Source organism: Rhamphochromis longiceps, linkage group LG1 (assembly GCF_057381845.1).
Source record: "Rhamphochromis longiceps isolate RC_006_pf linkage group LG1, R_longiceps_female_GT1.1, whole genome shotgun sequence".
Classification (NCBI taxonomy): domain Eukaryota; kingdom Metazoa; phylum Chordata; class Actinopteri; order Cichliformes; family Cichlidae; genus Rhamphochromis; species Rhamphochromis longiceps.
In genome coordinates this window covers 3387793-3459881 of record NC_140557.1, presented here as the reverse complement: position 1 = coordinate 3459881, position 72089 = coordinate 3387793, and the positions used below count along the sequence as shown (strand labels likewise).

General features: G+C 43.5%; 2 protein-coding genes across 2 annotated transcripts; one reads left to right on the top strand and one right to left on the bottom strand.

Moving 5' to 3' along the window:
• Positions 1 to 36672: 36672 nt before the first annotated feature.
• cebpg (CCAAT enhancer binding protein gamma) lies at positions 36673 to 41415 on the bottom strand. The gene is made up of 2 exons (XM_085407885.1): positions 41258 to 41415; positions 36673 to 39708 (listed from the first exon to the last, which is right to left on the bottom strand). The coding sequence occupies exon 2, from the start codon at positions 39600 to 39602 to the stop codon at positions 39111 to 39113; it is 492 nt and encodes a 163-aa protein (XP_085264011.1). The 5' UTR covers positions 39603 to 39708; positions 41258 to 41415; the 3' UTR covers positions 36673 to 39110.
• A 3796-nt stretch (positions 41416 to 45211) lies between these two features.
• cebpa (CCAAT enhancer binding protein alpha) lies at positions 45212 to 48242 on the top strand. The gene has a single exon (XM_085407705.1). The coding sequence runs from the start codon at positions 45584 to 45586 to the stop codon at positions 46457 to 46459; it is 876 nt and encodes a 291-aa protein (XP_085263831.1). The 5' UTR covers positions 45212 to 45583; the 3' UTR covers positions 46460 to 48242.
• The last annotated feature ends 23847 nt before the right edge of the window (positions 48243 to 72089 follow it).

Here is a 72089-nt window from a genome sequence, read left to right as displayed (position 1 = left end):
GAGCTTAGCTTCTGTCTCGCTAGCTTGCCCTGCGCTCAGTGAATCTGCGTTCGACTACTCCGCCTAGGCTGCACTGTCGAGTGCAGATCCACTGAGATCTCAACACAGACAGCATCGTCAGAAGAAAAGTTGATAAAGTAAATTAAAAATTTTGTATTGTTCGATACATATGCGTACCGAACCGAAAGCACTGTATCGAACGGTTCAATATCGAGTATCGTTGCACCCCTAATCAGGATGTCCTAAAAAATCCCCGGGAAGCCTTCAGTGATCCAAAATGCGCTGGCTCTCTTCCAGAGTGTGTCTTTTGTTTTTTCTTCCTCCCCTCACCTCCACCGGTTCTGGCAGATGGCCCCGCCCCTCCCTGAGCCCAGTTCTGCTGGAGCTTTCTTCCTGTTAAAAGGGAGTTTTCTCTTCCCTGTGTTGCCAAATGCTTGCTCATAGGCCGTCACCTATTTTTCTGGGGGGTTTCTCTGTTTTCTCTGTATTGTATGGTCTTTACCTTACAATACAGAGGTAAATACAATACTTTAGTGCATCTATTGTTCATGCAGCGCCAAATCACAACAACAGTCGCCTCAAGGTGCTTTATATTGTAAGGTAGACCCTACAATAATACATACAGAGAAAAATCCAACAATCATATGACCCCCTATGAGCAAGCACTTTAGTGACAGTGGGAAGGAAAAACTCCCCTTTAACATGAAGAAACCTCCAGCAAAAGCAAGCTGAAAGTGACTAACAACTCTGCTACTTAACTGACCAGATCAATATTCCAGAATTTTAATTGTCTTGATGCTATACTCTGATAAAAACAAGTAGACTTGAATCTCAATAATATGAAGAACTAAATTGAAGCAACAGCTCCCATTTACATGTGGTATTAGCAAGTTATCTGTGTTTTGATCCATTTAATCTGCATTCATCTAAACAACTCAAACACAGCTGAAAAAAACAGAACCATGGGATAATGTAAGATTCTAGAGAAACAAGAAACAACCAAAATATTAAGTACATTTAAACCCAAGAGGAAACTAACATTTGGACACCTCAAAGCTCTGGGTCAGAGACCCTGGACCACGACACAAAATTCCTTTAAAGAAGTGTCTCTTTTCCCGAGAATTCACTTGGTTTCCATTCTGAGATAGTCATGTGGGAGGGATTTGATTAACATGAAACTGAAATGACATAAAATGACTTGTAATATAATAACTGCAAGAAGAGAAGCAGGGATATATGAAAGGAACATTTGGCATTCGTGGTTCCTGTGGCCGAGATCCTGCTTGTCTGCATCAGGATACAGATAAGTTGATGTCACGTGTAAATGTGAGGGGGTGTCTGATCACCACTATGGCTCAAACTGTAGCGATCACCTTTGTTTGAAGCTTAAAATGTTTTTGCTTTCCACAATTTTCTCTTATTGGAGCACAGCCCAGTGTGAACTGCTGGTGGGGTGGTGGAGGGTATGGCTTTGTATGATTCATGAGTTTCCACGCTGACTGCAGTGCTCCCATGATGCTCTAAATTCTGCCTGACAGGCTTTCCCGCCTCATACATGAATAAACTTCTGCTTCCCGTGAATATTTTGGCAAAAAAAAGCATTGCTGGCGTGAATGCCAGCAAAATACACGAGCTTCAGGATCACTGGCTTCAGTTCACTGCCCAGAAGATGCTCTGTTTCCTAAAGGGAGGCCAAACATTCTCCATAGCAAGAAGTTCTTTCTGGACGCTTGATTTGATGGCGAGGCCTGCGACCATTCACTGTGCTCAGATGCTTTCTGAGGAACACCTGCGTGAAACTATATTTTGCTAAAAAAATTTACCCTTCAGCCAGTGGTTCTCATTGAAGCCAGATGTAGCTTAAAATCATAACATAGCATGAAATGCCCAAGGCTGTCCAAGGTTGTGAATTTACACTTACTGAGCGCTTTATTAGGAACAGCATAACACTGGCTGCATTTTCCTCTGTGTTCTTGATGAGATTTTGGAAACCTTCCTTCAGAAATCTGCTTCTTGACACGATCCCTCACATCATTTGTGCAGATTTGTCAGCTGCATATTCATGCTGCCAGTCAGCCTTTCCACAGCATCCCAAAGGTGTTCTACTGGATTCAGATCAGGGGAAGGCCACCGAAGTCCATTTAACCAGCTTGACTTTTCCAGAGAGGCACAAACCATTTTCCCCAGGAGACGTAAACTGTGGCCATAAACATGCTCAGGTTGATGGGTCCAGATATTTGAAGCGGTCAGCAGCAGCACTAAGACGGAAACTAACAGTGGTGATTTTTCTTAAGAACCCTCTTTGGTCCAGCCCTAACCTAGCCTTGTGTTTTTGATAATGAAAAACATTCTTCTAAAGACTCCAAGATGATTTTCAAAAGCCAGAGAAAAGAGCTGTATTTTGGTAGTAAAGTGTGGACATGCCACAAAACATATCCACACTGCTGAAGCAGCAACAGCAGCAGCCTGGAGTGGCGATACGACGCAGGCTGGCTATGAGGATTCTCACCTGTTACCTGCAGCCTAAGCAGGAATGGCGGTTCATTGTATCGGGCTTCAGCTGTCCAGTTTCCTGTCATCTTCTACAAAGTTTAATCTGAAACGGTTTTCTGCTGTTCAGCGGATTCCATCTCGAGATTTGTGTTCAGCTGTTTTTCATGACACTTGCAAAAAGCGGTTCACTGAGTTAGTGCTGCCTTTTTATCAGCTCCAAGCCGTCTGACCTCTGTTCCTCTCCTCAGTAAGTTGTTTCCTCACTGAATAGTTTTGGTTTTTCACCACACTGAGTAAACTCTGGGGACACTTATGGTGAAAAATCCATAAGATCAGCAGCTTCCAAAACACTCAGACCAGCTGCCTGACACCACTGTCCACACCTCGGGTGTGGATAGTCACGAAGCACATAACCAGCAGCAGCTGGCTGATTGTATCGCTGCCCTGTTTCCTTTAACATGTACAATACTCAGCTTGGTGCGCTACAGTATCCATTTTTATTAAGTCAATATAGCAAAAAAGGTCTTCAAAGACTCATTTTGTTGTCACTGAAAACTAAGCTGCATATAAGAAACGATGTGCAGCACTGAGCAGAGCTCGAGTTTGTTTCTAAACGTCATCTGTTTAGAAACAAACTCGGCTTAAACTGCTTCGTTTAGGATGTTTTGCTCGCTCGTTTCTGTTCCTTCATTTTTAAGATTAATGGTAGCACGAGTCTCCACATGCTTGTAATTGAATTAAGTTCCTCTCTGCTCTTTTGGCTTTAATTTACTGTCTTTTTATAATGACTTTAAGTCCCTCATATGTAATAATTCATGTTTAATTGATCTGCAACTAATCCAATAGAATAAATCACAGACTTCACAGTCTGACGTGGCGCTTTCTTATCGAGCTGCAGTCCTAATGACTGTGAGTGCATGTGATTTTATCCATCGTGGTTTAACACGATGCCATGGCTGCAAACTGCACAGGTGTCTGATGAAACACTGGTGGGAGATTAAAACTCTGGACAATCAGTAATCAGCACTTTGATGAGCAGTGCAGTTGCAATCGTGTTTGTTAAACATGCACTGTGCAGAGATGCGGTGACCTGATAAATTCAACATGTGCTCTGAATGAGGAAATCATGGTGACGGCGCCGTTTAAAGCCTTGTTCTCACTTTTCAGGGAGGCAATACCCTGATATTACAGAGCTGCAGCTGTTGTCTGTCTGCACGAGACTCTCACTGGGATACTGCCCATCTTACTTGATTTGTATAGTTGTCTGCAGCTCTATTATCCCCACACGTCCCCACAGGTTTCCAACCACAGTCCAAAGCTTGCAGGTGACAAGAAAACCTGCCGTCCAGCACAGAGATCCCCGAGAGTCTGGTTGTGTTTTATTTATATTGTTCAAGTACACATTAGGACTTTATGTAGTTCAATTTTCTGTTACTAAATATTATATACATATAATACAGGGGCATCACAACAAAGAATCTCCACATGATTTTTGGCCTTCTTGGTGTACATCCCATTTCTCCTCCCCTGTAGAAAACATCATGGGTTTTGATTACTGCAGGAGAGACCCTCAAGTCCCTTGTGCAGGACAAACCTTTTGACTGAACTCTCAGCGGGTCCCTCCTGAGGGTGTGGCTAAAGTTAGGGTGGGTTGAGTCAGTGTGGAGTTTATGTTGTCCAAAGAAATGCAGGAAATTTGAAACTGGCTTTAGGAGGCGATACGAGTCTGTGGCTGTCTGTATATTCGACCTTTCACTCACTGACCCCAGCTGGATAAGAGGAGAGGGTATGATGGGGGTGAGAGGACGTAAGTGCGGGAGGCAGAGGGAGATGAAGTCAACAAAAAAGCAAACCGTTAAAAGTTGTAATAAAACATAAGAAACACAAAGGGTGCACAAAAACAGCACTACATGGAAATCTGCAGTGTTTTAACAGATGACATGAAAAGAAAACATGCGACTACAATAAACACACACGCAGCATATTAAACAAGAAGAGGTGGAAACAATTAAGGGCAGGCAGACACTCTCAAAGGAGTGAAGTCACAGACTACACAAAAGACATGACTTATTACCAGTGTTGGTCAAGTTACTTGAAAAAAGTAATCAGTAACTAATTACTGATTACTTCCCAAAAAAAGTAATCCCGTTACTTTACTGATTACTTATTTTCAAAAGTAATTAATTGCTTAGTTACTTTTTAAAAACACGATTTACAACCTGAAGAGGTGATAAAGCGATAGATCTTTCAGCCCAATTCTACTTTTTCTGCATAATCCATCATACAAAATGTAATCAAATGGAAAAGTCTCTTTTTAAAACTTGTTTTATTAGTTTTAATCTTTTAAATTTATGCATCAAGCAAACATTTAATTATATGCAACATTCTCTGACTGGAAGAAATTTGTTTTTACATTTAAACCTATTTTCTGCAAGTAAAACACAGCAGAAAATAAATAAAGTCAAAGACTCAGCGGTCCTGTTGCTCTATTTTCACCTGTAAAGCAGGAGTGGGGTAGGCGGAGGTTTACCCTGGTGCAGGTGTGCAGCGGTCAGTGGAAGAATCCGCGAGTTTCTCTGTGAGTTTCCCATTACGTCGTAGCTACTCGGTGCTTGCTTGGAAGTTTAGGGGTTTTTTCGCTGTAAAAAGAAGTTTTCTTCCCACGCACAGCGGACACTAATGTTTTTGTCACTTTTTATGGAATCAAACTCAAAGTAAGGTCAGTACTTCCACGCTTTAAACGCTGCACACTCATACTCTCTCCTGCACTCGATATATGATCCATTGTTGATCTGCACACAGCTGTTGTCACGAACGTCGCACTCGCTTACGTCACTGTCATGAGACATTCTCGCAAAAAATCACGGTTTTAGTAACGCAGTAACGCAGCGTTCCTACGGGAAAGTAACAGTAATCTAATTACCGTTTTTGCAATAGTAATCCCTTACTTTACTCATTACTCGAAAAAAGTAATCTGGGGACACCAGGTAAATATGAACAGAACCTCAAGTATGAGAATCAAACAGAGCCTCTCGGCCTAGGGCTCGGTCACTCAGGCGCAGCTGGGGGCCGGCGGAGCTCACGGGCGCGTCACTGCAACCCCCCCTGGCTTCTGCTCCGCGGCTGCTGAGTGAGCCCTCATCTGGGACTCTCCTCAGCTCTTACTGGAACAGTGGCGCGGCTGCCCCTCTGTTGGTCTTCCATGGTCTCTTGTGTTCTGGGGGCCTCTGGATGTCTGGAGTTTTGATCTCCTCCATACCCGCTTCACACCCTGGAGGACGGGGCTGAGGCCCCCCCACACTCCCTAGCAGATCATTACATGGAGAAACCTTTGAAATGCAAGCATGCTGATCCACACAGGTATGCACACATGGGTATTCACAGACGCGGACTAAAGCTTTCTTGGCTGCTGCCTCAAAGCACACTGTGCGCTGTCTATCTTGCGTGCTGCACAATATCGTTTATTATTTAGTAAATATTGATATCTATGACTAGCTAGTTTATTGTGATGGTGCTTTGTTTTCTCTATTATTATGTTGCTCTTTGTTGTTTGCTGTCTCCTCTGTTTGTTTGTTTGTTTGTTTTTTTCTCCATACAGGTGACCCAGGAGTTTTTTTTTTTTTTTTTTTTTTTTTTTTTGTTTTGTTTTTTTTGTTTTGTTTTTTTTTGTCTCTCTTCCCCCCCCTTCTCACCGTCTCTTCTCCCCTTTGGTTTTCTTTTTTTCTCTCCCCCTCTCTCTCTCATTCATTCCCCCTGTCCTATTTATTAAAAAAAAAAAAAAAAAAAAAAAAAAAAAAAAAAAAAATGACAAAGGATGAACTGAAGCTCTGCCATCACGTAATGTCGCATACTGCTGTTTCTGATGTCATTTAGGAAAAAAAAAAAAAAAAAAAAAAAAAAAAAAAGAGAATCAAAACTCAACAAACGGTAACAGTAACACCTCCAGGACACTGCGGCGTGCAGCCTGGATCTCAGCTGACCCTTCTCACCCTGGACACAGTCTGTTTGACCTGCTCCCCTCAGGCAGGAGGCTCCGGTCCATTCGCACCAGAACCTCTCGCCATAAGAACAGTTTCTTCCCCTCTGCTGTCGGACACATGAACAATAACCGTATGACTGTTCCCACCACTAACACATGACCCTACGCTGTGTCACTGCATCATTCCATGTTTGGCACTGATCACCACCTGCACTCATGTATATATCATGTATATATCTATCTATCTACTTAGCACTTTTAATTCTTATTCTTATTTTTATATTTTTATGACAGTATGTTTGCACTGAAGCACCGCAGCAATTTCCTAATGTTGTAAACCTGCTCAACATTTGGCAATAAAACCCTTTCTGATTCTGATTCTGATTCTAAAGCAGCTGTAACCAGACTGACTGAGACTTTTCATCATGGCTGAAAGTTCAGCGCAACTGCTGTGTCATTACAGATTGTGTATGTCTGCTATTCACCCTCTAACTTCTGCCTTTTCACACTTAAAGTCAAAATATTCTGTCAGCGATAAATACTCGGTCCTCGCTCTCCTCTGTGCCACCTTTCCTCCTGGTAACGCCCCTGGTCCGTCCTTAGAGGCTCTTGGGTTGCACGACCGACCCGAGAGCCAACAGAAGTGGCCGACTGCCACTGGCAGCCCTCCTTCCGACGCATGCCGACAAATGAAATGTTTCCAGCAGCCGTCTGTCGCAGCAGACGCATAAAAAATGAGTGACTCCAGTTTAATGGTGACAAAGGTCAGACAGCGTGGTACGATGACAGCGTGCTGCGCAGCCTTCCTCTGCCAGGTCTGCAGATAACGCCAGCAGAGCTGAAATTGTGCAGATCAGTCTCAGATCAGTCTTATCTTTGAGCCATCAGCCCGTGTTTAATTTGTGAGCTGCTGTGATGAAAGGGAGGGTGGATTGAGCAACACTGCCCAGGCCTTAAAGCCGCTGCCAAACCTGGCTGCCAGAAACGGTTTCATAACCAAACCTGACCACAGCGGACTGCTCGCCGAGGCTCAGGCACTCGGTAACCCGGAAAGCTTCAGCAGACTGAGATTAACTCATCGCTGGTTCGAAGAGAGAGGCCCTTCTGGTCCACACAGGGGATCAGATTCTCTTCAAAGAGGAGAGCTTTCCTCAAACGTGTCGCCACAACGCCGATGACACTACAACAAGAAACCTGAGACACAGTTTTAAATCTTAAACAATAATTAACAAGCAAAAAAAACAAAGAACATATAAATTGCACATAGCATCACATATATGCTGTTATTATTTTTAAAAATCCATAAATCATGAGAGAGAGACATGGACAGGGTTTGGACTAAAGTCACCAAATATCGATTGGCTGGACTGGAGCGTCTGCAGGGTCAGAGGTCAAAGCTGAAACCAAAGTCCAGGTAGGAAGAGGAGCAGAGCGAGCGCTCGGGTGGACCGGTCGGCCAATCAGAGCGCAGGAGCAGCTTCACCCAGTCCGATCCTTCGCCTGGCTCCGGGATGACTGTACTTGGATGCCGTCCATTTCTCTATCCGTCATCGCCGGGGTCGCCGCCATCTCAGGCAGGCAGCCAGCCCGATTGGCTCACCCGAGGTGTAGAGGAGCGAGGAGGACACGTGAACACCACGCTTCCACTGTTGCTCAAAGGTCCCTAGGCAGTCATTTACCCCCCCAACCCCTCCTCCTTTCTCCCCTACAGACAGACTCACTGGTCTCTGCTGTACAAAGGTGAGACAGCTTCAACACACACACTCATGCGTCTTCGCCTGCGTGACTTCAGCTGCCAAGATTTAAACGATTTAAGTAATCTGTTTTTTTTTCACGATTAAAGTATTTTCTGCATCAGCGAGTAAAACGCAGCCACCTGCTGAACAGCCCACACCTCAAGACCTCGTTGTCTTTTGTGTGTCCACTTCATGCCGCAGACACAGTTTTAGAGTTGATCTAAAACTCTTTATTTTCTGTCATATATGGGATTGTGGTCGGTTCAGCTTCAGATCACATTTTGGTTGCTTCAGTAACGAGCTGATGTCAGATGACAGATTTATTGATCTGGAACAAACAGCGCGTCCACTGAGTGCAGGCAGGTTAGATCACAATCACAGGGTGCTGCCATAGCCTGTATATAAAAGCTGAATGTAGCCACCGTGTTATCGCTCATTCGCGAGGTCATGTTGTTTTGTTTTCACCATCGCCAGCTCTTCTTTGACTCCAACATGGACTCTGAAACTAGTGACAGAGACTTGAGTGTTTTGGCTTTGTGCGTGTGAGAAACAGAAGATATGGTTCTGTTTTATTTCATTATGAGCATTTCTGTGCCATTTGTTCCCGTTCGGGTCACGCTTCTACTCCCCGCCTCAGTTGCAGCGGCTGGGAAAAATGAGGATCATACATTGGAGCAAAAAGGTCAAGCGTCCTGTGGCTCCACCCACAGAAATACATCCTTTCATGATTCTGTTTTTAATCTTACTGAAGGCAAAGAACAAAAAATGGCTCCTGGGATTTGAAAATTACAGATTACAAAACAAAATCATTCCACAAGCCTGAGCTGAAAATGGCTGTTTGGACTGAAAACAATGTGTTATTGTTGTCAGTTTCCTAGCAACAGCTTTTACACCTTGTTATTTGCTTGTTTTTTGCACAAAGCTTCACAGCAGGCTTTTATTTAACACATCTCACTGTGGAAGCACAGCAGGATCGGTTATCTCACACTTCTTTGCAGGATTGAAGAGAAGCGTTTCCATAACATATTTATGGCCGTAAACACGAAGCTGCTTTGACAGTCTGAGCTCATCTGTGAGCAGTGAATCATGTGACTTCATCAGCAACGTGTCAGACTTCTGTACCTGTTGCTCTTGCTAGCTGCAGCGGTAGACTCTGCTGCCAGGCCGCAGCCCCTGAGTTATGGTTCGCTTTAATTGGACCCAGCAACAGAGACGCTCAGCGAACTGAACCAATTACCTCCAGACCCATAATTCATCTGTGCAGCAGCAGATTTCTCGACATGTTCAAACTTCAGCCCCACAGTTACAGTACAGGGCGGGGACCCACCAGAGGGCCAAAACCAGATCAGGCACTACCGGACTATTTCCACCGCGTTTACTGAAGATATTTCTGCTGCACGAAAGATTGGCAAGTTACAGATCTGGTTCCTTAAACGCTGGGTATCTGCTCCAATTTCTGCTCAGTTTTATTTTAGATTATCGATTCAAAGCAATCATCTCAAGGTACTTTACACTGTAAAGTAGCCTCACACTAATTTAAGCAAATTCTTATTAAAGGAGATGTTTTTGTACGTTCTGCGTGAACCTGCGAGAAATTCAAGACAACTTCAAGAAATGTAACAACGGTACAGAAAGACATCAACAACGAGGTTTACAACGAGTCCAAAGAAACACGGTGCAACTAAGAAGCAAAGTAATCAGAAAGACACAAAAGAGATGCAAAAACAATCTTTTAATTTGGTTAAACTAAAAGACGCCACAGTATTCGATTCCACTGTTTAACCCAAGGAGTTCATGGGTAAAATGCAAATCTGTTCATACGACTGCTTCAGGTTTTTAAATGCTCTGCAGCAGCCTGCACAAATTTAAAAGAACGATTTAATTTCATGTTAATCCATTTTTAGTGCTGCACCTGTGACGCCTGCTCAGGCGTCCTCGGATGAACTTCCACTGTCCTCTGTGGGAGATTAGAGAAAGTCAGCAGGACAGCATCCATTTTCCTGGTCAGCTGCCCAGCAACACCACCCTTTCCTCTCTAAGAAGGGAAGGCAAATTGATTTGTGGAGCACTTTCCACAGTTTTTTTTTTAAATTTAGAAAAGGAAGGCAAATAATTAAAATCATCTGGATGTATGCCAAAACGCGAAAAGGTCTTGAGTTAACTTTGAAGGTTTTAATTAAGAGTAAAAGCAATTTTTAACAAATTAAAAATAACAACGTGGAAAAGATTTGGAGCAGAACTCGACTTTTCTGGGTGTGTGTTCAGACGTGTGGAGGATAATAACCTTGAGAGATGGTGGGATGCTGTATCGGACTGACCATCATTTCTACACGCATGTCTGCGCTTTATTTCAACACCACTGAGCTTCCACAAAGAAGCAAAGGAAAAAATTCCTGAAAAAACATAATCTTCTTGAATTCGGCTGCACCCCGACCTGCTCCAGCAGCCGCTCTCTGTCAGAGGCCCCCGATAGGCTCCAAGACCACAGTTTTTAACTGTTTGTGTTAGAGGTCAAACTCATTGCAGGAGACAAATTGGCCCATAACGATCTCCTCCTAATGACACTAACACCCCCCTGGGTTAATCATTGCACAGACGCTCTGCGCCTGTGAGGAGCTGCGGAGGTCAAAGTTCAATGGTTTGTCTGAGAGGAACAGCTTCACCCTCAGCCCACTTCAGAGGCCAGTATCAGGTCACAGAGTACACCCAGTGTGGGGTGAACGTTTGCACATGCTCAGTGGCTGCCATCAGGCATGTGTGAATACAGTGTAAATAAAGGAACGTGCAATCGCTGTAGGGGGCAGGGGTCACCGTGCAGATCCTTCAAAATTACAGAAAGCTCAGTCATTTCTCTCTAAACTGGAGTCTTTTTTTATTCGCCTGGCTCAGACTTGTGTTTGCATTTGCACACAAACAGGAAGTCGTCACCTGGCGTTCACAGTGTTTTCCTGACTACTGCGCCAACGTTCGGGCCTTCTCAGAATCATCCTGCAGCTAATCAACCAGTCCGTGCCTCCATCACAATCACAAAAAATAACTAAATGAATCTATCTGAGTTCTTCAAGACACTCTGAATCCAGCCAGAACGTCAGTGGCAATGATTCCCTTACATTCCCCTAGCCCAGTGCATGTAGCCACGTTAGTGTGAAGGCAAGTATCAGGGTTATCCTGATACTTGCTAGGAGGACGTGAATGACAAATACGTAACAGTCACATGGACAAAAGGCTGCACGTTTCAATCACTCAATCAGTGAGTGTTGGCTGACCATCTTTCCACATGTGGTCCTGGGTAATAAATATTTCTAATTCTAAAGTTATCGTCTGCTTGAACCTTGTAGCAAGGGGAAACTTGTGTACATGAATAATTTGATTCTTTTATTGAAACATTTCAGTTTGTGAACAAATTAAACTGAAAGATTATCTGACTCAAACTGAACTAACTGATCGGCGCTGGCACGGCTTCATCATGCTAAGATACTGTAAGGAGGCAGAGAGGTGACGGCAGCACACCTTTCTTGCTCTGTAACAGATACTGACTGTGTCACGTAATCGCTGCGTGCCAGGCGCAGATGCAGGACTCAGGAGACAGGGAAGCGCTTTGGTGCCAGTAACTCACAGGGAGAAACCCCCCCCAAAATCTACATATTAGGAAACTCACAGCAAGGAGACACAACAGGGACAAAGTGACAAAAGACAAGGGGAGACTCAGACTATACACAGTGGTGAAAAAGTGTTTGCCGCCTTCCTGATTTCCTAGTTTTTGGCATGTTTGCCACTTTAATGTTTCAGATGATCAAACAAATTTAAATATTAGACAAAGATAACACGAGTAAACACAAAATCGAGTTTCTAAATGAAGGAGTTTATTATTAAGGGGGAAACAATCCAAACCTACATGGCCCTGTGTGAAACAGTGAATGCTTCCTAAACCTAATAACTGGTTGGGCCACCCTTATCAGCAACAACTGCAATCAAACGTTTGCTATAACTGGCAATGAGTCTTTTACAGCACTGTGCAGGAATTTTGTCCCACTCATCTTTGCAGAATTGCTGTAATTCAGCCACATTGGAGGGTTTTAGAGCATGAACTGCCTTTTTAAGGTCGTGTCACAGCAACTCAATTGGATTCAGGTCAGGACTTTGACTAGGCAACTGCAAAGTCTCCGTTCAGAGGTGGGCTTGCTGTGTTTCAGACTATTGCCCTGCTGCAGAACCCAAGCGGGCTTCAACTTGAGGTCACGAGCAGATGGCCGGACATTCTCCTTCAGGATATTTTGATCGACGGCAGATTTCACGGTTCCATTTACCACAGCAAGTCTTCCAGAACAGCAGAACAGCCCCAGACCATCACACTATCACCTCCAGATTTTATCGTTGGTATCATGTTCCTTTTCTGCCAGCTGTAACGGGACAATTACCTTCCAAAAAGTTCAACTTTTGTCTTGTCAGTCCAAAGAGCATTTTCCCAAAAGTCTCTGGGATCATCAGGATGTTTTCTGGCAAAACTGAGACAAGCCTTTATTTTCCTTTAGCTCAGCAGTGGTTTTCGTCTTGGAAGTCTGCCATGCAGGCCATGGGGACCGGGCAACAATGGCCTGCATGGCAGACTTCCAAGACGCCGGAACGAGACTAGAACAGAACAGACACACAGTGAACTATAACTGACCCAAAGCTGAACTAGAAGCACAGGTAACAAAAACTTGTGTGTGAGTGTCACTCAGATTTACCCTCACATGCACTCAGAAAATAACAAATGTCCACATTTCTGAGCTGTATTGAAGTCTTCAGGAGAGGTCAGCGTGTACAAAGGAGGTTGCGGTGCAGTCCAGGACGCTGGCAGCAGTTGCTACACATTGATACTGGATGGTAAAATCAGACATTTGAGATCAAATATCAAAATATTTGCAACAAACCCGACGTTTTAATGTTTGTAATGCAGATGTAATTATTTAATTCCTATAGGAGGCAGGGCTGTTAATCTGTTGTGTCCAGTTTATCTCTTTTATTTGAAACTGAATATTTTGGGGTTTTGAAGTGCTCAAACCAGGAAACCTGAAGACCTTGGTCCTGGCCTTTCAGAGTGCTGGCAGCAGGTTAATCATTAACAAAACCATTTTTTGTAGCTCCAAATGAATTTGACTGTATCAGACAACAAACCAATTTGTTCTTATCACCATGACGTGTTTTAGTACATTTGGTCTCATTCAGATTATTGCTGGGATAAAAAGCTCCACATAAAGCTGTCTGGTGATGTCACCATGCTGATTCAGATATTGATCTCTGAGCTAATTGCTCATGTGGACCAGACTGTACCTGCTGCCAGGTGAGCAGGAGAAGTAGGCCAGTGTCTCTTTATCTTTGTGTAAAGACAATGTGTCCTATCACAGATGGAAATTACTGCGATACAGCACACAGGAAAAACAAAGCAGCAGCCTGACAGCTATTGTCCACATGGCTGCCTTTGTGTGTGTATCCAGGGCACTGCAGCGCTATCTTTGGAATTAATATTTAGACTGCAGAGACCAGAACAGCTCTGAATAGAGCAGGACCTGCAGAGCAGCCAGGGCTTCACCCCAGCCTCTGTTTACTCTGATTAATTATTCTCTGAAGGAGGCAGCAGCTCACGCACAAGCCTGCTGCCTCACCGGGCTGCACGGAGGCTTTCGGCCAACATTTCGCAAAACGTAAATCAGAAGAGAATGCAATAATCCGCGAATCACTCAAACTGTGTTTTTTAATGAAAGACAGTCGTGAGCTACAAATGTCATTTTTTTTTTTTTTAAAAACAATATATCCTCAGTATGATTTTGATGCAAGCACCACATGACAAAAAGTTGGTTCAGGGCATGTGTTGCAGCAATTCTTCTTTTAACACTTCTTGCTTGATATAGGATTTCAGTTGCTTAACAGATCAGGGCCTCATTTGTTGTATATTTTTATTTCATAACATCCCAGCGGGTGACAAGTCTGGACCACAGGAGGGCCAGTTTAGCATCAGGACTCTTCTGCTACAGAGACGTGCTGTTGTTAGACGTGCAGAACGTGGTTTGGAAATTTGCAAGGCAGTCAGTGAAAGGGACATTGTAAGGCTGGCAGCAAGCGTTGCTCCAAATATTTTAAATAGAGGTCCAGGACAGACACACAGCTTTATTAATTAATAAAAGAAGTTTAGGCTTCATAGGGTACAGTGTCTTTAATAACTGAGACATAATCATAGTTGTGGTGTTGATTAAATATTGCGTTACTGCCAGCAATACTATTAGTTAGTTGTATGCATCTTAAACAGGTGATAATGATGCCATCAGATATGTTAAAGTGATCCAGGATATGTGCACCAATCCCAGGACATGGACCTGCATGGTATTGTCCCGGTCTCTCCTCTTTGGTCTGCAGGATATGGTTCCACACACCTGGTGACACTTTTCTGCTTTGCCGTTTACTGTAAATTAGCGTAACTCCAGCAGAAGCATCTACAGTATGTAGAATATCTATTTGTCTCACATGCATAATAACTGTAATGGTTCCAGTGAGGATTAGGACAGCAGAGGGACAGAGAGTAAAATCTAAAAATCTAATATGGATGGAAATCAGACGCAGGAAAGAAAAACAAACAAGAAAAAACCAAGTTAACAAATAAGAAAAACAGAAGGACCACTAACAGGATGACCTGGGAAGTGACAATGTAAAATGGGATTCTTTATATACTGAGAAGCCTGAATGAATAACTGAACACAGGTGGTACTAATGAGGAGGGAGCAGACTGTCACACAGGAGGGAAAACTGACATAGAGAGGAGGGGGCAGGAGTGCAGTGTGACCAGGAGAAATTATATTATTATTATTTATATCGCACCAAATCGTAACAACAGTTGCCTCAAAGTGTTCATACTGTCAGGTAAATTCAAATTCAAATTCAAATTCAAATTTTTTATTTGTCACGTACACAGTCATACACAGTACGATATGTAGTGAAATGCTTGGACAACTGCTCGTGACCTAAAGAAAACAAAAAAGGAAAAGGCTATGAATAAGATAGGAAATAAATATGAAAAATTAAAAAGGGTAAATTTAACTAGGAAGGAATAAAATATAAATTAAGGTTAAAAATGAAATAACTGTACAACACAAATTAGAATGAAGGGTAAATTTAACTGGGAAGAATAAGATAAAGATAAATATATAAATTAAAGTTGAAAATAAAATAACTGTACAACAAAATACACAATACACAATATAGAACTATATAAGAATGTATGAAGAAATCTAAATATAAATAAATATATACACAATAACAGCAGCTGTACAAGTATTAACCGGAAATGAAGAATATAGTGACCAGTGTTGTGCAAAACCAAAGTCCAGAAAGTCCAGTGTGTGTGTAAGAACCATATGTGTGGGTCAGTACTGTGTGGTGGTGTGATTGAGAGACCGTATCGCCTGCGGGAAGAAGCTCCTCCTCAGTCTCTCTGTGTTGGTCTTCAGGGAGTGGAATCGCTTTCCTGACCTCAGCAGAGAGAACAGTCTGTTGTTGGGATGGCTGAGGTCCTTCACGATCTTCCTGGCCTTGGTCCAGCACCGCCTGCTGTAGATTGAGTGCAGGTCAGGGAGCTCGGAGCGGATGGTGCGCTCAGCTGACCGCACAACCCTCTGTAGAGCTCGTCTGTCCTGCATGGTGCTGTTCCCGAACCAGGTTAAGATGTTTCCCGCCAGGATGCTCTCTATGGTGCACGAGTAAAAGTTCCTGAGCACCTTGGAGGGCAGTTGGAAGTCTCTCAAGCGTCTGAGGTGGTAGAGACGCTGTCGGGCCTTTTTCACCACGGTGTTGATGTGACAGGACCATGACAGGTCCTGCGTGATGTGAACTCCGAGGTATTTGAAGCTGTCCACTCTCTCCACTGGGCACTCGTTGATGACGGGGGTCTGGTAGTTCCTCTCCTGCTTAGTGCTGAAGTCCACTATCAGCTCCTTTGTCTTACTGACGTTTAGAAGGAGGTTGTTCCTCTGGCACCAGTTCTCCAGATTCCTAATCTCCTTCAGGTAGGCCGTAATGACCCTGCAATAATACAAAGACTACCCCAACAATCAGACGAGCCCTGTAAGCTAACACTTGGCGACTGTGAGAAGGAAAAACTTCCTTTTAACAGGAAGAAACCTAGGAGAACCACGCTCAGGGCAGCGCAGCAATCTTCCATGAGTGGTTGGGGTGAGGATGAATGAATGAGTGAATGAATGAAGACCTAATGAATGGTTCAAAATAGTTTGAGTTGTGGTAATTAACTACACAGAAAAAAGTCAAAACATTCATTCGGTCATATGAACTACAGTAAATTAGATGCTTACAGGATTCTTACTCATGTCTGTAGTTAGTGCCGTTCTGCCCGAGGGGCTTCTGCCTTTCAGTGCTGATGTTGAGAAATGTTCTTGACCATTGTGGCCACATAACGCCTCCTCATTGTTATATCTGAAAGAGTCATCCTCGCTGGGATTCTATTTTTAGCATCCTGATCCTGTTGCTAATTAGCATCTCTATTTGAAAGACATTCAACCAGGTGTTTTTCTTTATTATTGCAAAACCTCTGCAGTCTTTACTTGCACCCTCACCCAAACTTCTTTGGAAATGCGTTGCTGGCTTGATATCGAACATATCTTCTTCCAAAAATAATAAAATGTCTCACTTTCAACATGAGATTTGCTGTCTTTGTAAAAGTTACAATTAAATGAAGGGTTTGACAGTTATTGCATTTTTATATATGTTTAGCACAATTTCTCAACTTATTCTGAAAAAGATGTTGGACGTGATGTCGTTGTTCCCCACGGCCCAATCATTTTAATGCTACAGTCATTAAAAAACACCAAGTAATAGACGATGGTCCAGTTATGACCCAGCAGCCTAGAAATGATCACTCAAACCGCTCCCTCTGCAATGAACCAGTGGTGTTGCCTTACAGCTGCATCACACTAATATACAGTTTGAATTACAGGTTGTATTGTGTGAGTTAAGGCAGAAGCAAGGGTTAAATGGTGGAAGTTAAAAAGGAGGAATGTTGCTCAGAGTTCAGACAGGAGTTGGTAGGAAAGAGTTACCAGATTACTGGGAAAGTACGACTGCAGAGGTGTAGGAAACTGCCAAGAAGGTGTTTGGTGTATCCTCTGCACAGAAGGAGAGACAACAAGCAGACTTGGTGGTGGGATAAGAAAAGAAGCAAAGGCTTGCAAAGAAGGGGTTAGTAAAAGTGGGATAGACAGGGAGCTAAAGAAGTAGACAGTACTGGGAGAAGAGGCTAGGACTGCAACAAACCAGAGACTTGAGAAAGACTCAATTAGCCAGGCAGAGACATCGAGCTGCATAGTATGTGCAGCAAGTTAAGATGGTTAAGGGTAGAGATAGAAATATAACAATGAAGAAAGTGTGAGCACATGGAAGAAGCTCTTTGAGAAGGTGATGAATGCAGAAAATGGGAAAGAGTAGGACAGATGGAGGAAAGTTAGTGAATCAGGTGGAGAGAATACATTGGAACTAACATTGGAAGCAATGGAGAGGATGAAGAGGGGAAAGACGGTTGGTTTGTCTTGATGACACCTGTGGTGCTAAGGAGATGTCTAGGAGAGAGCAGTGGACAGGACAGTGGACTTTTTAATGATGGCGCAGGACGTTTATGAGCACTGCAAGACAGAAGGGCGGTGTGACAGAGAAGGATGCTGGGATACGGTGAGACGGAGGCAGATGATCCACTGTGGCGACAACTAACAGGAACAGACTGTGTGTTTTCTGAGCCTGGCTGAGGCTCACAGCGAGCGCTGCTGTGACACGTGGCTTGAAGATAAAATTACCTACACACCAATTCTCATTTCCACAGTTATAGAGTGAACTCCAACATTGGCCAATCCAACTAGGATTAGCTAATCCAACCCCCAGAGGACCGAGAAGGAAGGAAGCGAACAGTCCGTGCTTATGAACATAATAAATTAGATTTACAGTAAGATTAAACTTCGACCAGAGGGAATCCCACTGAAGGGAAATATTAATGTGTCCTTTAAAAGAAAACACGGCCTGATTTGATTTGGGCTGGCTCACACTCAGAGCGGCGATGATGTCGGCTTTGAAAATATTAAAATGAAAACACGCACAGTTGAATATTGGACTCATGGGGATAAACTCTGATGTCTCACTTCAGCGAGGGCTTATCACACAAACAAAGGATGTTTGTACTTCAGGTTTTGTGAGGATCTCAAACCTGAAACTTTAGTCAAACATGGTTCCTGAACCCTAAAACCAAGTCTGAACCCACTAACCTGCCACCTTTAGTAATCTGTCACACACTGAGGACAGACACAGTGTCCTCACAAGGTCCAGAACTCCAGCAGGTCCTCACAGAGATATGTGTGCGCACACACTGAGCGTGATGGGGGATTTCTGGTCTCAGTTGTTGTCCAGCTCTCAGGGAGTGTTTCCAGTTCGTGTTCCTCCTCCTGTGTGGAGGAGCGCTGAGAAACAGCACAGGCCTCTGAGTCAGCCCTGTGTTCCTGCAGCGATCACACGCTGCACACATGTAACTGTAAATGAATGCAGTTTGATCCAACAGGCGGGCCATTAACATGCATCTGTAGTAGGAATGCAGACCCCTGCAGGAAACGCCTCGTGGATGGAACTACTCATACAAAGCATAAGCATCAATATTAAATAGCTTATTTCTGCAGGTTGCACTTGAAGTGTGCATGAACACACTGAGCAGAGTTTGAGCAGAAATGCCAAAATACAAGAAAAGGGGGACACTGTGTGTTTCATCGAGCGGTCGTTTGGGAACATCGAGCTGAACCTCGGTCAGGAGCCGTAGACTCTCTGAGCTCCGTTTGGAGAGGTGAGAGGACGTGAACTGCAAACGTCCCCGGTATCTTTCTCAGCACGAGAGAACATTCCCATCACTGTAGCTCACTGACACGGAGCTCAGCCCCGCACTGAGCGTTTATCTTGTTTATGAGTTGTGAAACCTGGAATAAATCAGCAGCGTGGAGAGCTGCGCTGCCAAGCTCCCAGTGACGTTATCAACCTCCACCATGAATCAGAAACAAGGGAGGTGTTACTCCTCCTTCTCTCCACTCACTTAATTCATCCTGACAAGCGAAGCCCGAACTTGTCAATCACGCTGACCCTGATTGCTTACAGATATCTGGAGGTTTGACAGCATTCTGCGAGCTGCGGCCTTGTGATCGATAGTCGGTATAAACAGCTTCACCTTCACCCTCCTCCACCTCCTCATAAACACGTCTTCTGACCCTCAGGAGGTTTATGTGCTTTGTGCTCGACCCACAGAGAGACTGGCTTGAGTTGTGCATCCATCAGCTTCAGTTCATTTGCCAAACTTAAACTCATCACATATATACGAAGGGGTGCACATAAGTGGTCCACAGGTGTGCATGGGCTGTCAAAATAAAAGACGCGCACCAGATAAGAAGTTGCAACGCGCGTTTGCGTACATAAAAAGGCAGTGTTTTTGTCTGCTAGAGTGGGATTTTCACGGCACATTCTGCACCGCATCTCTGTGCGTTCATCATTTGTTTGAAGCCAGCTCACCTCCTGCAACCACTGTTCTGAGAATACGCGCTTCTTTTGCGGTTCGGACTCCTTCTGACATTTCTGTGGAGGTGGAGGAACACCAAAGTTGCTTAAAGGAGCTTGCTTCGTCTTTAAGAGTTCTAAACAAATGTCTGTCCTCCTCCAAAAAATCTTATGTACGCAAACACGCGTTGCAACTTCTTTTTTTTTTTGCCTGTCCCATTTGGTTCTTTAACCGTCAGAATTGTTGTCTGAAGACCAACAAGGATACCCAATGGCTTTACTTTGCCAAATGGATCATCACGGCCTTGCCGTATTGGTCCATTTGATCGACCTTTGTTGTTATTATTTATTTTATTTTATTTTCAGTTGTTACAGACGGGACAGACATCCTTTAATGTTCATGTATATACAGGGGTGCACACAAGTGGTCTGCAGGTGCGCATGGGCTGTCAAAATAAAAGACGCGCACCTGCAGACCACTTATGTGCACCCCTGTATATACATGAACATTAAAGGATTCAGGTGATTGTTGGAGTTGACGGTTTCTTCTATTAGGCTCGATGTCGTTATGTTACCTGAGTCGTTTTCATCCTCTCCACACTCATAATTACACCCGAGTTCTCCTGATTGTGCAAATATCATGTTAAACGCTGTTTCAGAACTGAACATAGAGATGGAGCTGTGAGGCAGGTAGAAACGAGGAGGACCTCAGAGGAGGTTCATGGATGTAGTGAAGTAGGATTGATGTGACAGAGGAGGATGCTGGGAGAGGAGGAGATGGAGGCAGATGTCCCGCTGTGGTGACAACGAAAGGGAACAGCTGGAAGAAGAAGTAGAAGAAGAACTTTATTCTCCTGTGATGTTTGTAGAGCGGTGTTGGAGCTTCTTTGAGTTCGGTCTTCAGATTGGCCACTTGTGTTGAATAATGAAAGTATTTTTAGCTCTGCACTCCGGACCGATGGAGCGCTCTGCCTGCATACATGCAGCTAAAAGCATATATGTATTTTTTAATGTAGAAAAAAGTTACGTTGAAACTAAGCACACCATTGTTGTTCTTGTGACATTACCAATAAGTCTGATGTGTCACATGGCCCTCTTCCTATTGAAAAAACAAAAGTTGTATCGAAGATGGCCGACTTCTAAATGGCCACCATGGTCACCACCCATCTTGAGGAGTTTGCCCCCTCACATATACTAATGTGCCACAAACAGGACTTTACTATCACCAACCATTCCCATGTTATTACAGTGTATCGATATAAATGGCCCACCCTGTAGATTAATACTTGTACTGCTTTTAATCATGTTTTACTTATTGTGCAGTTTTTGCTTCTAATTAGGGTTAATGTTTTTTCTTGTATACTTTTTATGATTTCTAATTTTTATATTTTACTGTCTAACTACCATTTTCTATTCTAAATTTTGCATTTTGTATCAGTCTTTTTTTATAAAGCACTTTTTGACTCCTTTTTGTGAAATGTTCTGTATCTATAAATATGGCTCGCACGCTCAAATATGAGAAAAATACTGAGTTTAACGCTGTAATAGTTTCACAGGAGAGAGGACCCAAGTGCACGATACTAGAAGCAGAGTTAAAGTACAACAATCTAATTCTTTAATCCAGGGTGGGGTCACACACGGCGAGGCAGTCAGCGAGCCAAACAAACCAGGTCCAGATAAAGTCCAAGAGGTCATGGAGGGGAGATTAACTTGGAACTTGAGGGAAATAACAAAAATTCACAAGGAAACCAAGAAACAGAAACCCGGAGACAGCTCGAAGGCTTGACTGCAGCAGCAGGGCAATCTGCCCACTGGTGAATGCTACACAGGAGGTGTGCTGTAAATATGGGGGGGTGGCTGACTGGCAAATCAAAGACAGATGATACAAAAAAGGAGGGAAATGGAGCACAGGTGGAGTTAAAAATGCCAGGAATAAAAAAAGAGAAAAGCAAGGCAGTAAAATAAAACAGGAAATGATTTCATCATAGACAAAACAACAAGTCCCAAACATGATGAACATTTATAACTATTTTATAAGGTCGAGATGTGTTTGGGTAGCGTGAGAGCGTGATTTAGAAAGCAGGTGATGCTTGGAAGCGTGAGAGTTGGCAGCGATGCGTCGGAAAGCAAAGTCAGACTGGGTGAAGGGAGTTAACTGGTTTCACGGATTAAACAAAACCAGTTTCAGTTTCAGGACAAACACTCAGCAGAGCAGCGGCAACCTCTGACCTCTGCTTCACATATCTCCCTGTCAGGAGAGGCAGCACAGCGCCGAGTCAGCAAAAGACACGAGGGGAGAAACATGATGAACAGTGAGAGGAGTCATAGTAAGGCCCCCACCCTCTCCACTCACCACTTCTGAGGATATTACGCTGACTTACATTCGTCTCCTGCAGACTTAACCTTTAAGCATTACTTCACCCAAAATTTAATGTGATTTTTGTCCCTAGAGGGAGGCCAGGTCCTCACAACTGCACAAACTGTTTCATGGCCCCACAATGTCATTTAAACAAGCGCACACAAGAACACAAGGGAAACCTTTTGGAGCTCCTTAATTATTTATTGTAGTTCTGTTAACTTCAGATGTTTACATTCTTCTCCATCACCATCAGAAGCTTTCTGATTCATACTGCTGCAAGATCATGAGCACAAACGTCAAACTGGATCCCCACAGAGCCCTGATCTCATCATCATGCAGTCAGGCTGGATTACATAAAGACACAGAAGAGCTGTACAGGTTCTCCAAGGTGCTCCAAAACGAGCTCAACACTGAACAAAGTCCAGACTGAAACCGAGATCAGACTAAAACCACGTTTGGACCATTCTCACCAGGGCGCCGGTTTAGACGTAATAGAGCATCAGTCTCATTTGTTTTCTGTTTTAGAGCTGTTTGTTTCTCTAGTAACAGAAACCAGGACCTGGTGGGGTGCAGGAAACTTACTGGTCGATGCCCGCCCACTGTTTGGTCTCCTGCTTGAGATTCTATCTTCTTTCTGTTTTCTTTTATTCATTGGGTTTTCTTTGGCCCAACGCCGAGCTTCTCTCTCCATATTCTGCTCAGCTTGTTCTGCTCTACAATGTCTTCTCCACTTCACTCTTTTTTCTCCATCTTTACTTATTTTCTTATGTTTTCCTGCTTTAATAAATTTTCAGTGTTACATTATGAGAATTAAATGCTGTGACTGCAGGGAGAAACTGTTTGGGATATGCATATATATATATATGGATATCCTTGTGAGAACCATTTATGTCCTCTTTAATGGACATTTGGTTTTGGTCCATATCATCTGACTTATTTGAGTTACCTTAAGAGGAAACTCTGGCCTTTCCAATGATGTCTCATGTGTTTGGGTGGCCTCTTTTAGCTCCAAATAGACAGGACATCGCAAAAAAAGTTAAACTGAAAGATACTCTGAAGGAGTTTACCTGTGGAAGGAGCACGCGGTTAGATCCATAGACTATAGGTTCTCATCATTTTAGTGTTTTAAAAGTTGAGCGCTCATCCTGCAGCAGTCACATGGTAGGTGTGCCTTAAAGTAGATATTGCTGTATCATCCTTTTTGACTCTAAAAAGGATCAGATTTTACAAAATAAACTTTATTTTGTGTTAGAACAGACTTTAAATTAGCGATTGAGACCGTAAACTTATCAAGAAAGTTTTACTAAGCTCAAAGAGCGAGGGGGCAGTGGGGTCATTTTCTCTTAGAAGTCAAAACAGCTGATTTTGTTCCTGCAGGCTGTTAGAAACAAAGCAGGTTTAAGGGATTTGTGAATTGGTTTCACTTGCATCCTTTTCATACATGTGTCTGCATTTTTGTGCATGCTGCTATAAAAGCTGCACAGGAATGCTTTGGGAGGATCAACAAACTCTGCCCAGCCTCCAAAATACACCCATCCATTTTCTTTTGCTCACTGTCATGGCAGGCCAGAGGGGGGTTCAGCCTATCCCAGATACTCAGCTCAGCTGTCACATGGCAAGTCAGACTGCTGGCCACAAGGCTAACACAGAGAGACAAACAACCATTTACAACTGTTGGCAATCACCACTTAACCTACTGCATGTCTGCACGACTCTGGGAAGAACCCGGAGGAAAGATGAAAGATGAAAACCAACACAAAAAAGCGATCACCATTATGATTCTGCTTTAAAGACTTGAACAGGTAGAAAGAGAGGCTGCAGCCTGACTGCTTGTTACCTGTAGTTCAGGGTCTGGCTGCTGGGGAAGACATTCGCTCAGCTTTCAGTCTGGCTCTTAGCGTTAGCATGCTGTCTTGCGCGTTAGCATGCTAGCATCCGTTGCACTGCAGACTTACTTGTTGTTCTTAGAGTATTTAAAAGTACAGCGTTTCTTCTTCAGTAACTTCTCACTCACTATGTGTTCACAGACCTCTCTGCACTGAATCACACTTGTTATTAATCTCTGTCTCTCTTCCACAGCATGTCTTTATCCTGTCTTCCTTCTCTCACCCCAACTGGTCACAGCAGATGGCCCCGCCCCTTCCTGACCCTGGTTCTGCTGGAGGTTTCTTCCTGTTAAAAGGGAGTTTTTCCTTCCCACTGTCACCAAACTGCTTGCTCATAGGGGGTCATATGATTATTGGTTTTTTCTCTGTATGTATTTCACCTTAAAATATAAACCACCTTGAGGCGACTGTTGTTGTGATTTGACACTATATAAATAAAATGTAATTGAATTGTAGTGCAAATGCTAGAACTGATAAGCTGGATTGATAGGCAGGCAGATTAACAATTCTATAGAACTGGACTACTGGGAACCAGTTTTCTGGAAGAAGCGGTTCTCGAGTCCCATCCTAACCACCATTTAGCAGGCTAGGATGCACCATAAAACTAGCCCATTCTAGGAGATCCCCGTGGGGTTGACAGATCGTTGGCAAAATCCCAATGCCAGACACCACAGGAAACCTGTAGAGGTCGTGTGAACATGCACAATATTTGGGAGATGGTTTTTAGTGTGGTCCTGTGACAGACTGTCCAATGTCTCCTGGAGAAGGCTGCAGCCCCCCCTGCCCTTCCTGAGAACCTGACCTGGATAAGCGGTGAAGAAAATGGAAGTGGGTGGATGGATGAATAGCTTTTAATGTTGTGGCTGTTCTGGGTGATAATCACTTGTGCTAATCTCAGATGCACCCCACCTGATTTTCTTCCACAATCAGGCCTTAAGGACATTTTTACTGTAAAACACAGTAACTCTCCAGCCATGTGCTGCTATATTTGACTAATTTACAGATGTAGCTGGGAGTGTAGTCACGGCATACAGCTGTAGTTTATTGAGCTAATGGTCCAGTTGGCCAAGTATTTTACGGCTAACTGTTGTTCTACATTGTGGATGATCTGAGGCAGCAGGAAAATGAAAAAAGTGTCCAGGACCCCAGAGGATCACGGGCCCGGGGATGTTTAACGTGACAGAAAGTCCTCTCAAGTATAGAGCTGCAGATGTGTTGCTCAGTGGCTTTGCTCTTTCAGATGCAGAGGAAAAACGAAACGACTGGAAAACATGTTTTCCAGATGTTTCTGTGCAAAGCCCTCTGCCAGATTCTCGGAGGAGGTGGATTTTAAACAAACGTATCTTGGCGATGGAGGACGAGGCCATCGCTCATTTTTATGTTTGAAGTTTCAAATGTTTTCACGTCTCCCCATCTGGTGAGGAAGAGAGAGCAAAGCATCGTGGGAAGAGAGTGAGTTCACCGCAAACGCTGTGATGGGTACCGTGGATGAGATCTGCACAGCGCTGAACAACAACCATCAGCAGGGAGACAAACACAAACATGCACACTGAAACACTTTCTTTTACACACCCACCTGCGTGCACACACACCTGGAAATATCGACTATATCGGCAGTAAATGAGCACAAACAGTCACATAGGACAGGTCAGGCAGTGCAGGATGACTGATTGCTCTTATTAGAAGTCTTTAACTTCAGCTCAAACCGGTGTGACTGCTTTTAAGCTGCAGCTTCAGTTTGGTTCAACTTTGACCTCAGCAGTCAGCCAACAGAAACGTGTTATCTGGATGTATTTTGTGTTTGCAAAGGGAGGAGCTGTTCCACTCACTCACTGATATCACACTGTTTTGTATGCAACACGACTTGAACACAAAGTACAGCAGCGTTCACAAACACTGCGTGTATCAGACGTGATTCTGAACTCTGTGACACAGTTTTATTCAACTCTGAGCTTCCTGGTTTTCTCAAACTCTCAAAAAATGATGACATGTTTTCTTAAAAAATAAATTTTTACAGAGTTATGACAGCCAGTGTTTTTAGTAACAGTCTATGGGATGAACATTACAGAGGGTGTGCTGTAATTTCCAGTCGGATCTGATGTTGGCACTGTTTGGTTATTGTTCCAATCTCCCAACACACTGATATCGAATAGTGTCTGCCTGACCTGTTGTCTCAGTAATATGGTGGACGTGTTGCTAGGCAAAAAGCTTTACAGGCTCCTCAACACTTGAATCATATTTTTTATTTCCAGGATATCTGCAAATATGCCTGCAAACATTCCTTCTCTACTTCCTGCAGTTTTGCAGTAGTTCCTGCACTACGACAAAAGCGCAGAGAGAATTTTTAGTTTTTATGAAAATATAGATATCCCATAAACTATGAGCATTCAGTCTAATGAGAGTCATTATACACAAATAGTTTCAAAGCTGCACCAAGGTCTTTCATTTTCCTGTTTAGACATAGTTCACCCTTGAGTCCTGCATCATACAGAGCACTAATCCATTGATGATCTGCTTTGGACCTGCAGCCATGACGTGCTAAAGTCTTCAGTTATTCCAGAATCAGCACCGCTGCAGCTAAAAATCTCCCCATACACACAACATTGGAGCAAAGCTTCCCTCGTTCCTTTCAGCCCCGTCGGATGTTAATGCTAAAAGGGAGCTCTTCCTTCCTACTGTTGCCATCTGTGGTTAATGGTGAATTTTCTGATTGTTGGGTTTTCCCACTAATATTGTAGATTTATTTTACTTTGCAGAGATTACGGGCCTTGATACAAAACGACTGTACTGAACTGAATTGCATTGCAAAGCATATAGTTGGGGCTGGATCAGGTGACCCTGAATCCTCCCTTAGTTGCACTGCAATAGGTCTAGGCTGCTGGAGGATTCCCATGATGCACTGTTTCTTCTGTTTATACACTTCTTTTTTTTTTTTTTTTTTTTTTTTGATCAAGGTCTTTTTATTGAACAAAGAATTGCTTCCAACAACAATTATGGCAAAATTAACAGACAGTTGTGCCCCCACCCCCCCAGAACAGTGTAACTAAAACCCAGCCAGAGAGGAAAGGAGAGACAAAATAACATAAAATAAAATAAAGTTACAGATACAAAGTAAATAATAAAATAAATGAACAACAGCAAGAGAAAAAAAAAAAAAAACCCCACTCACACGCACATTAAGCAATAGTATCCGGACTTAATCTTTCAAAGTAAGTAAGAAAAGGTTGCCATGTGTCATGGAACCGCCGAACCGAACCTTTTACAGTGTAGCGGATCTTTTCCAGCTGAGTATAGTACATGACATCCTTAACCCATTGCCCATATACAGGTGGAAGTGGCTCTTTCCATTTCAATAATATCATTCTACGGGCCAAAAGAGTGCAGAAGGCCAGAAGATCAGAGTGTGATTTGGAAAGACTGGCATCACAAGGCGTCACTCCAAAAATAGCTATAAACGGGCAGGGTGCAATTGGAACACCAAATATGTTGGATATGGTTTCAAATATGCTTTTCCAAAAGCTACCCAGTTTTGGACACGCCCAGAACATGTGAAATAGGGAAGCAGGCTCTCGTTTGCACCGGTCACATGTGGGGTCAAACCCATCCTTGATTTTGCTCAGTCTAGTTTTAGACCAATGGAGACGGTGAACAACTTTGAACTGAATCACCACATGTTTAAGGCAAATAGATGATGAAGAAATGCTATTGATTATCTTGTGCCAAGTCTCATCTGTAATCCGTTGGCCAAGATCACTTCCCCATCGTTCCCTAAGTGATTGCAATGTGGACAGCCTAAAATTACTCAACAGCTCATAAACATCACTTATAACCCGCTTAGCATTTGGCTTAAAATCAAAAATATCATCCAAAAGGGATGGTGGTGGACAGGACGGAAAGCAGTCAGTATTAGAAGCAACAAAATTCCTGAGTTGTAGATACCTGAAAAAGTGTGACTGAGGGATCTTGAACTTGTTCACCAGCTGTTCAAATGAGGAAAAGATATTGTCCGTGAAAAGAGCAGCCATTGACGTTATTCCCAGCTTTGTCCATATGTTAAATGCCTCGTCCGTCAAGGATGGGGAGAAAATGCAGTGTCTATGCGGTGGTGCATTAAGAGAGAGTTCAGTCTGTTTAAAGTGCCGTCTGAGCTGATACCATAACTTCAGTGAGTGGACAACAAGAGGATTCGTGGTGAAGCTGGAGATCGGTCTCGCCAGAGGTAATTTGGCACACAGCAAAGACACCAGGGAGGATTGACTCACCGATAGCCGCTCCAGTGTTACCCATGATGATGATAAATTATCATGGTCTTTCATCCAGTACAATAATGCTCTTATATTAGCTGCCCAGTAATAAAACAGAAAATTTGGGAGTGCCAAGCCTCCTGCGCTCCGCGGTCTTTGTAATACACTCTGTTTCAGCCTAGGTGGTTTTTTGTTCCAAATGAAGGAGGAGATTTGACTATTTAGATTATTAAAAAAAGACTTGGTTAAAAAAATTGGAAGACACTGAAAAAGATATAGAAATTTAGGGAATATAGTCATCTTAATGATATTTAATCTACCACCCAGCGAAAGAGGCAAGGACTCCCACTTTCCAAAATCCTCCTTTAGTTTAGACAATAAAGGAAGATAATTAGTTTTATACAAGTCTCTATGATTCTGCGTAATCCAAATGCCCAAGTATTTGAACTTGTTATAGCTGAGCTTGAAAGGTGCTAAAATAGACGAAAGTTCCCCGGTTATTGTACCTAAAGGCATTGCCTCACTTTTCCCGAAATTCACCTTATATCCGGAAATTGTCCCGAATTCCTTAAGTACATCTAAAAGTTTAGGGAGGCTATTTGAAGGGTTGGAAATAAACAAGAGCATGTCGTCGGCATAAAGAGAGACTTTATGCTCGATATCCCCACGACGTATTCCCTCAACCTCAACACAGTGTCTTAGCAATAGCTAGCGGTTCAATTGCGATGGCAAAAAGGAGAGGTGACAAAGGGCACCCCTGTCGTGTGCCACGCTGAAGCTGAAAAAAGGGGGACAGACTATTGTTGGTCCGAATGGCCGCTACAGGGTCACAGTACAATACTTTTATCCAGGATACAAAATTACTCCCGAGGCCAAATTTTTCAAGCGTATGGAAAAGAAAGTCCCATCTCACCCGATCAAACGCTTTCTCAGCATCAAGTGAAATAACAGTTTCCAATACAGTACCTTTGACGTGGCTATAGATTATATTTAATAAACGTCTAATATTAAAAAACGAGTACCTGTTTTTGATAAAGCCTGTCTGATCAGGTGAGATAATGGAGGGCAGATGTTTCTCTAAACGGCGGGCCAACACTTTAGCAAGGATTTTGGTGTCAGTGTTCAGCAGAGATATTGGACGGTATGAGCCACAATCTAAATGATCCTTATCCTTTTTTAGAATTAGGGAGATCACTGCCTGACGCATTGTTGGAGGCAAGGATTGTGAGAGGAAAGATTCTTCAAAAGTCGATTTTAACAATGGATTCAATTGGTTAGAAAACTTCTTAAAAAAATCGGAAGGATACCCGTCGGGGCCAGGTGATTTTCCAGACTGCATACTCCGTATGGCCATTTCAATTTCAGCATCAGAAATGGGCTCCTCCAAACTGGTGGCCGCATCTTCTCCTAAGGAAGGGATATCAAGTTTCTCAAAGAAATTTTCTAGAGCCAGGTCATCCTTAGCCGGGGGGGGAGCTGTATAAAGTCTGATAGTATCTAAAAAAACTATTATTTATACCTTGGTTATCCGTGCATCTTATTCCCTGGTCATTCCGGATCTCAGGGATAGCTTGATTAGCTGTTCTTTGTCGTAACTGATGAGCTAGCAGCTTGCCTGTTTTTTCTCCATGCTCATACGAGTAGCTACGCAACTTCGAAATTAGATACTCAGCCTGTTTTGTAGATAGAAGATTATATTCAGTTTGTAATTTCAGCCTACGTTTATATAATACCGGGTCAGGGGAATGGCTATATACAGCGTCTAGTTTAGTAATTTCGTCAGCCAATAGAGAGAGTTGCTCAGTATCCCTCTTCCTTTTGTTCGCACAGAATGAGATTATCTGGTCTCTCAGATATGCTTTTAGAGATTCCCAAACAGTTGATGGTGACATCTCTGGAGTTTGATTGATGGCAAGAAAGAAATCTATTTGAGACCTAATATAATTAACAAACTCTTCGTCTGCTAACAATACTGGGTTGAACCTCCATGGCCGATAATTGGAGTAGGCATTGGGAATACGCAGTGAAAGAACAACAGGTGAATGATCTGAAATCACCATGGCCTTGTAATCACAGTCTGTCACCAAAGGGAGGAGTTTTTTGTCCAGAAAGAAATAATCTATACGAGTATATGTTTTATGGACATTAGAAAAAAAAGAATATTGACTTGAAGTTGGGTTACGAAATCTCCATACATCAGCTAACCCGTAGTTATGAAGAAAACGCTGTATAACACGTGCTGATTTTGAAATAGGCGTGCATTTGTGCGAGCTGCGGTCCATAGCAGATAATGAGCAATTTAGGTCCCCACCAAGAATAATATTATGCGTTGCCATGTTGGGAAGCCGTGCAAAGACATTAGTGAAAAAACTATGATCGTCCCAGTTAGGGGCATAGACATTCGCTAAAATCAAGGGGAAACCATATAAATGTCCTACAACTACAACAAAACGGCCTGCAGGGTCTTCATCTACAGTTGTGGCTATAAATGGTAAAGTTTTGCTTATCAATATTGCTGTCCCCCGAGCTTTAGAATTAAATTTAGAGTGATATATCTGGCCTACCCATCCAGACTTGATTCGAAGATGATCAGAGGTACGCAGATGCGTTTCCTGGAGAAATGCTATATCCGTTCTAAGTCGTTGTAAATGAGTAATAACCTTTTTCCGCTTGACTGGATGGTTGAGTGATTTTACATTCCAGCTTACAAAATTTACCACCCGATCACTAAATGATCGCGCTGTGCTCATCCCTGCTCAAATAGTAAAATATGAAAGCTCCAGATGCACAACAGGCATAGGAGAAGAGGAAAGAGAGGGGAGGAAGAAGAAGGAAAAAAAAAAAAAAAAAAAGGGAAAAACAAAAAACACATTGATAAGTAAAATAAACATATCTGGCTGAAGCCCAAACCAAGAACACAATGAGCAATTACACCAGATCGAACATGGTGACTGCCAAACCCCCTGCAAACAGATCCACACATATAGCCTAGTGCTTGTTTGGGTTACTATAAGCCAGACTCTTAGGCTCCCGCTGGCCGCTTGACATAACATATCCTACAAAGAAAAATAGTCAATAAAATAGAAAAAGAAAATATATATATATATACACATACATATATCGACATCCAAACAAAGTATAGAACTTTTCTAAACCCAATGGTATTGCCATGAAATAAAATGAACCAAAATGTGTTTATGAAATAAGTTTAAATGTCTGAACAAGAAGTGTCTCTTCAAGCTTTTCATCACCGTGCGAACGCTACAACAAACAGTCATGTACACTCAGCCGTAACTGAGACAACCAACCGTAGCACTGGCGCTCCCACATAGAGCGACAGGCGCAGCCTCCTCAAACGTTGATGATATGTTCTTTAACATATTCCATTGCCTTCGCCGCATCCAGAAATTCTTTCTCCTCCCCGTTGTGCGTGATACAAAGTCGCGCTGGGAACCTGATCCCAAAACGGATACCTTCCTGCTCACGGAGAAGTTTCCGGACTTCTGTAAAAGCAGCCCGAGCTCGGGCCACCGAGGTCGTAAAATCCGGGAATATTGCAATCGGTTGTCCATTGAACCTCAGCGGAGCTTGGGTCCTGGCACGGCGTAGAATTTCCACACAGTCCTGGTAGTAATGAAGCTTGGCTATGATGGCCCGCGGGTTACCACCCGGCCTTCTCGGGGCCAGACTCCTGTGTGAGCGGTCGACAATAACATCTTTATCCATACCCAGCGCTTCACGTAGTAGCGCGGATACGGCCGTGGTGGAGCTCGAATCCGGGCCCTCCGGGACCCCCATGATACGGATATTGGATCTCCGCATCCTGCCTTCCATGTCATCACATTTATCTTTCAGGTCAGATAGCTCCTTCCTCAAAGTCTTCACCGTAGATTGCAAGGTGACCACCTCATCGCTCCACATTGACAGCCCGTCCTCTACTTCTTTCACCGTGGCCTTAACTCCATCCATTTCAGCGCGCGCTGCCGCCGTATTGTTAGCAATCTCATTTCTCACTTCTTGCACGTCAGCCCTAATGTTATCAAAATCTTCTTTCAGTGCATTCCTGAGTTCTTCTTTTAACACCACGCTGATATCATCTTTAATGGATTGAAGAAGCTCTAATTTCAGGGCATCAGTGTCCACAAAGCGCCCATCGCTCTGCTGAGCCCGTTCCTCAGTGGTCGCTGAGCCGGGCGCCGCCCTTGGGCCACCATTGGTATTCTCGCCCGAGGATGCGCCGGGCCTAGCCGCAGTTCCTCCGGTGTACTTGTATTTCCTTAGGTTCGATGCCATTTTGTCTCGAGTGAAGCTTTAATATAGTATATAAAACTGTTAGCTTCCCCTGTGACATAAAATGAGACTTTGTAGGTTGAAAAAAAACTATTTCTGAAACTCTGTTAGCGGGAGCCTTCAGAAACACGTCCTACTCCATTGCTGGCTCGCTAGCGCCCCCCTGTTTATACACTTCTATGCATTTATTTATTAGTTATTATTAATATCTGTCTCTCTTCAACAATATCTCTTGTCCTGTCTTCCTCCCCTCACCCCCCAACTGGTCTCAGAACATGACAGCGCCTCCCTGAGCCTGATTCTGCTGGAGGTTTCTTTCTATTAAAAGGGAGTTCTTCCTTCCCACTGTCACCAAAATGCTCGCTAATATGGTTTCATATAATTATTGGGGTTTTCTCTGTTTTCTTTGTATTATTGTAGGGTCTTCACATTACAATATAAAGCACCTCAAGGTGACTGTTGTTGTGATTAGGTGCTATATACACGAAACTGAATTTAATTGAGAGAGTCAATCTAAAAATAAGACAAGTGAGTACCAAATCACAATCAGTGGGAGGAAGCAGACGAGTGAACACTTATCCATCTCAGCCTGAGCTCAGCAGCAAATAACAATGAAGGACTGCACGATCAGGTTAACCGTGAAACAGAGAAGAAGAAAATCTCTTTGATGTTTGCATTCTGCAGAAAGTGATCCAGACTTGTTCTTCTCTCACTCAGGTTTGCTTACATTTATGTGGAAAAATGAAACCCACAAATATCTGCTCCGTCTGAATGATGTGCCTGATAAATCCTCGGTACCTGGGAGAAACAGCCCTTAGTCAGTCTGACCTTTTCTCCCACAGGACTGGGGTGGGGATGTTCGGTTTGTTAGCCTCCTTTAACGCCTGTTTCTTGTATAAAATTAGAACTTCTATGATTGGAAACATCGCTCAGTTCTGTTAACTAAATGTACGCATGTATGCCTTTTACAGTGTGGACACAGGATCTCATTTAACAACAGAAAATAGACAACAAAGAAACACAAACCTGCAACTGGATGCAAAAGACCACAGCGATTCACAGAGTGACACTTTGTGTAAGTGGGATAAAGCACCCACAGGTTTGGGTTTGGCAGTGTGTTGCAGTGCGTCAGCCCTGCGGTGAGTCTGCGGTCTGACATCGTGTCGTTCAGTGCTTTGCGGGATAAAGGACACGCATGTGATTCAAGCATCATCGTCAGGCAGCGCACGAAGCTTTTTGTGCTGCTGCTGGTTTTCGGATTAGGCCTAATGACCGAGCGAAGCTGATGTTCCAGTTTTCAGCAGACTGATGAGGATTCACCGCCCACACTCACACACACACACACACGCACACTGAGAAGGTTTATTTTTAGATAGTGACATGACTGCTCTGACAGCGGTGATAATTATGGGAACATGAGGAGGAGGAGGTGGGAGGACTCACTCTGTGTGCTTTCTGTGTCAGGCGGAGACGTTTGACTTTTCGCCAGTAAACCTTTATAACCCGCGGACATGCCAGCTCTGAACTTTGAATAGCAGAGAGAGACAGAAAAAAAAGAAAACCCCGTCCTCGTTAGTTTATTGAGCTCAGGCGATTATGATGTCATCGTGTCAATCATTCACCCCGTTTGAGTTTCAAGGCCGGCGGCTCGAGCTGCACATTCAGCTCTCTTCTCTTCGCACTCTGATAACCTTTTATCAATCCACAGCTCTTATCTGTCCACACACACTGATTTAACACCCTGCATGACTGAAGGTGAGCTCATATTTAAGAGTTGGGGGGAAAAAATGCTCCCAGCATTTAAAACCAAGAAAATATTTCATCATTTTCTGCACGATGACAAATGTTCTGTTTTCATTTTGATCTTTAATTTGAAATAAAATGACTAAGCTGAAAGAAAACAACAAAGACAGGAGGAGGTGAAGATGGATAATGTGTTAGGGAAAAGAAGGAGATAAGAGAGACTATTTTACATGAAAACATACCAATGTAAAGAAAAAGGGCAACAAGAAGTCAAGGCAGGACGAATGGAGATAAGTAAAGGTCGAGCACGGGTAAATAAAACTGCCGTGATTTTGTTTTTCAGTTTTAAAATCTGATCGTTTCAAATAGTTCAAACAGTTTGGGAGGCAGACACCCACTTAATTAGTACGACTGGGCTTCTGTGGGGCCTTATATGCTATCTCATATGCCTTCACTTCAGGTCACTAACTGTCGCTTACTGTTTCCAACAGTTTGTGGTTTGCTCTGTTTGTTGTTCACGGCGTCTCTGTGCTCATACTGCTTCATCTGTACATGGTGGAGGGAGTGTTATGGCATGGGTGTGTGTGGCTGCCAGGGGAACTGATGTTTACTGATCATGTGACTGCCGTCAGAGGTGACAGGATGAAGTGTGAAGTGTACAGAGCTGCACTCTCGGCTCACATTCAGACTAATGCAGCAAAGCTGCTCAGACGGAGCTTGGCGGTGCAGATGGAACCCACTGTGGTGGTAAAGAAAGACAAAGTTACCTCAGAAATAGTGTCACTGTCCAAAAACTGATGAGCAAAACATTAAATCTGCGCTGTAACTTGACGTGCACTTTTCTGTAAATGCACGCCCTGATCTCAGCAACTGTGGCCGATCTACGAGGAGTAAACATATGATATGTTTAGCACAATAAAAGCATTGGTGTTAGAGAAGCTTTAACAGGGATAACTGTATGTCGTTCGCTCATTATTAATGCAGTAGCTGCTGTTGTGACCTTTAACAGCATGCTGCATTTTTTTTATGTCAGATTGAACTTTTAGAAGTAACTAAAGCTGCTGAGCTGTGGAGCTCCTGCTGCAGTTTGACTTGGCTTCCACCACCAGGCTGCCCTCTGTTTGCTCAGAGTTTCAGCTCCGCTCAGTCTGCAGTGAGGCTGCAGAGAGCGGTAACCACGAGTAACCAGTGATCAGGCGTGATAAAACAGGTGACTTCAGCAGCCAATGAGGAAGCAGGAATTTTTCTCGCAGGCCTTTTCACAGTTTGACCTTTGGCTCTGTACTGATGACATCCCATCATGTCGTCTCTGCAGTGGTTAGTGGCTTTGTGGAAGGATTTGGGAGCAAAATCTCAAAAGAATCAAAGAAACATCATAAACGTATTAACCTGCCACTCAGTGAAATCTCTCACTGAGAAGAATTCAGGTAGTTTAACTGCAGTCTGGCTATTTTCACTCATACTGATCTGTTACTGGTCACCAAAGACATGGTCGTTAGGTTAATGGGTGAATTGGCTGCTGCAGATGCAGCCAGATGTTATCCCTGTGATGGACTGCACGTGCATCCAGGCTGCATTGACGTCTCACCTGATAACAGCTGCTCTCTTTGGCTCCAGGCTGGATAAGCAGTAAAATCTTCACACTGGAACATTTGGAGTGACACCTTTAACCTCCTAGGACCTGGCGTCCACATATGTGGACATCAAGTTTTGGGACGTCTAGACCAAAATACTTAATTTTTCTCTACAAGGCCCTGACATCCACTTACGAGGACGTTATGCTGCCACTGTTCTGTCAAAATTTGAAACAAATGTCCTCATATGTGGATCTCGTTTTTCTCAAAAACCAAAAATGAGGTGAAAAAAAAATCTGGTAATTCTTTGTTTTTACATTCTTTAGGTCCCAATCAACACAAATAGCAAAGAAAAATTAAAAATGCATTCCATGAAACAGTTCGGGTCTTAGGAGGTTAAAGCACACTCATGCGCTCACGCAGTGTCTCTATTTATGAATCAGTGGTCGTTTAGGGAGGCAGGACATCCCTAAAGTCTACGTGAGCGATAACTGGACTTATTTTCATGTCAAACGTCGCCATCAGTCCTCAGCTGGAGACACAGAGTGAGAGATTCTAACATCAACAATAATCATTAATTCTTCTTCATGACTTCCTAATGAGTGTTTTATTTACAGCATTAATGGAACAGAGTCAGTGGCTTCGTGACTGAGCTGCAGCTTCTGTAATGGTACGTTCCCACTGCCTGAATTACAGGTTCCATTAGAATAAAAAACTAAGGTTTACTGAGACTGATGTAGAAGGACATGAATGAATGAAACCAGAGACAACAGCTCTGGACCAAAACAAACAAACAAAAAATTAGGACACAGTTTCATCTTTTATACTCAATTTTAATTTATAATGCAGGTGAGCCGGTTCTGATATAAAAAAGCTGAGTGACAGAGAAATGCTGCCCAGCAACATTCAGAGCAAAGCAAAACAGCACAACCATCACGTCTGCTTCCTGATCTTCTCAGTTAAGACCAGAAGATCTGATTTTATGAGTGCACTAAACTTTCACCCCCACCATTCATGCAAACACTTCCCTAACAAACATGCTTCTGTTGGAATAAAAGTGTAGAAAGATGGAAAATACAAACAAAAAAAAGAGACAAAGGTAAAGGCTGTGCTCAACGAGACTCCCGTCCCCACAGCGCCAATCAAAATATGTTACACCAATAAAGAGAACTGGAACTTTCAGCTCCAACCGCAACTAGCTGAAGTGATTCAGGTCAAACATGATTTGATTTCATTTCCACTGCTCAAGTCTGATAAAACGCGGGAAAATACACATGCATGATGGAAAAACTGCAAGATATCGACAATTTGCAGAAACTAAACTTCACACCACCTGGATAAAAAACACATTCTGAAGGTTTTTGTTTAAAACTCGCTGAACTTTCTGGACGAATCTGTGCAGAAAAATTTAAAAATCAAAGTCTACAGGACACATTAGGAGAACCTTGTGGAAATGTTGGCTTGAGCAGCTCAGAAGCAACAACATTCCTGCAGAGGCGAAGCTCCTGACAGACAAACCCTGTGGAAAAACACTCCACGCCCACACAAAGCTCATATAATTATAAAGTCTGACAGCAGTGCGCGGTGGCCCTGCCCCTCTCTGCGGCGTGCCTGCGGGGCACGGGCCTGTCCCGATCTGCTCACACCTCATTAGCTGGCGGCTAATCAGCTGGTCCAGGTTAAAAGTGGGTTTAATTAAATCTGCGGCTCGCCTGAAGAGTCTGAGGTGTCTGGGTCCGCCCAGCGGCAAACACACAAACACACCTGTCTGGACAGGCCACTCCGACAGGTGGCGGGAGGGGGTTCGTCTTGCGCACACCTCCACCTTTACATAGTTTCAACACAACAACATGGTCTTGCTGTCATATCAGCAGCAGGATCGATGCCCCGCCTTCCTGTCAACGCCCCGATTGAAGCCTCAAATCTTCAGCGTGAAACTAAAAGAAAACACGCTGATAATTTCCAAAAATAAACACATACGATTTTTACACTCTGACACTGCTGGAGGCCCCGTGATTGTCAATACTGCCAAATAAACAAGTGGTTTTATTTTTACCTAAACATGTCCTATTAACAGGTTTAAGTCCATCTGTTCACAGTCCAAACTTGTGATTTTCTGAAGTGGCGTGAAATGAGTTTAGAGGTTTATTTTCTCATTTAACACCAATCAGCTGTGACGTGTATTAAAAATGTGCACAAAGCCAATGATTGCATTTCCAGTGAAATTAGCACTTTGTTCTGTTTTGTCGGGGCCGAGCGCTGCAGGCTTCAGCCGTTTAAGGCTTGGGCAGCCACTAATATGGCAGGAGACCAACGTTTAACATGCACCGCCTCCGCAGGAAAGACTCAGACCTCAAAATTAAAAGTGTGCAACACAAACATGTTAATAAAACCACCCAGTAAAGGATAAATGTGTGTGTGTGTGTGTGTGTGTAACCCTAACCCTCCCTCTGTTTTCACTCAGTAGAGTCAGATATAAACTTTTTTCTATTTCTGATCTTAAACAACACGAGTCATGAAAAAACAAAAAACCCCACACACATACAAACAGAACTGTGCTTAAAACATCAACATGTAGTGAATGTACTTAACAATAAAAACACTTTTTTTGTTTTACAAACTCTTTGTAGAAGAACAGAAGAAAATACACATCCTGAAAAAGGGAATTTTAGCATTTACAAGTCCATCCTGCGGCTGCGGAGCGCTCAGCGATGGCCACGGACGTCTTCATCAGACTGAACCGGGGGTTTTCCGCCACCAGGAAGAGGAAATGCAGGAAATGTGTGGTGATTTTTTTTGTTGTTGTTCCAGAGAATCCTAACAGACGACGACTCAGTTTATACGAGTTCAAATCGCATCATGTTCCCCCAAATCAATGAGTCAATCAGAGGAGCGATGACACAGCTGGAGGCTTTCAGCCAAACATCACAGCTTTCAATTTTAAAAGTCACACTTCAGTGGATTTTTTAAAAATTTTAAAAGATATTTCCAGAAAACATGTTTAAGCTTTTTCTTCTAAAACGATTCCAGATGTGTTAAAACTCTGAGCTGTTCTGGGTAGACAGTGGGAACACTGGCGGTTATTTTGGCGAACTGGATGATGATGGTGGTGAATTATTAAAAGGTTAAATAATAACTGATAATCACAAAAAAAAAATAAAAAGCCATGAAGAAGAAGTGGGGCCTCATTCCCAAAGGGAGAAGCTTCCATAAAAGCTGCAGATATTCAACATCCTGGTGGTTACCCTCCTCACTGCCCGTTGGTGGAGGTACTGTTGGGGGCGGGACTGGAACCCTCTGCGCCTGCGGGCGGCTGGACGTTGTCGGCCAGGTTGTGAGCGTGCTCCAGGAAGAGGTCTTTGAGCACGCTCAGCTCTTTGCTCAGCAGTTTGATCTTTGCCTCGAGCCGCTCGTTCTCCTCCTTCAGCTCGTTGACACGCTGCTGCGTGTCCATCGCCTTCTGCTTGCTGCGCATGCGGCTCTTCTTCACTGCCAGGTTGTTGCGTTCGCGCCGCTGGCGGTACTCCTCGCTCTCCTTGTCTGCAGGGGGTTTCTTCATCTTGCTGGGTGCGAGGACTTTGCCACCTCCGGTTGAAGGGTTTGCTGGGACGAGTTGCGGGACCTGCTGCAGTCCGGCTACGGCTGCCGGCAGGGACGAAGAAGCGGCGTGGGCCTGGCTCTGGATGACGCTCACGCCGTTGTGGTCAGTTGCAGTTAGTTTCGGCTGCGACGGCCGGCTCATTTGGATGTGCTGCCAACGGGTGCTGATCTTTGACCAGAGTCTCCTCAGGTGTAGAGCTGAATAGAAGACTGGAAGGAAAGAAGAAGGTCCTGCAGATGGACAGAGCCTGGAGGGCAAGACAGACCAGATTAATTGAGCAGATCACACAGAATCAAAGCAAACACTAAGCTGTAGACTAGCCACGGACAACACCACACATGTAAGAAGACAAAGAAATCAGAGACAGCTGTGTGCAGATGTTTCTGTCCACGCGTTTGGAGTGGAGGCCTCACCTGAACCACAGTACGTCCCTTTCACTGACTTTATTTGGTATTTTAATAAGTACAGGTCAATTTTTATCAACTACATGAAAGAACAACACCATCTGATTCGTTAGGGTTAGGGTACCTAATCTCAGAGGTTCCGGTCTTTGCTGGCTTCCTGCGCGTTGACAGGAAGTGAAAAGCGTCCTGGTGGTCTTTGATATCATACAGCTGCATCTCGAGACTTGTGCGCATCATTTTGATCTGTTATTTATTTCTCCACTCTTCTTCCTCTATGCAGTGAACCTCCCTGTCGATCTCTCACTGTTCAAGCCCACTTTTTAACCAAATCAACCTTCTACCTGAGCCTAACACATCACCCACCTGCAAGCATGTCTGTGCTGGTTGAATATCCCATATCAATTCACTATCCAGACGCCTATGCAAATGACACAAAGGCGGTACTATGGATTCCGCTTTGGCTTTGGGTGGATGCAGGCTCTGGTCCTGCTAAATATGAGCTGCACAGCGCAAACACTGAACATTTGTCAGACTTGACAGCTTTTTGATTTCACTCTGCATCTCTGCGCCAGAAATGTTCAGGAATTTTTTTTAATTTTTGCAACAAAAGGACTGACAAGCCATTTTAATGTGTTTCTATCATTTCTGGAAGGTGGAGGTCAATCAGCCAAAGTTCCAGCTCTGAACATCATTTCCTCACTTTCCCTTTCGCTGAAACGTTATACTCGGATTATGCAGAGTTTGGTCCAGTTAGGAGGCTTCATCATCACCATCCTCCTCCTCCATCACTGCGATACGATAATTGTTCGGATTGTTATTCCGCACGGCCAATTAATAGCGCCGCTCTGATTGGCTGGTGCGTTGCTATGCAGCCAGTCAGCTGTGCGCAGCGGAAAGCGCTCCGGGTGAAACAGCGGAGAGGTTGCCTGTTGTTGCATCATCACGAGCGGCTCTCTTTGTGTGAAGACAGGGGAACTCCAGAGTCATGCGGGGCTATACACAAAACCACCGCTTTCTGGTGACTTTACCGACGTGTGACAAATATGAAATCACACGAAACAGACCGAAACAGGCGGACTTATCCGAAACACGTCGCTTTAAAGTACCTAAACTTTAATTTTCGAACACTTTGACAACTTTCTGTTCACTCGAAGCGACCAACAGGCGACTAGCCGCCTCGCTACTGACTGTCGAGCTTTCCCGCTCTGAGACAGGCGTCGATTTAAGCCGATTTGGCCCGAAACACAACAGCTTTCTTTTAACGTACGCGAACACTGCCTGTTTAGCCGGGCGCATAGCCAGCTAGCGAGTTAGCTCCTGTCGCTAACAGCCATCAGCTCACTGCCAGCTTCGCTGTTTCGGACCTACAGAGAAATAAAACTACGATTTTACCTTCACTGGGAGGCGGCGGGCTCAACCGTCCGTCAAAAGATGAAAAAGTTCCCCTAGAAAACCGAAGTTTAATCCCGTCCGTATGAGCTCGGACTGTTTTTGTTTGTAACATGGAGAGCGACCGATTGCGAAATCTCTTTTACCATGTACGGCAATGTCCAGGATCAACTAATCACAGGCGAGTAGGTGGCAGCGAGTTGGGGTGCTTGGCCAATCACCGATGAGTGTGCGGCGGAGTGATGCAATGCTCTTTGTGATTGATTCGTGTTTGGACCAATGAGACGCTGCTATCTTCTCTCAGCGTTGTTTATGTAACCGAGGCTGGTCAGATGAGTTGAAACACGTATGACTTCATCTCTGAATGATGAGACTCTCTCTCAAAACGGCAGTACCTTCAGTATCGACGCTCCCGCTTCCTTCAGTCACTATAATAACTACTGACATCCGCGTGTACGAAGAAACCACTTCAAACACCTGGTGAACATTCACAGGTGAGACAAGCACTTAATGAAACCGCGGTCCTACCAGGAACACACAAAAAACAATGTAATTACTGTTTTATTAATAATAATCATGACCAGAGAATATAAATGAAGGGATGTATAGACAAAGACCCTGAGCTGTCAGAGGTCACCTGGATCTGACCTGGATCCAAACAAACAAAAACGAAAGATCAACTTCAAAAGGTAAAAAAAAGACACAAAAGAAACAAAATATTTAAAATGTGGGTGATAAAAGTGATGAAAAGAAGTTACAAACAGACAAAAATGTATCCTGACAGCACTTTAATCTCAGGCTGCGAGCTTACATGTGGTTTCTAGAGTTTCCAAAAGTGGAATGGGAGGCAGAGCCTACAGCTTCAGGCCTCTTCTGTGGAACATGTGCTCAAGTTTGGATTCAGGAGACAGACTTTTAAGATGAGACTTCACACTTTCCTTTTTTAAAGTTTATAGTCAGATCAGCTGACCCTGACCATCCCTTATCCTGCTATAGGCTCAGGCTGCCCAGGGATTTCACATGATAACATGACTGTGTAGTTATAGGTTTGTGCACAGATTTCCCCCCCTATTATTTTACCTTTCTGCTCCACTATGATGGAGTTTAAATCAATCAAGATGAGACTGCAGTGCAACTTTCAGCTTTCATTCAAAGGGTTTAACAAAACTTTTGCATCGACTGTCTAGACATTACAGCCATTTTAATACATAACCTCCCATTTTCAGAGGCTCCTAAGTGTAAATATAAGGATTGATTTTAATAACTGGACATAAATCCTTTGCACCCAGTGGCTACCTAAAGTCTAGAAACAACGCCACAGTTCATCCGGCTGCTTGTACTGGCAGCAACGTCATGAATAAACACCCAGGCCATCATTCTTAAACAACCATCATCTGTCCCAAGATCTTTTTCAGGCTCTTTTAGATGTTTACTGACAGTCTGACCTGTTGTAAACTCTCTATATTTCCATTCACAAATGCATCATTTCATTATGTTCAGAAAAACTATATTCATCCCCAAGGGGCAATTAAGAAGGTATTTTCTTAATAATGGAAATAATTCTGCCATCATGCGCTGTAGGTGTTTTCTATGCTCTTTCAGGTCTGTTGGTGTTGCTGAGCTGGTCAGTGCATTCTTTTTTTAAACAATGCACCAGATTTTTGATTTGGCCAATACCAAAGTCTTTGCTGTTTATTTGGGCTTTTCAGCCGAACGATGGCCTCCCTCACTTGAACTGAGATGCCACATTGAGACGTCCAGCTATCAAATGCAATTTCAACTCTTGGACTTAACAACAGATTTCATATCTGACTATTTCACACGACATAAGATGACAACAGGCCTCATATGACCATGAAGCAGCTTGTCAGTCAATTGTCCTGTGAAAGTTAGTACTGTGCATAAAATGGCTGTAATTCCAGTACAGTTAGTTCAGTGCTTTTGTTAAATCCCCCCAAATTAAAGCTGAAAGTCTGCGCTTCATTCAAATCTTGATTTTTTTTAATTCACTGTTGTGGTGTACAGAGGTAAACAACAGCCCCTGTAAACAGTCACAGTCCAACATCTTTTGGACTTAACTGCATAAATGAAATTGAGCTGGACTGAAAGCAGCCACAAAGAGACACAAAACATGAGGTTTGGTAATAGTGATGCCTGGTCACGTGACCAAACATTACATTGCTCTACTAGGCGCTGCATCCAAACTATGCTGATGTCTGCAAATGTGCTGTGAATGTTGGCCAGCTGTCCATGTGGAATTCGAAGCTGTCACTCATGACTCCAGTGCAGTGTTTGCTTTTTTTGGTAAACTGCTTTTTCAGGTCTGATTGGTTAATGTCAACTTAAATTCAAATCACATTGCTTCTGGAAACAATGTTGTTGTTGTTGTTTTGTTTTTTACTGTCCAACCACACTGTTGCTGCAGAAAATGTGTACAGGACCACTAATGCTGCAACACTGACTCAACACTTTAAGTCCGAGATAACACTGGGGACAATGATGTGATGTCATCGAGGTCAGGGCTCTCGGCTCAACAGAGATTCACCAGTGCTGTTAAAATGAAAGTAAAGTCACTGACAACAAATGAAGGCTGAATGCAGTATTAGGAATGTGATCGAAGTGTGATCGAAGAGGTCAAAGGTCCATGTGCCGGCCTGATCTGAGGTACCCTCGCATCGTGCTGACAGCTGAACTGCAGTGAAGCAAACAAAAGCTCTTCAAATATTTGTCTGAGCGATTTTGTGTATTCTAGTTTGTGTTTAACATGCTGACTTTGAAGTTTAGGAACATTACACTTATTTTTTCCAGTTTTAAACTTTTTTAATTATTATGTTGTTTCCTTAAAAACACGTGTTCCTCCAGATCACTTCAATGATCCCTGGTACTTCCTTCTGAAAGCCACTGGCCTGAAGAGCTTCCCAGTGCAACAGAAAATGCTGTTCACATTTTCCCAGCTGAGTCCGTCAACACTAGTTTTAAAAGTCAGGCCCTGAGGACCACTAATGCTTCCTCAAGGTTCATTAAAAATTCCTCAAATGGGGCAGAAAAAGGACAGAAAGTGGCGCTGGGTCTGTCAGAAAGAAGCAGATTATTGTTTTCAAATGGAGGTCAAGCAAAAACCTGTAAAAATATATATGGAATAAAAATACAAAATAAACAAGCAGCTTGAAATCGCTCCCAACACGAAGATCTCTCCGTTTGCTGCTCATAGAGGGCGCTGCAGTCCAGCTCTTCAGTCCGCCGTCCCTGCCCCCACTGCTCCGCGCTCCGCGCTGCTCACCCGTCCTCATCCAAGAAGATTCCCCAAGTCACATCTAACATTGTAAGCAAGTCATAATAAATTTGCCTCAGTGTTGGATCTTCCTAACTTAGAATTTGGAAATAAAAATACATTACAATAAGGAAAAAGGTTCTTTCTTGCAGGGACTTGACGGTATATATTCATATTATAACTAAGTAATGACAGGTTTTTCCATCAGTGCGCATTCTATTTAACATCAGACGTGTTCTAAGTCCAGAAGATGTTCTCGACTTTTATAACTTGCACATAAAGTCTGTGCGTCCTGCTCTGATAGGTGCCGCTCCCTCCTTTCACAGAGATAAAGTCTGCCAGTGTAGACTGTCCGGGGATTAAAGAAAAGTGCCCAACAGAATGCAGTTCTTTTAAAACAGGTTTTCGTGCTGCTCGCGTTAAGCGCTGAACGCCAGCGCGCTCGGTGTAGAAGAGCTTCTGAAATCCAGAGCAGTCATTGACTTTTGTAAATATTTGTTTTTGTAAACACACACACACACACACACACACACACACACACACACACACACACACACACACACACACACACACACACACATATATATATATATGATGTGACAGCTCCGGGTGGTTTCAGTGCGTCTTCTGCAGCCTGAGCTTTGGCGCTGATGTGTGAGCAGAGCGCGCAGAGAGGAGCGCAGGACGCGGTGTGTGATAAAAGTTTGAGTCGAGTTTGACTCTGAAGCGTTCCCGTGCAGATAGCTGGCAAGACTGAGGGCTGTGTGTGCGCGCGCGCGGGCACGTGTGCCCGCCCACTCCCTCTCTGTATATAACAGCAGTTTGACAGCTCGGAGTTTACTGAGCAGGGGGAATCAGCCCAGCAGAGTAAATCCTGAAGCTGCTTCATTCCGCTTCTTTCCGCGTACAAACGGAGCCACTGCAACGGTCACAGTCTCTCCGAGCTTTGGGTCAGCGCATGCTTGCAGCTGTGTAACCCCCTCTCACCGTATTACCCGACTTTGTGCAACCTGGATTCCCGGAGCTCATCGCCATGCTTGCCCGGGTTTAGATTCTCAATGGAGCTCTCTAACCTATACGAGGTCGCACCTCGGCCCCTGATGAACAACCTGAACCAGCAGCCCTCCTCCGGCTACAGAGACCCGGCAGATCTTGGCGGTGAGATCGGAGACAACGAGACCTCCATCGACCTGAGCGCCTACATCGACCCATCAGCGTTCAACGACGACTTCCTGGCTGACCTGTTCCACCACAGCTCCCGACAGGACAAGCTCAAAATGATGAACGGGGAGTACGACCCGGTGACTTGCGGCCCGGGGCCCCAGCAGCTCTACATGTCCAACTACATGGAGTCTAAGATGGAGCCGCTTTACGAGCACAACCCTCCACGCCTCCGACCGGTGGCTATCAAGCAGGAGCCCCGGGACGACGAGGACATGAACCCGGGCATGCCCCCCACCTACCACCACCCGCACCCGCACCCCCAGCAGTACTCCCAGCAGCAGCAGATGCCGCACCTCCAGTACCAGATTGCGCACTGCGCACAGACCACCATGCACCTCCAGCCAGGGCACCCTACACCTCCGCCGACCCCAGTGCCCAGCCCGCACCAGCACCAACACTCGCACCCGCACTCGCAGCAGGGCGGCATGAAGCTCCTAGAGCAGCAGAGGGGAGGCGGCAAATCCAAGAAGCACGTTGACAAGAACAGCCCGGAATACCGGCTGAGGCGCGAGCGCAACAACGTGGCCGTGCGCAAGAGCAGGGACAAGGCCAAGATGCGCAACATGGAGACGCAGCACAAGGTGGTGGAGCTGACCGCCGACAACGAGAGACTGAGGCGCAGGGTGGAGCACCTGACCCGCGAGCTGGACACGTTACGGGGCATCTTCAGACAGCTGCCGGACGGTTCCTTCAAACCCATGGGAAGCTGAGAGCCTCCCGAGCCGGACCGGGAGCAGACTGGACATGGACTGGTACACTGCTGGATTTATACACACAGCTGGTTCCGTTCGTCCGGACGGACTGAAAGCGGTGAGGAGACTGAGGCAGCTGAGCTGTTCACTGCTAAAACACCCGACTGAACGGAGTCCTCGCGATCACACTTTCTCCTCAGACTAGAAAAAATAGCTCCAAAGTTTCTGTGTGAAAACGAAAACCAAAGTGCAGACAGGCTGTACGCAGAAAACAAACTTGAAGCCACTTTGGTTTTTCTTGTTTCAGGAATTTCCGGAAGATGCTTCAAAAAACAGGACTGATAAACTTTTACTGGAAACAGGTGAATTAATCTCACCATCATCTCACTGACTGAGCTCTTCGGAGAAAGACTTGCGCTCACCTTCAGGAGAAAGAGTGACTCGTTCAGTCGGTATATTTTGTTTTTGTTTTGTTGTTGGTTTATTTTTTTTTTTGCAGTGTTCATGTGCCTTTTAAAACTTTTTGTGCAAAAGCCGATAAGCTCGTCCCCCCCTGCAGATCCACACAACAGAGGACTGGCTGTTTTTGTGCCTTACCCCCGTACAGACTGAGAGACTCGACCACACATATCAGTGCAGCTAAGGTAGGGCACGGCGGTGACGAGCCCGGACCAGCCTGTTGTGCACGTAGTTCCTGAATTATTTTGGTTTGTTTTATACAAAGTTACCGTCTCTATCAGCTGATGAACTTGTCTTAGAGCTATGAAACTCAACCTGTATGTATGTTTATTTCCATGATATAACTGCATGGATTTGTGCTCATTTTCTCCTGTTTGTTCTTTGAGGAGGCGTGCGGGGTGTTGGCAGGTTTGTGTGTTCTAATAATCTGATCACGTGATGCAACCCCCCCCCCCCCCGTGAGATAATAAAAGAAATCTGAAATTTTTTCTTTTTAAAAAGTAAAGTATTTAAGATTTTTGTTCACTGACACACTGTCAACCACAATACTGAAAGCTTGTACCTCCACTCTTAAGAAGTGTATTAATTAAGACTAAACGAATACCTAAAAAAGGCCCAAATACATTTTTTCTTAGCTTCCTAATACTCAAGAAGGTGTGGAGATACAAGTCCCCCCCCCCCCCTGTTGATTTAAGCCAAAGTAAAATACAAACTAGGAAAAAAAAGAAAGAAGAAAAAAGACTGGAATTGAAACTGTGGTACCTGCTGTCTAGGGGGAAACCATGTATCTGCAGGAGAAGCCTGATGGCAGCTGGTTCAATGGGATTCTGCAGAAACGTGGTTCCTCTGAAGACACTGAAGCAGCTCTCTGTATGCACTATTTGTCGAAGCACAGCTTTGTTGTCTCACACATGATGGGTACTGATCTGAGCAGAAAAAAAACACGCCTGGCTCTGTGCACATACCTGTTTTTATGTGTTTGTTCATTGTGAGAAAGATAAAAAATAAATAAATGTGAACAGGGTTTCTATGCAACATGGTAGTTATCTTCTTCCTCTTCCCCGCTGTTGAATCATAGCTCATGCAGCAGTGCCTTCTGCTCCTCTGAGTTGACCTTTGACCTTTAGCTGGTCTTTTGAGAAAGATTTTAAGACATTTGTGTCAGTCAGGAAGAAGGAAGCACTTTTTTTTTTTTACAAACTCTGATGTTAAACCAACATTTGTTTCAAATTGTACGTCTCAATTGTAAAGTAAGCATATATATAAATATATATGAATAAATATATATATAAAATACCAAAAAATCTGAAATATTATAATAAAAGAAGCTCGTTTTATCAGATTCCGTTTGTGCGTTTGGATTTATTTCTCCATTTACTTCTCTTGTTCCTGCATCAAGTTCATTGTATCTCTTCGATTTCTTGCAGTCCATAGGGGGCGCTCAGCCAGAAATGCTTCATATCAGGTTTCATTCTTCAGCATGAATAATGGTAAAGGTACAGTCTGCAGCGCTGCGACTTCTACAGTGACGTCTGGCTGTCATAAAAGTGAAGAAAATCATCGGAAAATCAGAATTTTTCTGACAGCTTTGGTTCCTGTTTTTTTTCTCTGCATGTAGGTCTCACATGCAAACACACGATTAGTAATTTATATGATGTACAGAAAGATAGACGGTCAGAAAAATCTCCACCTCAAGCCGCTGCAGCGGTAAAATGCACATCTCATATTCTCTGCACATATTTTAGTTGCATTCAGGAGAGACGGTCACAGCCCGGACTGTTAAATTACTGCATCAAAGACCTCATTGTGCAGAAAAACATTCTCTGGCATTACAGCAGCATTAATACGTATTTTGCATTTTAGTGGTGAATGTGTTGAAAGTTGTACTTTAATATCACTGACGAACAACAACACGCTCAGGAATTTATTCCTAGTTTAATGCACCGGATTAGACATGAAAAAAAGTCCCTGTTGTGGTACTGAGTCTGGGAGCCGGGCTGGCTGAGTGTCTGGACTCAGATTTTTTGAATGTTCGATGTGATTCTCAGATTCGTGGTTATTTTTACGTCATGTGTTAAGCGTGTTTCGGTTAGTCCTCAGATCCTTGTGGTTTTTGAGTTTTTTCTCTCTCGGTGTTTGGTCTTCTCCTGTGTTCAGTCAGCCCAGTTTTCATCTTGTTTATCTCTTGTCTCCATGTTTGGCGTTCCCTTTCCGTCTCCCAGTCAGTCATGTCCCCGTGTCTGCTTCACCTCGGTCCCTCTGCTGAGCCTTAGTCTTGGTTTCCGTGTTTATCTTACTTCCTGTTTTATTTTGACAGTCTCTTGTCCTGTATACAGTGTGTTAGTTACAGTTAGTTCTAGCTGTGTTCCCACCTGTTGCCCATCCTCTTGATATCCTGTGGGTATTTTGGTCCTCAGTGTCCCTCTGCTCGTTGCCGGTCGGTCCCGTTTCCCTGTGCTCTGTAGTTTCCAGAGTTTTTGCATTTAGTTTGAGTTTCTAAGTACAGCAATAAAGATGCCTCCTTAAGTTAATTCACTTGTCTTGGCGTCCTGCGTTTGGTCCTGCCTTGCCTGCCACACAGTCAGTGTAATTTATGTACGTAAGCAGTACAGCATAACAAAATTCATGATGCACGATAAGGAATATGAACAAATCCTCTCTGATTATCTCAAGGAAGTAAATAGCATTCAGCAGCACAGCTCCAATTAGATGTGCGCTCATGTTCATCTGTTTGAGTCAGAAATGAATTATTTGTCCTGCTGGATGGCCGAGCAGGCGCGACTGTCCTTCAATGTCAGATTGCATGTGACACATGCAAGCAGATTTGATGTCTCTCTCCAACAACAGACAGTTACAGTGCACACATGCCGAATCATTTTTTTTTAAATGACTCAAACTAGTGGCAGTTTGGCAGAAAACGAACACAAACTACAGGAAAGTTTCCCTAATGTTTCGATCGGTTAAAGGAAGTGGTTGAACGTGGAGGTGACCTTTTTTCACTACTTTCTTTGTCGTCTTCCCAGCAGAGACCACGACGTTTCCTCGTCACCACCTGCAGACGATATAAATAAATTTGTGATTTTAGCCCCTTTATTTTGTTGGCCTACCTTCTGTGCACCACGTCTAGGTTTTGGCAGCGAGTGCTGAACCCTGTGCTACTGCTGCTGCTATTGGTTGGCTGTGCCGCTGCAGCTGTGGTGACCTGTGTGATAGATTAACTCCGGCATTAAACATCTGCATGCAGATTGTATAATACAGAGGTTTGAGGAAAAGGAAGAAAGAGAGGAAAAAAATCACAGTGGTAATTTTGCGCCTGACTGTTTGTGTAATTTGTAGCCTGCCAGAACTACACATCTTAAAAAAAACAAGAAAAGCTGGGAAAGAGGCGGTTCTCAGCTTAAGGCTTTTCAAAACCGATCCAAGGTTCCAGGTTCATTTTGTTTTTCAAAGTTAATGTAGCTGAAGAAAAGTTCTCAACACACAAAGGTACACACAATCTTAATCAAAATCATAATTGTGGGTTGGAAGTGCATGAAAAGGTTTTAATTTGTAAAATAACCCAAACTTCACAAGTGCAGTGAAACATAAAGTACAATATTTGCCTCTGAGATTTGGTGCAGCCCAAATGCAAAACAGGGAAAACTGAAACAGAAGCATATTAAATGTATACAATACTAATGTATTAATGTATTTGGTTACCTGCTCGCTTTTAAACAACGCTTGCTTTTACACAACATATCTCAATTTTGATACTTTATTCTCATATTCGTGGGTGAGAGGGGCTGTTAGAGGTTAATGATCCACAAAGTTTCCTGTTTTTATCCTGAAAGGCACCTTTAGATCAAGATCTTGGTCTCAGACATTGGTCTGAGTGAGGCTCTCAGACGAGTGTCTGCTTGAACCTGCAGCAGCACGTCAGAGCCACCGTAGATTAAAGAACAAATCTGTAAATTTGTGACTGGCAAAGTGTTTGTTTGACGTTCTGCGCAACTCCAAATCAGGGAATAAAAGTCTGAATTATCTCAAGGGCTCAAAACCCAATCAAATGCATTAGAGCACGCAGTTTCATTTCAGGAGAAAAATGTCTCCAGACAGCAACAATCTGATGTGTGTGCAGACCTACTTCTACATCGTGGGTGATTTTTCTCAATTAAAGCTGCATGTGTGAAGTCTTGATAAGCCTAGGTAGAAAACTGAGATCTGAGCGTTTGAAGTTGATGAGTGTTAATGGCTGGGAACGAATTATAGTGAACAATCTGCAGTTAGCTGAGGTGAAAAAGACCAATCGACCTGCAGGGCTGTCCCAACCGCTGATCCAGAGCCAGAGAAAGAAAAAGAGAGATCACAGTTTCTTTTTTGGTATTTCTTTGGTCTCACCACGTAAAGCATGTTTGTATGAATGGTGCTGTATAAATAAAGCGGGGATGAATGTGCTAATATCACTTGGTGCAAATATTATGATCTTTAATTTTCTGCAAAATCAATAAGGCAAATGAAAGAGCCAGAACTCGAATCCAAAATTCCAGTCATCCTACAAGATGAGAAAACAACATCCATCAAGAGAAAAGAAAAGAAAAGAAACATCAGATTTATGGTCATTTACTGCTGAAAAGAAGGAGAAAAGAAAACATGTGTTTGACATAAAAAGCTCCTTTTAGGAAACTGAGGGCCAAATATCAGAGCTGAGAGCTGATCTACATCAACGTCGCCTGTAAAGAGTTTTACAGGACGCAGATAAAAGTGCACCGCTGGTTCTTTCACGCAGAGATGTCAATCACAGTCCAGATAGCAGAGCAAAAAGGAACATTTACCATGTAGCGTCACTGCGTGGAAACACAAAGCAACACAGTATGAGTCAGAGCTTTGACCTTTACATGCATCCCAGGACTGCAACACACCCTGATTAATTAATTTATTATTTTCAGTGAGACTCTGACTTAAGTTCGCCTCAGAAAAATGAACAGCTGATGCACATGAGATGCACATTTTGCATCTCGTGCATGGTAAGAACGCCATTCTGCTGGTCCAGTGATATGAAAATATTAAAAAATTGATGCCAGAAAAGCAGAAAATGTTTAGCGAGGGAGCACGCATTCATAGAAGAGCAGACAGGGAACATACATGAAGACATAATTAAAAAACTACAAAAATCCACACGGACAGCATGGGGCAGGCAGGGAGTGGGGGATGGTTTGATTGCTGTGGAGGTGTTAGGATTGGTGCTGCCTGAGGGGGCTCAGTACTAAACCTGCTGAGAAACAGCCGACTGGCCCAGTCCAGGCTGGCCCCCTCCTGCTGTTGTCTAGAGTTGAGTCTGGTGATCAGTTTCATCCCCCTCCACACTTCTTTGCTTTAGTTTAGTATCCTTCTCAACTCGCCCTTGTCCCAATAACTGAAGGCGGTTCTGGTCCAGATGATGGTGTCTTCACCAACTCTGTGATATAGCCTGCAATGCTGCTAATGCCATCCCCATGTAGATCCTACAGCACGTGCCAAGCAGACCTGCAGAGCTTCGCTAATTTCCCGTTTCCACCTCCTCACAGAGTTGACGGAAACAGGGACTCTGTGAACTGCAGAGACACGCTGATGCTTGAGTTATGGTTCTGTGGTTGTGTCTGTTTGTGCATGTATTTGCCCATGGAGAGCCTACAGAGAAGGGTTTCAGCCAACGCCAGCATGCTCCTGTGTAGTCCCCCACAATGCCAACCTCTCGTTGTTTGACATGGATGGAGCTGATGGAGCTGTGTGTTGGTCAAATGACAGGGGAGTCGTCCATGAATGGGAGAAATTAACCCCCCCCCAAAGATCCAGAAATACAGCAAATACAGCATGCAATTGCACTACCATCAACAAACATTGCAGTACCTCTACCTTTCTTAGCATCTGTCCAAAACATAGAAGGCTTCAGGACAACAAATGCACAAGGTTCACCACGAGGAACAAACCAGTAATGCATCTCAAGTGCGAGAGACCAGATTAGACTTTGCCAAAAAAGCAAAACTCGTAAAAATCCAAAGCTGCTCTGGAACAGCACTCTTCGGACAGATCAACCCCAAATTAGCTTGTGCTAGAATAATGGGAATAATGTTTCAGTGTCTACACCCAAACTCAGTGACACAACAGTGTGTTCAGGTCACGGCACTATTTGAGGACAGCAGCTCTACAGTTGGAGATGAACGCTGGGCTAATGATGATGATGATGATGAGATAATTTTGGAGCCATTCTATATCAAAATACTGAAAAGCAGTTCTGGGTGGGTAAACTGAGAGCGCAGCAGCAAAGATGAGCATCCTGTGAGAAGTTGGAACCATAATAAAGTTCACGTGGGTCCCTCAGCTTCCTCTACCCCTCTGAATCTGCCACTCAGGATCTGCTTGGAACATCTCTAATTAAAATAAATCGACTGTGCAGTGAAATTTTGCAGATGTAAACGCTGGTATGAGCCGCTTTTAGATGACACGCACTTCTATTGAAGCAAACCGTAAAACCAGCTGTATACAATTGAAACTATTCAAAAATCAGGGCCAGAGTCCATTATGTATTTATGCGTGAGCTTTTGTGGCTGCCAGCGCTGTGGAAAGGACAGAAGAACCAATGGCATGAATAAACATTATAAATGACAGTTTAATCCTAGAAACTAGTTGTATTAGAAACAGGCGAAATGGACTCAACTGCAGGAGTGACTCGTGTTTGTATTCAGCCTGGGAATATTGAAAACCGCAAAATAACCTGAGATAGTAGAAAACGAGAGAAATAGAGAACATCGAGAAGAAGCCAAGCAGGTTGATTGAAACATGCAGCTGGCAGAGAATTCGATGACTTCCACATGTTCCTGACAGCCTCGCTGACTGACTGAAATATGACTGATTCAACATGAAATATGTGCCTGAAAACATGCACCGTGTGACTGCATCGTCCTGACATTATAACATAAACTACAGGAATGCTGACAGGGTGGATCCAGGCTGCAGAGGGAGGGGAGCGTGTCCCGAAGAAGGTTAAACTCTCATGAAAGATGTAGGCGTAAACACCAAATATTGATTTTATTTTTTTTATGATTCCTATTTTGTGTTTTCACATTTTCGGTCACACGGTCTTACTGAGGTCAATACATACATACATATGAAACTAATTAGCCAAACGCAGGTTTCTGGCGTTCTTGTTTCACAGCGAGCTGATTAAAGTTTTTAACCAGTGTTTTTATAACACTACATGTGGTGGGTGATGCCTCTCAGCAGGTTTCTGGAAGCTGTAAATGGTAAAAACAGTAAATGGACTGGTAGTTTTACTCTGAGCACTTAAATTGAGTTTTACTATTTAAGCCTCATTAGCCCAATCACACACACTTTCATACAAACACATTTTTGCTGTACCTAATCGCCTTGTCCAACATTTTCCTGCACGCTCCAATGGATGCACCAGGGACACCTCTGGGTTGAGCATCTTGGGATGCTTTGTCATGCTGGAGAGTCAATCCTCCGACCATCTGATTGGTAGATGATGACAATCTCTACCTCCTGAGTCATCAGAAGTAACCAGAAGTAAATGGACATGGTGCTTGTTTGAACACTTTACAACAATCTTTGAACCAGCTGTGGCCCTGTGGGGTGAGATCAGTCAAGGGGCGCTTGACTTTCGTTGTTCTCGTGACAATGACAATAAAGTTTCTGATTCTGATTCTGATTCTGTGAGCCCCGCCTACCTCAGGGAGTCCAGGAACGCGGCCACCCCGAAGAAATGTGCGGTTGGACGGAGGGAGGTACAATATCTGGGGTACCACCTGGGGGCGGGCAGGTGCACCCACAGATGGACAAAACAGCAGCGATCGCATCCTGCCCACCCACCAAGACCAAAAAGGAAGTGAGATGGTTCTTGGGACTGGGGGGCTACTACCGCCGGTTCGTGCCTGGGTTTGTGGACCTGACCAGCCCCTTGACTGATCTCACCCGAAAGGGTCCTCCAGATCTGGTCCAGTGGGTGGGGCCGTGTCAGGTGGCGTTTGTGCAGGTGAAGAAAGCTCTCTGTGGGAAGCCTCTGCTTCACACCCCTAAGTTTTCCACCCCTCCCCTGCAGCTGAGCCAGGGACCATGTGGTGTGATGGTACTCATGAGGAGAGAATCATATGCAGGACATGAGCAGCAGTAAACTTAAAAAAAAATTATAATGTTTGATTAACAATCAGCAAGGACTGATGACCCGACAAAAGGCAAGTACCGTGAATGGAAAGGTGAAACAAAAATAAAAGGACACTGGAAAACAGGAAAATCAGGCAAAAATTGCCATAAACATGGATCACCAAGACTACGTGATGAGAGACAAGAGGAAACAGGGAAGAATATAACATAAAATAAACAAAAAATAAAATATAAGCAGGGAAAGCTAACAGAAGGACAAGGACCAAATGCAAAGAGGCCAGGGGTACGGTCGAATAGTGAGTTTCAGCTGGGACGCTTTCTAACTGAGTGATGTCACCGGAAGTATCTGTGTGGCAACCATAATAGCAACGGCTCAAACTCTCCAAACACTCAGGCAAGCTTAAAGAGCTTCCTTTATTACCTCTTTTTAGCAGGCGATACACAGGAGAGCAGATCAGCTAATGTCATCCCACAATCCAGTGATCATTCATGAAAAGGATCAACAGAACTGACAAAATTGAGCAGATAATAATTATAAGTGTGTTTTCTATTTCACATCTTTACCCACTGATACACAGAAGCTAACTCGTTTTTTTAATCATGCCTTCATTCCTGTGGCATCATCACATTTAACCTACCCCCCCCCCAACGCATTTCAACAGACAGGCCTTCATCACAGTACCAGAGTTCATGAAAGTGCTGCATCTTTAATAGTGGTGCTCCACCAATGGTGAGCTCCCACCTACGGTTAGAATGCATCTCCAAAGGCAAATAAGGTTTATGAACCCGAGTCAAATTCTCATTTAAGTTAGGCCATTATAGATTTATTATTTATAAATCTGAAGTGTTTCCCTCTGGTTATGACTATGTCTGTCTCCTCTTTGCATGGAAAGAGAAATGTGGTCCGTTCTACAGGCTTGTAATGTAGATGGTTTACTATTATGGAAGTCCAGGTACCATCTAGCCCTGTTATCTGTGCATATGGCATATATGTGTTCTACTAACCTGTCCAGCAAACATCTTTTTGTTCTACCAGTGTAAAACACTTTGCACTTTGCACAATGTGTTGGAGGCTCTATGTGACCCTTCCAAAGATCACATCAGATAGAAGCCGTTTGAATCCGTGTGTTCATCAGCCTGCTAAACCCACAGGTGAGCTGTAATAAAATCTGCTTCTGGTCAATCTGCTGCTTTGCATGAATAATGTAGATTATATATAATTTCTCTAAATCAATGCTATGATCTTTATTAACTGCTTAAAGTGTTAAAGGTTGCGCATAATTCAGCTTGCATTTGTAATGTCTGTTGCTGTACTGCAGCCTTTAGCACTGTCAGGTCTAAAGTGTGTGTTTTTCCCTGAAACAGCATGGCTGTTCAGATAAATGAGAGGAGTCTGAAGGACAATCAATATGTTTTTGATAAAAGGGTGAACGCTCATGTCGATTTCTGGGGCTGTGCGTGGTCCAGGCAGGATTTATCCAGAGAAGAGCTGCGTTATTACAAACTATTCCATCATACGAACCTGAAATCAGCTGTAACAACCTGTGCGATATGTAAAACACCATCAGATCCGGGCTCCTCCGTGTGTTAATGTGGTACTCAGTCTTATTAATGGCTCTTGTTTAATATCAGAGAGACTTAAAACAAAAGTTTCTGCTCTGCTTCATTAAAAGTATCACCGAGGAGCAGGATTAAGTAGGGCTTGGCTTTAAAACATTCAGTGCAAAGACCATATTTCCTCTTGGGAATTCCAGCCTTTGTGATGAAGTGATATTTTTCACTGCATGTTCTCGTTTATGTGACCTGCATAAATCTGCAGTGTAAGAACACACTGGAGTGAAGTAAAAATACACATTTTGTAGTTCATCTTCTGGGCATTGTAGTTTTAGGACGGCAGACACAATCTGGGTTCCTGTTGTTAAGGAGTGTCGTGTAAGTGCCGCTGTCTCAGCTGTTCTGATACTCCTGAGCAAACATCATCCACACAGATACAGCGGCCAGGGAAGCAGAAGAAAATCATATCAAGAAGGCCCTGAGTAAATGTGGTTATCTCCTCAATACAGCTCCAGGCGATCCAAGACAGAAGAAAGACAACTGCTGCCTAAGTGAAAACTGAAAACGCTACATCCAAAGGAACAGGATCAGCTTTTCTTACCTGATTGAGCATGCATGAGGACATCTTCACTGGGAGGAGATTAGAAATGAGTCGATCAGAGGGACAGCTGAGGATCAGCAGACCCTCAACGTTTGGGACAGTGGGTACAAAGGAGGTTGAAGATAGAACTGCCAGGAAAGGAGAAAAGAGGAAGACCACAGAGACGATTCAGGGATGTGATGAAGGAGGACATGCAGAAGGTTGGTGTGACAGAGGAGGATGCTGCAGAGGATTCACTGTGGTGATTTCTAAAGGGAGCAGCCAGGAGAAGAAAAGCAAGAATGTATGAACAAGACAAATGTCGGAGCAGTTTAAACAAAATCAGGTACCCAAAACATTTTCTTTTGGCCCTCTTCATTCTTTAACAGTTCCTCTTCTGTCTGCCTTCTCTTCTATTTCCTGTTTTCAGGTGTCACTGAAAGAAGGGAAGAAGGACAACTTTGTCAGGTGGTGTATTTTCGTCACTATTTGTTCTCATCAGTCTGCGTTTGGGGTCTAGCTGTGTGTTTAACTTTGCATCATTGGTAGCTTCGACAAGCCGTGTTTTTGGCTCGAGGCCTCTCAGAGTGTGTAAAGACACACCGGCCTTTTATTTGGTTTTTGGATGAGAGCGAGGCTCTGTGTCTGATGTTGGCCGCGGAGTCTTCCTGCGGATGGAAGACATTAGCCTGTTAGCGGCTGGAACTTCTCCTTCCCTTTCTTTTTGTCTTTTCTGCTTTATTTCCATTTCATGTCCAGAAATCCGGCTCTGGCCAGCTCTCGTTCTCCTTTCTGAGTCCAGCCTCGGCTGGCCTGACTTCACTGTTAATAATCCTCTCATACGGGCCAGTGAGCTGATTTTCATTTCAGGTTTACAGCTGACAAATCGCTGGCTGGTGCTGAGTGTTATGTTGAGGTTTGGAAGAATCTCCCAGGTCTTTTAGTTAAAGAATAACTTTACGGTGAGCCCTCTTTGTTGTTTATAAATTTCATTTCATTTTATCATTATTACTGTCAGTATCATTACAGCAGGTTTTCTCTTTTGCCAGAGAAACAATAAGTGTCTCCTGTAGAGAGGTGAGTTTAAAAAAAAAGGAGGAAAAAACAACAAGAATTACAATTTGATTAAAAAACGAAAACGTTTCTATTGAGTCAACTCAAACTGGGGTAATTTAGTCTGACACACCAGATGTTTGGCCACATCGAACATCTGGGAAGTCATAATTGGAAACTTTAGAAAAAGGAAGGCACTTTCAAAAAATACTTGGCAGGTGTTTGGATATCATCTGTCTAAAACCATCTACCAGCGGACTAACCTCAACAAATTTGATCAGCAACGAGCAGCTGGTTTAGGCCTCAGCCACGGCGACCTGGAGGCTGATCGGCAACCTGCAATCCTGAACCGGTCGGCGAGCGGCTGCTGGAGGGTTCTGGTATCTGCACTGAAAAGCTCCTTGTGATTGCTTTAATCGCCAGCAGATCACTGTGTTTGCACGTAGTTTGCATGAAAGATGGTGATTTGTCTCATAAACACTTGCCTTTCATTTTCTGAGCTGTAGAGAATTTGGAAAAAATGGGAGCCAAACTCCAAACAAAGAGCATTCGCCTGCAAAGTAAAAGTTTTGCTTTACTGCTGAAACCAACACAATTTTAAAGGTGCAGCTTTTACCTACTTTTTCTTTACTTAGTCTTCAAAATTTAACTACCGCTTCGTGAGTAATGTTTGCAGAAAATCTTCCCTGCAAACTACAAACAAAACTACTGTTACGTTGTAAGCAGGTAACAAGTTTAAAAAAGTCTTTGTTTCATGCACTCTCCTCTCATATAGGCTGGACTCGAGTTCAGGTTCAATGTTAGCTTCACTGCTTGTTTTCTGCACTTCCAACACGTCCACAAACACCGGGTGCTGCTCCTCAGCAAGGTTCCAGAATTCAGAAGAAAGTGAGCTTTTAGAGTAGGACAGCCTTAAAGAGTCAGAAGCTAAACGATGTTTCAGATACAGGATAAGTTGCTAAAATTAAGCAAGTATAATAAAAGTAATGTTTTCTGACACGGTATCATGGAAAGCTCTTATAGAATAAACATACAGACCTGTAAGCTGAATGGGCTTTTTTTTAATAGTGTTTGATAATAATTTGTCATATATTGGACAAAGTGAAGTATACATTCAAACCACACAGATTCTTCTACCGCGATGCTGACTTGGATTCATCAGTTTGATTTGGAATTACTTGTTTAGTAAAGAAAAAGTTTGACTTTTAAAGCACATTTGGAATATATGAGGAGCTGCGTTCAAGCTCAGTGACTCAGTATATGAGAAAAGCTCTGTTACTTGAATAAATGTCCTCATTTTCTTTTGGCTGGGAGTCTGCAGGAAAACGTGGCTATTTTCAGATTCTCTATGTTTGCAGTCTCAAAGTGCTTTAGTTTCATTGACATTTTGTGTGGAGAGTGTGTCAGTGCCCCTATCTATCTATCTGCTCTATTTGGCTATCCACTTTTTTCTATTTGGCCTGTGTTAAAATTTAACTGGCCCTTTTCATTGACTCCAGAGTTGACTGAGCAGCTTGTTACTGAAGCTGAGAGGACAGGCAGTGCTTTGACTGTTTGTTCACTGAAAGAGAAGAGACCTGCATCCACTCACACAGACTCTTAAAGGAGCCCCAAAAGGACTTTCACTCATAGGCACTGTGGAGCACCGACTATCTGTCTGGGAATACGCGACACGGTTTCTTCCTAACGTGTGTCTTTGAAAAAGCACAGCTGGTTTTATAAGAGTTGGTGGTGTTCAGCAGGTGTTTCCACAATCATCAAATAGTCTTCTCTGTGGATGACCAACCATCTGCAGGTCAAAGAAAATGCTTGATGCACACACAGAATCGGCTCCTTCTTCCTTTAGCTGCAGTCCATCATACTGAACTACAGATCGGAGAAAGCTGTTAAAGTCTGTCTTTGGTTAATTACAGCAGCATCACGGTTAAGTTATTGTAGCTTAGATGCTGCAGACTTATCCGAGGCCCTTGGTGAAGGCTACATCATCTGTGTGGTTCCTATACAGTGATTGGCTGGACCAGCCTTCTTTGCTCACAGATTATTGCTGCAGTTAAACAGAGTCAAAGTGCATAATATTTATTCAGACTTGTAGGAGGACATTTACACTATGCTGGCAGCGATGTAGCCGTATGCTGTCATGCAATACTAGCGTAGCTTTATTAAAACATATATAGGTTGTATAGTATGTTAGAAGCTGCTCGATCACTTTTTCTCCTGAAGCTGCTCTCAGACAGATCTCAGAAAACAGAGATGGCAACAGGGATCACGGTTTTCTTTCCACTGGAATCTCACAGAACGAGATTTGAAGCTTACCTGGAACAGGTACATTGTGTTGCATGCAGAGGCTTTAGCAGAGGTAACTTTTCCAAGAAAAAACAGGTTTTCTGAGGCTTCCATAACTTATTTTCAGAGCTGGAGGTCTAGATTTAAAGCAAGCTAAAGTTTGTCAGTAAGTGTATTTCACCATCAGGGCAGAGACTCCCAGCCTCACACCAACTGTAATTAGGAGCAAGCTCGGAGCATTTTGTCTGAACGTGTGAAGATCTTTGAGGACTTTGTTTGCATCAACCCTGTTGCCAGCTATCTGTTTCCCATTTTGAGGCAATGTGGACTGCATTGCCTCCAAGTTATTGCACTGTTCCACCTGGATTGCTCTGCTGTTGTAAGCGAGATTCTCACACCGCAAAATGACACGAAGATCAAATCCAGGACAAAACCTGGCACGAGTGGAGAGCGCTGGAACAACCTCAGAAGATGCACCTCAAATGTGAGAAAACCTTTTGGATCAACGGATGCGAGTCTGCTTTCCCTCACATGAAAAGTCAAAATGCAGATTCATAATGACGAATGGCCATCTTGAGGCCTGCCTAAGACTTGCAAACAGTTCCTGCTTCACTGACCAAGTGAAACTACTTGCTTCCTCCTAGCTTCCATAAAACATCGCGTCCAACATCTAAATCAATCAGCTGTCAGGTCAGAGAGAGGAGCCAGGCGTTTCCCATCATGGCTGTGGAGAGAAAGTGGCTCATGACCTCATAGGGTTTTGTTGGTTACGTTTGAATGACCTCAGCTGTGTTGTGCAAAGCCTGGATCACGTCCAACCAGCTTCTCTCTTGTGTTTGAGCTCAGTTTGCAGCTTTCATAGAATAAATCTTTGACTCCTTGATGATGATCAGCTTTTAAATATCTAATATGAGGTGAAGTGGTAGAGAAATAGAAATATCTGGGCACTATACTTGACAAAAAGCTGACATTTGATGCGAATACAGTGCAAAGACCCACCAGCGTATGTATTTGTATCTGAAAATAGGGGGTTTGATGTTTTTTCTGCTTTGGCTCTCTTAGCTTGACAAAGAACAAGAGGTTGGAGCAATATCGTGTTGCAAAGTTGCAGGTTGAAAGCTAAGCGATCTTGCCCTTGTGTATAGACGAGGCCGACCCTGAAGGCACAAAGGATTCGGGGTGATAGGACACATCCTCAGCTGTTGCCTTCAGAGGTATTCTTTGCCTCGTTGCAGGACAAATAGATTTGAATTCTCATTTGTTCCTACTGCTATTATTTTTTTAATTCTGTTGTGTGATTTGTGGTTTTTGGGTGTATGTGTAATTCTTGTTATTTATTCTGCTGGCTACGAGGAGATGTCACCTTGGGGATAATGAAGTTTTCTTGATGTAGTTCTGCTGTATAAATAAAATATACTTAATTGAAATCTCCCCTTCAAGTTCGGGTCCCCTCTGGACCATTTTCTGATTTAGGAACTTTAGGAAATGAAAGTGTGACCACTGGTTTTCACATGTCTGTGATTTCAGTGGGTGCAAAAATCCACATCCGTGTTATACAGACCTGACCTGAGGTTTCCGTGTAACAGCCCCCACTGCCCAAACTCAAATGCATTAGGTCAGGAGTGCAGCCAGGAGCACGTTGTTGGATGTTGTTGGGTAATTCTTCCTGACAATCTCAGGGTTGTGCACCTTCCAGGGTCAGATTGTCAAAGTGCAGAAGCCTTATGTGAATCCTGTGGTATCTGAGTGGGAACAGAGTTTGGCACGATATCGTGCAGAGCTGGAAAGTGGTGCTTGCGATCTTTCATTTGTGCATCCACACGGCCCGATGGAAACTGTCACGGTCCTGGGTCTCCTGACCCAGCGTTTTTAGTTCTTTGTGATTTTTGTATTATTGTACTTGTGTGTGATTTATTCTATGGCTTCTAGTTTTGATCCCTTGCCCTTCATGTCTCTCTGTGTCCCCTCTGTTCTGTGTAATGGTGTCTTTGCATGTTTGAGTTTCTTGTTTTCTGTCACTCTGCATTGTGCATTATGTTCTCATGGTTGGTTTTTTGTTACTCTCTCTAGTCTAGTCTCTTGTGTTCCCAGCTGAGTATTTCCCTGTGTATTTTGGTTCTTAGACCTCTGCCTTATGGTTTATGTCTCTGTATTTCTTAGTTGCTGTCTCCACTGTGTCAAGTTCGCGTCTCTGTGTGATACTTCCTGTTTTACTTTGATGGTCCGTGTCTCATGTGAATGCGTCCTGCTTTGCTTGTCTCGTCAGTCCTGATTTCTCCCATCTGTGCCCTCCTTCTGTGTCTCATTCCCCTCGTTACTTCCCTGTGTATTTAAACCCTGTGTTTCTCTGAGTCCGTGTCGCGTCGTCCCTCATGCTGTGTGGATCTCCCTGTGTGTCTCTCTGTGAGTTTTCCACGTTCCCAGTTTAGATTAGTTTGTATGTTTTTTCCCTGCCAGCAAATAAAGCTGAGTTTTGAGTTCACCTCCCTGAGTCTGTGAGTCCTGCACTTTGGGTCCAACTCCTGCCTGCCGCACAGCAATTCATGACAGAAACTGTTTTCTGGCCACACCACCGCGATCGTGGATCACCCACTGCTCTCTGCAGATTTGGCTTGCGGTGACTTGGTCACTGTTTATGCATGCTCATACTAATAGATATCAGGAACATTAAGCTGCTCGATAAGACCTTTGTTTCCTTTCACGATCGCTCTGACGAACAGGTTTTCTGGGAGATTTCTGCACAACAGAAGCCGTTTGTGAATTTAAAACAAGAGAAAACTTGTCATTCAATCGAGGATTTAGAGCCAGCTCTTTTTATAAAATATTTTCTCTGCAGAACTTAATCCTCTGTGATACCACAGTTATTTGCTATTTATGCTGGGAGGCCTCACTTTCAGCCTCCAGAGAGGAACAAAGAGAGGAGTGGCGAGCCACAGCAGGGAAATATATCGCCCTGTTTGTACAGACTGTCTTTAAGTTGGTTGGCATTTATTGGCTCTGTAGGAGGAACATTAGGGAGGCTCGGAGGAGAAATATTTGTTTTGGTGTCTTTTGGAGGCACATTTCTGGAGCGATTTACGAGACAGTCAGCAGGAGATTGATAGTAAAAGCGCCGTCAGCTACTCTCTATGCTCCGTTTGATGGAGGCTTGTTTCGTAGCCAAGAACTCGTTTGCGTCGCTCTGCTGCTGCATCGCTCTGTAACCGCCTCAACACGTTTGAGCTGCGCTTTTAAACCCGACGTGTTGCGTCTCACCGCTGAAATCAGCTGTGACTTTGATCATCGTCTCGTCCTCTTCGCCCTGACGGCTCAGATCTGGAGAGTGGTGATAAAGCTGCTGTTTGTTTGCCTCAACGTCATGATTTATAAAGCCTAATTACAGCCATCTTTGATTTCTTTCTTAGATAATTGGATGTGAAACTTGTTGTTTGACTCGCTGACTCTCTGAAACGACTCTCTGCCAGCCTCTCGGTGCCCGTCAGAAACGTTCAAAACAAAGCGAGGCATTGCGGGAGAGCAAGAAGCTTCTGCTTGCTGCTGGAGGAAGAAGAATATACATAATTATTGCAAGACACTGATGAGCCAGTAAAAGATGATGACCACTTACAGATGAAGTGAATAATATGTTATCGGGCAGTCGGTTTGTGGGAGCGAAAGAGATGCAGAAGATGCATAAACCTCCATAGATCACAGAAGGAAGGCCCGAGCTGTTTCACTTTAATGTAGTTCAATTTCATTTATTCATATAGTACTAAATTTCAACAGCGTGCACATGAAGGCCAACCCCAAAAATAACATGACCCCCTTTAAGCAAGCACTTGGAGACAGTGGGAAGGAAAAACTCCCTTTAACAGGAAGAAACCTCTGGGAGAAACAGGCTTAGAGAGAGTCAGGGATCAACAGCATATGGATTTGTAATTTTTCTTGTTTGCTGTGTTCATATGGAGCCCAAAAACTGGGAACCTGAACCATTTAATCGAACATTAAATGTTTTTTTAGATCAACACAAAGATCGCACTTGTTACACACAAACTACACAAGAACCATCGAAATCCGCTGCTCAGACTGACATTAAACATCCTCCTTCGCTTTTTGCATACCAGATGTGGAAGCACAGGATGGCTATAAAGATGGACCACCTCCACATCCTTCCCCTCTGCAAACTGTTTTGTTATATCAAATCTTTACATATGATGTTTTATGACATGTTCAGTGATCAGAGTACACAGTTTGGTATTTCTGGTGATGCTGGACCTGAAAATATGTCTCTAAGTAATAAAAATCATAACAATAGGAGTGTGACTACTTTCAGACACTTTAACTCGCTTCCTGTTTACTGCAGCTCCACAATCCTCTGCAAGACCCCCTCTCACTCCATCCCACCCCAAATGACATGATATTGATATTAAACTGAGCGCTGAAGCTTCATGCGTGTAAACAGTGTAAGCTCGACATCTGCACAGCGTCTCCCAATAAAACCCCACATTCCACATTTATGGCAGAATGGATACAAACACGGGCACGTATAGCGGAGGCCCATCCATCAGTGCAGAGATACAGGAAGATACAGAGCGGTGCTGCACCTTCCTTTTGCTCCACCTGATTCAAAATCTGAATGACAGCTTTTGTAGAAACCACACATGAGCACACAGGGAGGTCTGGTTTAAGAGTGGGGAGAGAGCCAATTCAACTCATCTGTACATGAAAAGGTCATGTTTATCTGAAATGCTGCACAGTGTTACAGAGTGGTGAATGACTAATAATTAAATGTATACTTTAAGTTTTTCTGTAGCACTGTGATTGCCCAACTGCATTCACATTGCCTCGAGCATTACCTCAGCGCTCGAGTACGCGGAATAGAAATCGATTGGCATCCATAACAGGAAGCTGGCTGTTGTTCTGCCCCGTCCCTTAAAGAGCACATCGGCAGCTGAACCAGGAAACACTTGAGCCATTTGTGTTGTTTCAATGAGGCGTGCACATACAGGTTCACAGTTTCACTTGAGTGATGGATAGCATATCTACTCATCATTGTAGTAAAGATGTAGGAGAGTGTACTATAACGTGTATTAGCATGGCATTTGTTTAGTGTTCTGGTGGGATGAGTCAGAGCCATTCATCATGTTGGCACTGTAACGTTGTGCAACGCTGCATCATATACAGTAGTATAGCTAGCACAGGACAAAAGAACAGCTGATTCAGTACATGAACTCTTTATTTTCTGATAACCATTGAATTGAAAGTTTTGGCTGTCTCTGCATTTATTCAGATTTCACATGTGAAATGGACACGGTGGATCAGCATCAGGTCTTTAAGTGATGACGTATGAACCCTGCTTCTGGCCTGAACTACTCTGCCTTTATTAAGGCTGTTGTGTTTTTAACATGTTTTAATGCTTTGTATCTTGTTCTTTTTAATCTGAACAAGCCCCTAAAAACAGTCAGTGATCACTGTCGGCCTCTCTCGGTTTTTATTACCATTGTTCATTTTAAAGCTCGATTTTTAAAACCTTTCGATGCAACTCCAGCCCATCCCATGCAGCAGTATATTAATGACTAACCTCGTATTGTGGATGGATTATCTCAGTTGTTCTCCTGATTGAAGTTTGGTCCGTTTACAGCATCCTGCCATGCAACTGCATTTGTCCCTAACCATCAGGAACCCTCACGTTAACTTTTACAGAGTGGAATAAAGTTAGCGTTCATCCTCCAGCTTCACTGTGTTTATGCTATGCTAACATAGTTGTGTCACTAGCGATCATGTAGCAGCAGCTAGTCCAACTTCAGTAACCCTACAAACGTCACTGCTGTTTAGTTTTCTGTCTTCATTTATGTTGGAAGTGATAACAGAGCTGTACGTTTGAATTTTTCAGAAATCTCTCAGTCAGAACATGCTATATCATGTTTAGGTGGAGGCTAGCGAGCTAACTTCCTGCTAACTTCTAACTCCGTTAAATGTATTAAATTCTGTTTTCATGGATGCCTGGATGTTAAACTTAATTGTTACACCTGGTAAAGCAGCAACGCTGATCATTTTATTAAAGATGAAAGAATTTAGACAGTTTGTAACTCTCAGTGATGCTGCAGTGTTCGTTTGACCTGAAACAAAGTTTCACACCAGATTACAAGTTTTGCTGTGATCCTGGGTTGTCCCATTCATTCAGTAAGGAGTGGGGGACCTCACAGCTATGAATGACTGTCAGGAGGCGTTACCGAGATGGCTCACTTGTGTCTTTAAAGACTTGAGTTTACAAAATGCCCCAAGAAGGGAAATAGACTATGTGCACGTTAGCATATGCTACTTCCGGTGCGGAAACTCCTGTGGGGAGCTTTGTTTCCGGTGTCCTATTCGCGCCTGGTTTACGGTCCAAAACAAGTTAAGCAAATTAATGAATCAAGTGGCGATTTACATTTCTATAGATGTCTCGGGCATTTACCCAATATATCTGTAAATGATGTTCATCGACTTGTCGATATTTTTCCCCGCGCCTCAGAGCAAAAGAGAAAAGGGATTCAAATGTTATATTTCTCAGCTGTCCCTCGTTTATCGCAGGTGTTATGTTCTAAAAATAACCAGCGAGAGGTGAAATCAAGTAGCCAATTTTATTTTTTGACGGTGCAAAACGTTTGGTGGACATCGTGGACATACAGCACTGCACTTCAGAGTCACACTGCTAGCGATCGATGCAGCGATTCTGTACTGTACAGGAGAGACGTCACGGAGGAGATCGTCAGCAGTGATCAGGACGCAGGACACAATGTGATGTAAAAAAAAATAAGCATGCAAACTTGCACTAAAAAATCTGCGAAACAGCGAGGTGAAAGGTGAACCGCGTTATTAGCGAGGGACCACTGTAATTTTGAAGGTAAGTCACAACATATGTATAGAAACCGTTACCAGCAATCATTCATTTTTTGTGTGGCTTTTTTCACGGTTTGTTAACATGCTGTGCAGGTGTGTACTTGATTAGCTGATATTGTGGTGGACCACTAGAGGGCTCCACTCACACCCAGTGTATAGGAAGTGTGTTCCTGTGTTTTGTGGCGCGATATGCGCGGTTGATGTTGGAGACGAATAAAGAAGGAGTGAGAACTGAGAGCTCTGTGTCGTTGATGCTTACCTCCACAATATCGACATAACGGGGAAACATCTGGTTTGACTATTCTTCACCTGTAGTTTGAATGCTGAACATTTGCCTGTTTAAATCATGAGACCAGTCACTATACAGAGATGTGCTTCTGAATGTGGACGATGTGTCTTCTACTGCAGTGATGCAGTTCTGCTTGTGTTGAGTGATGTAAACAACTGATCGATCTAAACTCTTTAAACGTCAAAATTGATCATTAGATTTTTCATGACTCAACAGTGGTGAGCGTTCCCACCTTCTGCTCTTTGCAACTTAACGCGATCTTTCCGTTTTCGAGTTTTGGACATGATTTTGGAGGATATCTTTGCAGTAGCGATTGACTGCAAAATAAAGCTACCGGAAATGTACAACCCCACATCCGGTCTCAAACCAGGAAGTTAGCATTTTCTCGTGCACAGGGTCTCTTACTTACCGGTAATTAATTAATTAACTATGTTTTTTTCTAACTATTAACAGAAACCACAGACTGTGTGGGGCCATACAAGAAAATGAGTTTTAGTTCCAGTTTTTTATGATTAAAAAAAAATCCAACGTGAAGATGAATTTCAATGTCAAGACAAACAAGTCTCAAGTCAAGGCCTAAATCAAATTTAAGAACAAGCTTCCGGTAAAGTCGAGCAAATCCTAAGTCATGAACAACAGTGCAAATAACCATGACAGACAAACAAACATTTCAACAATTCCCAAACAAATCCAATGTTAAGAACACGTTCCGAGTCAAGACTGAGAAGTGCCGAGACGTTCCAAGGAAAGTCCAGAACGTTTTAAGTCATAAACAGGAGGTTTGGGGCCAAGACAAACAACTCCCAAGTGAAGTCCTATAACAAGTGTCAAGTCAAGACCAGTTAGTCCAAAGTCTAACAAGTCCCATGTCAAGATCTAAGCTAAAACCAACCTTTCCCAAATCAAGATAAACAAGTCCCAAGCCTGAGTCACAAACTTTGCTTTTCAGAGTCAGAAACGTAGAAAATGAATATCCGTAAGTCACTGAAATGGTCAACCTCTGAATCTGCTGTCAGAAATCTCCTCTGTGTGTGTGTGACTGGTATTCAGTCCTATAAAAGCAAACACCTTTTTTTATTATTATTCTTGTAGGCAGAAATCTCCAGCAACATCCAACCGTCTCAAAACCAACAGGCAGGAAACCTAAAACACACAAAAACCCTACAATAAATTAAATTAGTGCATCAGAACAAACTAACAGAAAATAAGGATCCATTTGAGAATGCCACATGGCATCTGAGCGATCCTTTTCATTTTTATCTGCTGTTTTTCTTCACGTTCCTCCACTCCTTCTAAAGACTAAATAAACAACCTATAGTTCCTCAGCTTGGAACGTGTTTGGAGGTTTTCCAGAACAAACTGTGTGCTGAACGGGTGAATAAATGTTTAGTATTTGAGTTCGAAGCTGAATCTGATAACTGCGCTGCTCCTGCGAGTGTTCCTGCACACTCATATTCAGCGTTAATAATTCACAGCATTATGACCACCGCCTGGCTCTCATTCTGCTCCCAAAGTGCTCAGTTCGCTGCATGGCTCATTAGTGCTCCTGCGAGGCCTCTGGCAGCCCGCCGGAGAGGGGAAAACACCCACTCCTACGGCTCTGACAAAAAGGTTTGAAAAAACTGGGGAAGAAAGTGTGGGAATAACAGCTGGAGCCACCGATCCACCAGAGGCTCCGGTGTTTGCCGATAGCATCTCTGTGCTGCTCTGAATATCTCGTGATGCGTTCAGGATCGGGCACTGGGTCCACTCTCTGTGCCAGGTTTCCACTCCTGTTCACTGCTCTTGTGTTTCACACTCAAATAAAGCAGGTCATATACTGGACATAAAAGATGGACATAGCCACTGCGATGTCATCTATAAGCAGCTTTTAGTAGATCCAAGTTTAGTATTTTGGCTGCTGCCGTGTTGGTTTTGATCACTTATCAACTATCAGTGGCTGTGTTGGTAAGAAAGATGCAAACAAACACTTGATGGGTCCATCAGCTGCCTTCCGGGTTCCAGCCTCTTCTTCTCCAGACTCCCGTGACACTAAAGGCCCTTTTTTAAACACATGTAAAGTTTTGCGAATGTTTCATGCATTCAAAATATTTTTCAGACTCATCTGTTCTTAATGCAGCCACTCACATTGGCTGTGTAATTTTGCAGGACAAAGTTGCAGCTTGTGAATTTTCTAAAGTTTTGCACGCGAATAAACAGATCTGACCAATCAGATGGTAGCTACAGAATACACTGTATTTCTGCAAAAATACATGCATTTGGTCCGTACGACATGTTTGCATCCAAAAAATTCAAAGTTTTGCGTTGTTTGCAATGTGCGAAATTTCTTACGATGGATATGATTTGCTTGTTGCAGACTCCACGCTAATCACGTCCTCGTTGTCCACCAGAAACGGCTCTGCTGCAAGCCGAGCTCCACCCTCACACCTAGGTGATGTCTGTGACCTCACTAGCTGTCACCTCTCCTTTCATATTTGTTTTTTCTGCTCTCTGCTATTGAGCAGGATGTAATGTGACAGTGCATTATTTAAATCCACAAATGAGGAAGCCGAATCTGACTTCGTTGCTGGGCAATGTGCCGTCTGAAAGGTATCCCAGCATGCAGCGGGGGTGACAGGTCACTGCGGTAGATCGGTCATGAGTAAGCAGTTTGTCTGTAAAACCAAACGTCGAGTTCCCATGAAGAGCTGGAGGAAGGAGGGAGAGAAAGAAATGGGCTTTTATTTAGTCTGAAAAGCCAAAACGCCCTCAGTTTCTTATGCTGCTGTTTGTGGTTTAAGTGATATTACCAGCTTATTGTTCTGCACAGTGAAACCTTCTAGCATTGTTCTCAGTGTCGCTCTGAGGTTCGCTTAATGTATAAAACAGAAGTAATGATTAAAAAGACTCTGTCATTGCTGCTGGAATACATGCTGGGAACGTAAAGCCTGCAGAAAGAGCAGGAAGCTTTGCTCAGCTCTGGGCCACGGCCGAGCTCAGTTTGCGAGGAACGCCTTCTTCCTCATTTTTAAAAATTTGCGCAGTTCAAAAATGAGAAATCAAAGGGAACACCAATTGCATTTTAAAACTGTCCATTTCTTTTCCTTTAAAAAAATGTATTTTACCTTTACATATTTGAGCATTTACACAAATACAAGAAAAGACAAAAACAGCAGCATGATGATGAAATTATGAGCCGACGCTAGCCTGTTACTGGCTCCTGTGATTTGATAAGGTATTGGGTATTTAGAGTTGGGTCCATTTGGGCTGAAAATATGTGTAGTTTGTCAGATTTGGACCAACTGTAACTGTCTGTGGTGAACTGGATTTTAAAGGCCTGGCTCAGTATGAGGCCCCAGGCTCCGGTCAGTGCATGTGGGATGATTCTGGGTCATCCGAGTTGGTCCTGCTATCCAGCTGTAATTGGGCCAAAGAAAGTCAAACTATTTTGACTACCTGGGTAGTCTTTTTTCATCAGATTGAGCATCGATAGGTCTGACGTTGAGCTCGTTTGTAGTCCAGTTCCACATCCAACCACACGTTCAGCGTCGACCTTCACTTCTGCTCTGCTGCTGCCAGGATCCATACTCCTTCAGGGGATATTCTGCTACAGCTCATGGGCCCGCTATCATCTTATAATGAAAATCTTACGACTGGGCCTCATTGCCAAATGTTTCAGTAACCTTTCTACTATTTCAATCACTCTTTAAACCAATTGTGGGCATACAGAAGGTCCAAATCTGGCGCTCCAGCAAATAAAGTGCTTTATAAATAAAGTTGGCTCAGCTTGGCTTGGCTAAATTAGACCCACACTGACAAAATTATAGCTGAAAAATCTACCCACACATTTATTTCCTTTAATTTGCTGCAGATTTACATGTAATCAAAGGTTCATGTTAATAAAATGTGCAAACACACCCAAATGAAGATGCATATTGTTATAGGCTGTTGTTATTTTCATAAAACAAATAAACAAAAACAACCAAATCTCCATTTTGGCTCATCTCTGAGTCCAGCTGGACAGTCTCAGGATCCAGGTAGACAGTGCAGGGTCTCTCCATGTGTTTTAATGGACTTAGTTAACTGTAGAAATCCTCTGATACAGACAAACTGCAGGTTCAGAGGAAAGCATGCTACCACGCTGACTAACATGCCTCGGGATCATTTTTCATCCAGATCTGGACCAATCGAAGAATTTAAGCGGTTCTGCAGAACTGCAGAAGCTCACCTTGATCAGAGATTCGAAGCAGGTTTTGGCGTTGCTCCCTGCTGTGGCGGCCATGTCAGCCGGCCCTCACACATAACGACCTGTAACGAAAGCGAGCTGCTAACAGCCTGTGTAGGAAAACCACGTAACTGTACTCCTGTTTTTCTTCTCCTACTCTCTCCGATGCAAAGCTTTGATGGTTTTAGACGTGCTGAATAAGCGTTTCAGACGGGACAAAACTGGGAAA

Coding starts and splice junctions, on each gene's coding strand:
- cebpg (XM_085407885.1), bottom strand. CDS start 39,602: ATGAGCCGGCCGTCGCAGCCGAAACTAACTGCAACTGACCACAACGGC.
- cebpa (XM_085407705.1), top strand. CDS start 45,584: ATGGAGCTCTCTAACCTATACGAGGTCGCACCTCGGCCCCTGATGAAC.